Here is a 72,089-nt window from a genome sequence, read left to right on the forward strand (position 1 = left end):
ATCATGCTGCTGCCGATGATGATGATGATGATGGCGGTGGTGGTGGGTTCTCTGTACCTTTTCTCGCATTTTCGTTTGTTTCCATCTTCATTTCGCCGGAAGGGATCGCCGTTGTTCGCCATTTGCTATTTGGCCTCGCGTTGGTTCGATCTTGGATGCACAAGAAGCTTTCTTCCATTTGTTCATCCATTCCCTCTATGGTTCCCTGGTTTTCGATTCTTCACACCCGTTCAAGGGCCACAGTTGAGCGATGTAGCTTTCTATTTCCAAATGGACATCCAATCTGCACTGACCGAAGGAAGTTTGGAAACCAAAAACTCGTAAAATCGTACGCTATAATAGTTCACCTTGGCCTCAAGACGTTCCGCAGATTGGCGAATCGTTGGCAACATCATAATAATTGTATTCGCTACGGACGAAGCAAAAGGGATCACGATGCTGGGTTGGAAAGAAAACGGGGTTCACCCGTTCCTGCTCCTCAAGCTGGCCATGTTTCGCGCTCGAGTTTAATAAGTTTATCTTCCTTTTAATATCTATCAGTATCTGTTAGAAGGGACGCTTCGCTTCGAACCGTGCTTCGAGCGTTTCGTGCTTGTCGGAAGAATGATTTGTATCGCTAGATGCTGCAGATGTTTTTTCGAATCGGTTGGTGTTTTGCTCTGGCTTACTTTTGCCCTTTAGTGCCCTCTTTTCGGTTCGGGAATCTAGTGTGTTCTCCTTAATGCCAGATGGATTTGTGGTTTGATTTAATCGCCTGCTTTTAACACGATTTGGCAGCTTGGTGAATGGGATAGATTTTGTAGGTAAAAGAGGCATAATGTGCTAGGCTGTCGTGTAAATGATCGTGTGAATCCCACAACGAGCAAAGCAGGAAAAGAAAAATTTCCAAGTGGTATCCTTGCTATTGAGTTGAAGCTGTTCTATTAGGCCACATTTGAATGCTTTTTAAAACATGTTTTCATATTTCCAAAAGCTCTCACTGATGGTAAAATTTTAATTATTCCTCGTCTTACAAACGAACCACTAATATATCTGTATAAATTCAAGTATTCTATTCTTCTTTCTAAGAAAATAGATTTTCCCGTCGGCATCCGAGTGCGATAAATATCAACCAATGGCCGATATTTATATCACACGTTAACTGCCATCATTATCATTTTTGATAGCCAACTGTCATTAGTAAAGGTATAGTAAGTACAACAACTGATTCTTTGTTAATTTTAATCGTTGGTTGGGTTTCAAAAACCGTTGGTTAAACATGTTTTATAAACAAATTTAATAAAAAAAATTACTTAAAATGTTTCAAAAACGCTTAATAAGATCGTAAATATGTTTTGGTTTGAACGCGTTGGTTTTATGATAAAAATTTGGTTATTACATGATGGCTCTCGTTATCTTAATTTATTATTCTATCGACTTTTGGATAGTGGACGAATGTCATAAAATACATTCGAACAGATTAAAGCCATATGTGTGCAACGCCTGTAATAAACACAATGTTGTACAAATTCGCCAAATGTACATTTACAATCAATTTTCCCCGCGAAGGAAACTAGACACATAGAGGGGTCGTAAAGCAGGCAGAATAATGCATTCATAAAGATGTTAATTTGCTTTTCATTTTCTATCCGCCCAAAACAATCCTTAGGGCGACACCAATACAGGGAAGATGGTACCATCCTTTCCGTCTCGAAGATTGCTTCCCGGGGGTATTGCTGATGCAACATTAAATTACCGTGGTCACAGTTTGTTACGGCTGTCTCCAGTTGCTTTTCCGTTAGGTCGCCTCCTTTGGGTTTTGTTTCTAGCTAGGAAATCTCCCTTTTGCATCCATTTGCCTGTTTCCGCATTTGATTAGACACCGTGAAGCGTTCATGTGATCATTTCATTTATCACCCTTCGCAAACAATGCTGTCACTGTGAACCTGGCGTGTTTTTTTGCTGCCAAGTTTGTGGTGTATTATCGAATTCAGAAAGCGTTATCTTCCACCCCACGAGGATTTTTGCCATCCATTTGCAAGGATGAAAAACAATCGGCGTACGAGAGCGCGAAGCGACCGTGGCGCAGCCGTTGCTGATGTTCCTACGAGCAGGGGTCGAAAAAGCGTACCCCTAATCCCATCCGCTAGCGGCCCGAGAACGATCCTGAAAATTACGTAATAATGAACACGTATTCAATTTGTGAGCAAACCCTGGAAACAAAAATCAACCAAGGGTGGAACAACAAATTCACTTAGTTTTCACCACACAGAAACATATACATAAAACATCCCCCGGAAAGGAAAGAGGGGTTGGAAAAGTGGCTTCCTGTATGGACACACCCAGTTACCTCGTTCCCTATCCCCGCCACAAGGATGCCAACGAAATGTGATTTACTGGAAATGGTTGCGTAACGGCAGGCAATTTTCACTCTGTTCTCCCATTTCCTTCACTCCTTGAAAGATAACAACCAAACCCAGAGTGGGATGTATAGTTTATTTTCCTTCAGCGGTTAAGGTAGGCGAAGGTATCGATTTCCTTCCCTGCGTGTGTATGTTTTTGTGTGTGTTCATTTTATGCGGTGAAAATTCAATCAACACAGCTCTTCACATCCGCGTCCGGGAAAAACAACGGGGGAACCGAAGCAAGGACGACAAGAGGACGATGATGGCGTGCAAATGGCGCACCCTTACAAATTTGGTGTAGGAAAACGCCATCATTGTCGGGTGAGCAAAAGGAAGGCGCTTCCTTGCATCCTTCTCCCTCACTCCTACGTACGAGTTGCGTACTTTATTGGGGTTGTTTGCGCGCGGTTTCCATTTCCACGCGGCCAATCTATCGGTGTTCGGCTCTAGTTCGGTTACCTTTCCTTTTTGCGCGTTACGAAAGCGGTGTAATGGAAGGGAAACACACGGCCCGAGTAATGATGGCCGCGCGCGCGCGTCTCTAATAATGGCGTTGGTGGAAATGAGTTGCAAATTTGTTTGTCGAAGAAGCCTACCTGTACCTTGGAGAGTTTTTCAGTGTTTTAAGATTGAAAATTCTGTCATATGATTAAAATAAAGTTAATAAACAAAATCGTTACAGCTGATAAATAATAAAAACAAATAAATAATACCGAACATCAGAGCTATTCACGGGGGAACAATAGAAAAATGAAAGTTTACTGTAAAAATATATGCTATCCCACACAACATAAAGCCGTAGAAAGTTGTACGAATTTCATCTTAAATCAGTTCGCATTTCGCTTCGGAATCGTATTATGCATGGACAATGTACGAGCAATGTATATTATTGTTGCATATGATGCCGATTAAGAAAGTAATATGATTTGCTTTATGGATACGTGTACACGATTCAATCATATTGCATTGAAGTACGAGTATTTCTATTTGTGTTTCAATTTACATACAAAATGTGTTCTGTGAGATGTTTTTTTCAATATGTTTCATAACGAAGTTAAACATTTATATCAACAAATTTGCAATTTAGAACCGTTAAAAATCAATTGCTTTATTTCTTTTCTAATGCAGGACTAACATCAGATGAACCACTTCAAGCTCCAAGCTGAATTATTCATATAATAATGAAGCACAGAAATTCATCGACACGAATTGTAGAGGAACGACTAACCATTCCGATCCACCTACGCCAACACGCGGCCAGGCATCCCACGTCCCATCGTACGTCCTCGTCCCGATTAAATAAAAAATAAGTGTCCATCCTTCGGACTATCGGCGCGCTGTCCCGCGACCGCTCGGTGGACATTTATTTCCCCGGGACTTAGGCTTTTTATCAGCGAAAAAGTGCACCGACCGGCAGCAGTCCGGCGGCTTCCTAAACTAGCTTCCAGTCGTTCGGATGCGTGTACGCAACAAATCCTTCCCCTTTTTCGGCCAGCGTGGCCCATTCCTGCCCATCCATCGATCCATCCGATCGGGCTTTATCCCACAGCCCGGAGGAGTCCGCGGAGAACATTATGGGTTTTCAGTGCGTCCCATTCGGTAACACGATTTATCTCCCCGGTGGCTCAAATTAATGACCGGCGGAGGTAAAATAATCTCTCCCTCGACTACACAAACATGCATCCTTGCGCGGCGGCTCGGGAAAGGTTGGGTTCTCGGACCGGCGGCCAACATCGTTCGCGTCGTTCCCGTCTCCTCCTCGGGTCCGGCCGCGCAGTCGGTGGAATGTGTCACATCATTTATTCTATCTGAAACCGTTGACGCATTCGGGGCTTCCTCGGATGCAACCGCGGACTCCGCGGGCTGCACTCGCGCTCGGCCGCCGGTGGCCAGTTGGTTGCCCGCTTATCTCGACAGCTGTCCACTCGCTCCCGGGCCGGTCATTTATTTCCGGACCTAATGGAAGCCTCGAGCTTCGTTCCTTCGCGGGTTCCTTCGCCTTGAACACATTCACACACACGCGGGGACAGACGCATCCCGCGTCCAGCGTGCGTTTGATGGTCGTTTAACCTTTTGCTGCTTCGGTACCGACCACGATAAGGTCCATGTCACACTCGCGCGTCCATACGTATGTGTGCTTTCATGTTTGCCTTCCTGCGCGAGTTAGATTGTTTTTTCCCTTCTACGTCCCTTCTTCTTTACCACCTTTCGTGGATGCGATGACAAAGCGAAGGTGTTAAATGACCCTTTTCGATCGTCGTTAAGTGTGTCACAATGTTGCTATTAGGCGTGATTAGCTTTTGATCGATGTCGGCCCGTACATCCTTTACGTGCGAGAATGGGTTTTTCTTTTCGATGGTTCTTGGGATCGAGTGTTGTCTGATGGGGGAGTAAAGATTGAGGAAATTTTACTGACAGATCGATTTGATCACCGAATCATGTTTCTTTTCGGAAATAAGAGACAACGATTTTTGTTCCTTTTTAAGTCATTAATTTCTTTAAGCAGCAAGGCAATTGAAATATTTTCCAATAAAGTTTATTGGCACAGTCAAATTCTTTATTACAATAAGTTCATAAACTAAGTACGATAAAATTGGGAAAAATCAGCAGGTACAAAAATAAACCAATACGGATATGAATTGACTTTCTCTGACGTTGAATTCAACTGCTCAAAGGTCCATTGTTTTGGTCACCATTTTATTATTAAATTTCGGCAAATTTTGGAGCCGAGCTAATATAATTTAAAAATAACATACAAGAAAATATAATTGCATCAGTATTGAACCAAGTTAGAGGGGTTTCGAAAACGTCGAGATCAATGAAATCTAATAACAAAAATAAAAGTGACCATTTAGGATTCATTAGCTTTAGCAGATTATGTAAACTTCCATCTAGACTCATTCCTTCATAAACCAAAAAGAAACAAAAGAAAACAAGTAAAATAAGAATATAAATAAATGCTCGTTGCGCGTTGCTTACATATTACTTTTTCAAAACATTTCTTCTATAAACCATTACAGCACACTGTGGGGGAAGAACTGCTTATTGGTTTGGTGACTAACAGGCGTAAACCAATCAAAACCACTTACAACTAATCACGGCTTGCTTTTCCTCCGACCGAACAATCTCGCCATTGAATTAAATATTTAATTTCTAGATCTTTGACTATACCACGGAGAATCACAAACCCTTGTTCATTGTGGTTTCGAAGCAGAAATCAAAATCCTTGAGGGTTGGTAGGTCTTCACTGTCTGCGTGCGACACTTTCCCTACTCCCTCTTGGCGTTCAGGGAGGAAAATAGGATACCCGCTCCTTCCCTTGAAACGTGATTGTTTTTCTCTCGTGGGAATCATTTATTGAAGTGGATTAACTGCGGCGAACCCCGCACGTCCGTCGCGCTCTGGGTGATAGATTGAAATTTATGGCCGACTTCATTTAGGTGATTGTTTTACAGCATTTCACTCCCACCGCCACCGCTCCAGTCTCTTTGTGTGTCGCGGTTCCGATCAAGGAAAAGCGTGTCGGAAAGAAAAACAATCCCTCCCCCAGTGTGGGAGGATCGCTCCACGATACACCGATGATGGGCGGATGGATTATTATTATGTACGCCGCGTTCGTTTGTTCAACGCAATGGCTGACGCTGGCTGGGAATGGCCAGGGGTTTTTCCATCGTCTGGGAAAGGGCTCTATTTGACGATGGCGTCGCCCGGGTACGCCGAAACTGAAGCGCGTTCATAATTTTAATGGGTTTTTCATGAGAAATTCGCCGTTTTCGGGATTTTCTGACACCGCGTGGAGGGTGTCGGCACTTGTGTTTGCCTTGTGAGGTTTGGGGTGCCGGTTGAATTAGGTGGAATTATGAACGCCACTTGAGCGCAAAAAATGAGATGAATCTTAAACCCACCCTCGCGTGGTGCGCGGTGGAAAGTGTGGAACGAATTTTGATCTACGCCTGGGAAAGTTGGTGTTGCGGAGATGAAAGCAACGGTACCGGGACAAGACAAGTGTCCCTCAAGTTCGGTTTACGGGAACATAATTAAATCCAGCGAGTATTGAGGCCGGAGGGAAAAAGGTTTCAAAATTGAGATTTTCTATGATACATCGGTAATGATGCTGCTATTAATTTTCTGTTTATTGCAGGATTGTCTTATCGCTATGAAACACACCACTTTTGTCGGGTTAGACAACAGTGGGCACTTAGAATTTACGACATGAGAGGATTAGCATTTTTTTGTTAAGGATATGCAATAAATTACGGTCGTTTTGATTCAGACAAGTGATGAAATGCAAAGATCAGTAAGGAAAATATAATTGTATTTGATGGGATTAATTTTTTTCTAGAAAGGTATAATACTCCGAAACTGACATAAATTACTTTAGAAATAAAGAGGAAAGTGTAGCAAGACACTCCGGTGGGGTAAAAAGCATCGATACATTTTTAAATTGAATGGAATGAAGCGATAGAATATGATCATTGGGGTGTCTAATACATCCTATGGGAATTCATGGGTTTCGCAATAATATTTAATAATAAAAAACAACAATAAAAATCAGGAAACAATAAGTCCCCAACTTAACTAAGTGGGAATACAAAAAACAAAACAAAGTTATCAAAACACTCAAGTTATCAAAACTGCTTCAGTATGGCACTGTTTCAACTTAATTTACTCACATTTGACCGTATGCTGCATCCTCAACACACCGCTTATTGGTTTTAGATATTTCATATTGAAGTTTATGATGTGAATTTCATTGCAACAAAACAAATTTCTGCTGGAAGTTGGATGCATATTTAGGGTAATTACTAGATATGGTATATTTTTGGTAGGGGAGATTTAAAAACTTAAAATCACGATACGTTGTACTAATAAAAAACTTATTAACGAGTTTCGTCCTGCGCCACTATCTGGGCCACTTTGCCCGACAATTTAAAGTTGCGCGCAGAAAAGAGTGGTGTAAAAATCCTTCGTTCTGTAATTTTTAACGTCGTTTTATTATATTTTGATACGAACACGAATTGATCGGTGAAAATGTAGGATATTGTCCTTGAAAGGACTGCGAGAAATTAATGTTGTTCTCATCTTGCTTCTTATTACCTTACATATTTGATAACAGAAGTAAACTTATGAAACCTCAAAGTAGTAATTTGATACCAACGGTAGGATATTAAAAATTATCTGATATATTTTAAAACACCACCATTACCGGACGGGACATTAAGAAACCGAGAACAGGGATGACCGGCGAGGAAACCCAACCGCGCCCGATTCTCTATCGGTTCGGAACCTCCGTGTGTGGTCTTCGATCCTGCCCTATCTTGTGGACGGATTGCGGTTGGCTCCTAGCCGAAACATCGAGCCGGCATCGTACGCCACCAGGATCGTACAACAAGCGCACCCCGGGGAAGCCCTTTTTGTGGGATAAACACCTTCGGAGGCACACGCGCACCGTTTGATGTTTTGTTAGTGCGTTGTTCAACAGTTTGATGTTGGTCCATTTAGCCCCGACCCCGGGCACTACATACCCCTAGCCACTGGCGAAACCGAGCGGTGCTCGGGTCGGAGTTTGTTTGTTGTCGTCCTGCAATCGTGGGCGGAATAAAAAGGGAAGATAATTTTTCACCTTATCGAAAGACTAATTGTCCTTCATGGGTGCCTCCGGTGCCTCTGCCCGTTCTTCGTGTCATTTGTACCTTTCGCCTGTGCTTGGTTACCTTTCACCCGGACCGCTCCTAGCCCGCTCCACCAATCAAAATCGATCGGACAGCAGAGAACAAGAAAAAAAAGGTGTATTCGAAGAGGAAAACAAGAGAAACGTCCTGACCGCTACAAAAATGCACTCCTTATGGCCCCGCTCGGTTGGCCCCTTTGTTGCCGCCCGACCTCGTCTTCGGGACGTGGTGTGTTTCGGTGGACAAACATGTCACAACATTAAGATTTATGCTCCGTTTACGATTGTGCTAACGGGCAACCGATCGGCCCCGAAGGCGCATTGTGTCAGGTTGGTGGTGTCCGTGGAGCTGAATGCGCGACGGATGTATCGTGTTGCCTTCTGATCCATTCGAGTTGATTAATGAATGCACCGTGAGTCGGTGGGATAACACATGAACTGGTACATGTGGACAAGAAGGCACTAGAAAACAGTCCGAAACAATAGATCGCCACAGGAAGGTAAATCGTTTCGGAATGAATTATTCTTATGTCCTCGATAAGTTGTGTTGATTTTGTTTAATTGATCGCATTTTTTTTCTATCCGGTTAATATCATTTAATAGTTTAACTCAAATTTATTTTCAATTTTTTCCAAGAACTTTTCATTTTTACGCATCTTCAAATTATTCTGAAGTGTGAAACACTAACAAACAGAAATTTATTATTTTTTCTGAAATTTATTGGATCAAAAAGTGACGCTTAAATATTGGCCGAATGTAATGCTGCAGTTATCTGGGATCTATTCTTAATTTTCGATGTCAAAAAGCGAAAAAACTAATCCTCTCAGACATCCCATTACAAGCTTGCTTGACACTGTCGAAACGGATGCCCTTTCCGCACCCCGAAAGGAAGATCAATAAAATTAATGCCTCCGGCAAAACAACGCCATCAAAATCATGTAATAATTCCATTTTATGTCATCTTCGTTCGGCTTTTGTCCGATGACCGCAGCATGCCTTGCTAAGCTTTCCAATCGTCGCGAACAGCTATGGAAAAGGACCCAACGGGGGGAAACGGTTGTCATAAAATGGCAAAAAGGATACGGGATCGGTTCGGGATCAGTTGCAAGGCGGGCTTCGGAAAGCGATCCTGGGCCGAACCGGAGAAGAATGGACCATTCCGACCCGGCAAGGATGTGCAAGGAATCTGCAGTTTGTTTGATCTTTTGTGTTCGGTGGAAACCGATTAGCCTCCGGTACAGGGATGTTCCCTTTCGCCAGAGGGCGACCTTACGGGACGCAACCCGAGTGGTCAATGGGCACAACAAAACACCCCCCGGGCCCCTCGAGGGAGAAAACAGGGACGACACGCCGGGTGCAATGGTGCAGAAAAGTCACAATATTATGGTGCAACCCCTGCTGCGTCGATTTCGAAGGCGGTGTTTGTGAAATCGATTTTTCATCTTTTTTCCCTAAGCTGGGCTCGGCTCACCGTTCGGATAGTTCGTTCGTTTGGGATGAAAATTGTCGAAAAATAATGCCAAGCTGTTCTGGTGCTGAAGGAAGCTTGCGAAAGGAAAGCCACACAATGACACGGCAAATGGAGCGCAACCGAGAACATAAATTATGTCTCACGTGAATGGATGGTCGGAAAGTTTGACAGTTTTTGTTTAGTGCAAGCTTTAAAATGTTTATAGTTTTTTAGCAAAATAAGGTGTTTTGACGATATTTTGGTTTCTTAACATATTCTACTATTTATGACCTGAGCTTAGTTTATTAGGATTCCGATATTGGTTTCTTTTATGTCTTAGGTTGGAACCGTTTAGTAAGCCTTTATGAAAGAAAGTTACAAGGATCAACTGCACAAGGTACAATAAGGTTATTTATTTTATTTGTTATGTTCAATTATAACCAAACATGGATGACAACACGAAAATAATTGCAAAATTCGATGTTAAAGAAATCCTTCGCCTTGAGAGGTCATTTTGCGCATCGAACGATAATTTGTGTTACAGTTTCTGGTTCATTTAATGTCACAAAGACAACGAGCCAGTAGAGGACCACTTAAAGGCCACCTCAAGCCTCGCGAAGTGCCATTTCGTAGCAAGGACATTCTATGCATAGCAAAAACACTGCAACAGGATACAAGAGGATACCTGAAAGCTTTGTCCGCAGTGTCTCGCTTTCGGGAAAGCAATTTTCCCGTCGGTAGAAATTTAAAAGAGAAAAGACGGCATTATTTTCCATTCCTTGCCTTCTTTGTTGCTCTGTTTTTTTTTGCTACAAGCTGGCAGGCACACGGATGTCACACCGGTCTGCTGACTTGTTGGCGTCTTTTGATAGTTAATTAGTTTTACTTTCAAGTTTCCTTTATTTTGAACAGAACAATGCAAAAGCTGCACATCCTTGAGCCCTGCATGGAACATGTCACTGCCAACGTTTAGGACCGGCAAGATGGCCACCGAAGGATCAGCTTGAGCCCATTTAAACTCTTTTATGCATGTTGCCTGATCCTGTTGCCGCTCCTCCGAACCGGAAAGCCACCGTTGACATGTATTACCTCGTGCGACACGTTGCGCAGTCCTGCGCTGGAGCAGCTGCCGAAGGATGAAGGATTTTATGGCGCAGGTTTGCTCCGGTTCGTTTTGGGACTTTATGTTTTATTTTGTCCTCATTTTTTTCCCCGGTGTTTTTACCTTCCCGTGCGTGCCTGCTCTTGACGGTTGGCGATGATGATAACAAAACCCGGCCCGAACCGGGCTCGAATGTGTCCCGTAAAATCCTGCTTCCTTGCCTGCTCGTTCCATATCTCTCGCATAATCTGCATTCAATTAGGATGACACCGGATTATACAATGTGGTACTTTGTCGCAGGCCATCGCATCCGGGGCCTTTATTCGCAAGCTGCTTCTGGTGTGTTGTTCGTTCTAAATATGTTTATGGTTGCTTTTCCGGCCCAATTGTTGGTGGCTTTGGCCCCGGGGAATTTTATGTTTTTCAATTTTAGCCACCACATGGGAAGTTCAAAGCGTGTTAAAAAAAGGCAACCATGTGCAGACAATCTTTTTAAGAAAGAGAGAACATTTTTTGATTACTTTGGATATGAATATGAATTTTGATTAAAGTGCTACCTTGTAGCACACCTTAAGGTGGCAAACTTTGCATGTGCATTCTGTTGATGGGTGCCAACCTTGAAGAAGACTCTCACGGAATTTGTTGGACTTAAAATGTATCTTTACGGAACAACCCCAAGGCTACAAAATGGTACATTGTAGCGCTGCTAAACGCCATAAGATGGCGGGTCTTTGCCAAATTATAACTAACCACCGCATAATTCAGCACGATTCTCTGCCAGTCGTGTGTTGATTTGTCGATTAAAAGTGCGTGCTCTCAGGAACACGATCCTCTTCGTGTGGTTTTTTTTGCCACCTTCTCCCCGTCAGAGAGAAAATTAGCAATCATTGAGACGTTTAAAATAATGTACCGTCCGACTGCGAATGGGTCAATTCGTTTCCTTTGGCGAGGGTTTAAGCTGCTGATCGCTGATCGGAACGTGGAAAGCTAAACACTTTTGGTCGCCCCTTGCTAGATGGGCAGTGTCGTGTTTGGGGTTTGGTGTGGAGCGTGATACCGGCAGGGACGGGAGGGAGGAGGAAAACGCCATCCCGCGAGACTCCTTCATAATGATATGATCGCTCACGTTTTCGCTTTATTTCTGGTTAATAATACAATAAGAAAAACACCGATTCCGAGCTCCTCGCGGGAAGGAAAAAGGTAGTGGTGTGGGGAACGAACAGTCGTGGAAGAAAACTGTCTGCAGAACTCCGGGCGGTGTACATGTTTATTCATCCACTTCGCGAACGTCGTGGAAGAGTCCGGCAGCTCCAGCCAAGACAGCTTGACGGAGGATCGAAGTCGCTCGGCCCGCGGGCTTAAAGGACCCTGAACGATCAAATCCAGGAAAAAGGGTAAACCTGAAGTCGAGTCCTGCTGCTGTCGATCGTCTGCGACTCGAGCGAGCGACGGACGCGCTCGGACAGGATCTCTGGCTGGTTTTATTATGTTATTATGGGATTCGCCAGCCAGACAAGCGGTCCCCAAGGAAAAACGGGGAAGACTTTACGTCCAAAGGAGCCACCGCGGAGGGAAGATGGTGCGATGCTACAGGGAAACCGTTGAGCGAAACACAATGGACGGAGTTTTGTGTTCGCGTCTGTTCGCGAGTCCGAGGGGCAGCATTTTATGCTGCACGAAAACAGGCAGCCCGGCGAACGTTTCTGGGCTCGCGAAGATGAAGAAACAATTCCACTGAAAAGCATATCATGCTTTACAATTGTGAAACATAAATTCGAACAAATAAATGTCGAACGTGGCGAGGTTGAATTTATCGCCGCACACATACACGACCGCGATACCGTGGCGCGTTTCTCTCCTTTTCTTGATGTGTGTCTTTTTTTAATGTTTTCACCGGGAAGAAATGTTTACTTTCAGTAAAACTGCACTGTGGCGTTGATCTGTCTGGCGAGAATCGGGACGAGTGCTGCCGATGACCATGGCGATCATGATGGCGATGATGATGGCGATGATGATGTTGGCGGGAATCTCCGGATCTGGGGTTGAAAGGGTTGAAAGGGTTTTCGACTTAATTCTTCTGCGATCGCTTTCGAGCCACCATTCGTGTCGGTTTTATTTACAAAGGCCCGCTCGTGTGGTTTGGTTTCCATTAGGGTGCAAAATCTCATTTCTGTTTGTCGATTTTGTGCTTTTGCTAATGTTTACAGAGACAGCAAGAAGTTTTTATGCTGTGAACAAGGCTCTTGAATTAACTCTGTTACTTAATTTTTCCTAAATATATGGGTTCAATTCAAATGTTAACTATTTTCGGTGTAATATAAACAATTTGAATATGTAACTTTGAGCATTTCAATTTTTTTTCTCTTTTTTTTCTTTTTGTTTATGTTTACTGGAAACAGATTAATTAAATTCACTTTACTTTTACCACATAACACAAATCCTGAAACATTCTACACAACTAAAACGATCGTTAATCATGTTCAGATTGCGTGCCGCTCCGAATGACAATGTCGAAAAACTAGTCGAGAAAGATGCAAAAAAAACCTAACCATTCCTTAATCCAATGCCCCACGAAAAAACGAACACGAAAGAAGTACTTTACAACATCTGCTGCTGCTCACACACGGATTTTCTAATAATGTAATAATGTTATTGGATGAAATTGAATTATGGCACATACGAGGCTCCCAGGGGTTTGCCATTCTGAACATTCGGATCCATTCAGAGGGACGTAACAAAAAAAGACACACACACACAAGGGCACACGGCCACAGATCACGCTAGCAAAGTCGGGCTGAAAATGGCTGCAATATGATTCCCTCCGTTAGGTTTTCAACGATTCCTTCGAAAACTCGGGGAGGGAAGTTTCGTTATGTAAACAGACCCGGATTTTCCCGCGAGGCCCGCGTGCGGTGTTGTAGTTTTTCGCTCCATCGCCCGACGGAAAGGGATGCTTGCTGGAAAGGGAAAATGTGTCCTCCCCCTTTCCAGCAGGACGAAACCCAACCATTAGCGTTCACCCGACCGCAGGATTATGGTTTCTTGTTCACACCACTTTCCGGGTGCACCGGATGGTCCCGATGGCATTCTGTGGGTTTTTCCTAAGCGTGCTCGTTTTTTTTCTCTGGCCCCGTTGATAATGCGCAGAAAAACGGAACCCTTCTTCCCTTCCTTCCACACGCCCGGAGCAACGTTTGATCTGTAATTGATTGGTTGAATTCGGGAAGCCGATGGAAAACCCATCCCATGACAGCGATTTGCTCAAAGTTTTCCAACAGTTTTACGCGATGTCGGGTGTCGCTTCGGACGGGCCATTTGTCTTGTTTAATATTGAGTTTTTCCTACCGAACCACCTTCCGGGATCCGGGGGTCCATTACGGCCAACTGTGTGCTATTGCCATACTTCCCGATGGTGTTTGAAACATAATCAACGCAAGAAAAGATGCCCGTTTGCTCGCCCAGCGGTGATTATGAGACATAAATCGTATCATTTGTGAGCTATCATGTCCAATGATCCCGCCACACACTTGAACGGTACGTAGTGGTAAGGACTGATTTATGGGTTAAAACAATATCCACTAACGAACCGCTCCAGTTTAGATTGGATTTACAAGGGTCTAAGGGGTCAATTATTTCGACTATGATTATAAGGACTAACTAAGAATAGGAAACGTCAGAGTTTTAATTGAAGGCAGCAAGGAAATTGGTTGTTTTATGAGGGAATCAAAGAGTTATTAAATAATGAAATGAATGAGAGACCACATTGAGATCTATTAGTATTAGTGTTTTAGAGCTAGGATTGAACAGAATGTAATAAGATTAGAACAATGATTCTCGACATTCCAGGTTGAACTTCAAATTACCAACACGCAGTTTGACCAACATCGCAAATATGTGTGAGTTTGAAGTTTCCAACATCAGCCTTTTATTACATAATTAATTGTGAGGTATAATAATTGTTTACCATAATTTTTGTCCTTATAGTTATACGATAGATTAACTTTGATCGGTAGAATGTTGTTATTAAATTGATGTATGTCGTTTCTGACCATACTTTTCACGAAATATGCAACAATGTTAGTTCATTCCAGTCACTCCCCTCGGGAGGTTTGTTTCCCCGGCGTAGATTAAAATGCATCGATAAAGAATTTATTTACACTACTCTCAAAACAACCCGAAGCGTTAAATGGCCGCTATAAATTCGTGAGCCTACCCGCTTTCCTTCCCCCTCCATCGGAGCGCTGGCTTTCAATATATGCCGGTCGTACTTTTGCTACCTCCTTCGAAGCCAATCTCTTCGCCGCACGTAAAATGGGGTTGGTGGGGTCCACCTCCCCGAGCGGGCTTCTGTATTACCATTTCTTGCTTCTTTTATTCATGAATTTATTTGTTATCACTGTGTCGCTCGCACGCCACACCATTTTGCACATGGGTCTGGGGCTGCGGCCGATTGTCTGCCGATTGGTTGGCCGGGGTTTTGTGTGGTGTGAATCACATTTTCCCGAACCACACGTTACGGCCCGGGGGCATGACCGCCACGAATGGCACGATGGCGGGAGCTTTAATTTATTCTGGCGAGTGTTTATGAATACAATGGCAGCATAAATGCGAGAGGTTTCTCTTAATTTGCTGAATATTCGTTCCCCGTCGTTGGGTTGGCCCGAGCGCGAATCGAACAGGGCGATGGTTTTTGGTGTTGCGCTCGGTTTTGGGGTGATTTTTCCTCCATCGTTCGTTCGGATGGGGTCAAATACTTGGGGTGGTGTGAGGAAAACGGTAACTAAAGGAGTGTGTCCCAGGAGTGTGGTGTGATATTTATGTAGTACTTGCTGTTCCGGGCCACATTCCGATCGGCACGTTGCGCGTCCCACCTTCCCAGGCCGTGCGCCATTTATGCTGCATACATACAGCATAAAATGTGCTCATTGTTTTCCGCCCATTGGAAGATTCCCGTTTGGTGCTTGTTTTGTTTTCGCAAAAAGCGGAAATTCACTGCGATGAGACGTCGGATGGGTGCTCATGAGTGCATGTCGGTTATCTTCAATTTCCCACCCCTCGCACCACTACACCCCTTTCAACAACCACAAACCCTGTGGAAAGGGGGTCCGTTTATGGGTACGACGTTATCGAAACGGGGACGATTAGTTCCGCCACTGTGATTGCGTTAATTAAAGGAGCATCCATGTTTGATTAAGTTCAACATCGTTCGCGCTCACCTCGACGGGTTGTGCTTTTCGATTGCGCCCGTGCGTCGCTGTGTACCCTTTCCCTCTGCCCCGCCCGCCCCAAGAAAGGGAAGAGGACGCACCCCATTTATCTGATCCATTTTCCAGCACCTCCACCAAAGGAGGTGGAAAAAAGGCAAACGGTTTTCGCGCTTCGGTTCCCCCCACCCCTCCGGCCTCGGTCTCGGTGTTTGGCGTTTGTTTGCAAAAGTAATTAAATGATGAAAGGTTTTGTTGTTCGCACCTTGAAGCGTGCCCGTGACCACTGGGGAGGCAACAGTGAGAAGGTGGCAAACAAAAAATATATAAAAAGCAACAACTACGGAAAACATATCCCCTCGAGCACTTCGGTTCACTGAAGCGATTTCAATTGAAGAAAATTGTAAAGCTGTGAAAACGGAGGGCTTTTCCCGTTGATTGGTGTAATTAGACCGGTGGCGCCTGCCGCCGCCTTTGTTTCAATTGTGTGTTCGTGGATGGAACTGTTGCAAATAGTTCGTGGGCGGAATGTGAAAATTGCCCATTGCACCCGAACCCGATGGGTGTTGCTGATTACGATTGGTTGGTGAATTTGTTTGGGAAATGGGTGGTTGTTGGAGTGGCCGTATTAAGGTAGGGTTCGTGATGGTAAATGGACCGTTTCTCACAAATGAACCACTTATCTGGTCAATTAGCCTTTTCTCGGTATCAAGTCTAAATCAACAGCAAAAACTAGTTTAAATTACCAATTTATTCTTAATAGACCCAGAAGTAGAACAAAGTGTATTTCAACACCTGAGTGTGATGTGATTCGCCAGTTTTAACAGGAATTTGTTTGATCTTGGTAAAAATATAAATTTGTAAATACCCTTAAAAGCGCCAGAGCTCATGTCAACATGTGTGACTTCCTAGAACTTGTTTTTTCTACCGCAAGGTTCAGCTCCTGGCCTCTGTAACCAACTCCCGCCGCGTGGCTGCTCCTTCCTGGTAATGCTACCGAGGGTTGTGGTCCAATCTCCAATCCTCCGAGGAACCATTGACATGTGTCGTCTCCTTCGCGAAAGGGCTTGACAGTTGTTTTGTCGTCTACAAAGACGGAAGCAATAGAAGCGACAGAAAAATATGCCAGTTGGACATAAGAGACACGACTAGAGCCCAACATACAAGGACCACCGTCAGGAAGCACGTGTTTGTGGCTACCTTTCGGGTTGAAGCCCGATTGTTGAAAGCGAACCCGACGAACAATGCGACCGTACCGATGCTTACGATGTCTTTCTGCGGCAGTTAACGAGGGCTTTGTGTGTGCGTTGTGGGTAGGAAGCATCCTATTGGGCACAATGTTCTCCCAGGACGATCCGCTAGCCCAAGAGTCAAGCTGGATGTGCATTTGGTCGCAGCTGGTTCGAAAAGCCCGTACCGGCCATAATGGGCGGTTGTGGTGTTTGCTTTTGGCCAAAAGGCAGATGTTGTGTTGAGCTTTAGAAATCTGGTGCGATTTATTGAATTTGGCTCTAGTATTGACGTAATATGAAATATTCTGTCAACAACGGTACGTTGTAGGTTATGTTGCCGTGTGTCAACATGGGATTGTGTTGAAAATTCAAAGATGGAAACACTATAGTCTCTACTACCCTGAGAGGTTTGTTATACAGTAGGTCCCCGCAGTACGCTAATGTTTGGGACCGAACGCAATGGCGTATATCGAGTTTTAGCGTATTGCTGGTTTCCTCTGCCATATCGTTTATACTTCATATTGAAGAGTTCACACTGAGAGGGAACCGCTTATTTAACATATCTTCTATCCAAATCACTAGTAAGTGTTCCATTTCTTCCATTTTCTCATTACGTTTCCGAGTGGCCATTTTATTATTTGATGGCATATTAATCGCTTCAAGGTTATACAGCTTAATGAAACGAGAATCAACGTGTATTGATTCAGGCCGTGTGTAATTCAGGCCATTGCAGTCATGGCCTTTAAACGGCTGTTTAAAACTGCGTACTAAAAACTTCATTCCACCAAAACAAAGCAAAATTGACTAGTCAGAATTCAAGCAACAACGGTAAACGCTATGAGCTGTCAGTTGTAATAAAATCGCGTATTTCGAATTCGCGTATATCGAGTATAGCGTACTGTGGGGACTTACTGTACTTTGATACTGTTTTTTTTGATTTTTGGTATACTTTGATATTGTTTTATCATTGTTAATTTTCATCTTTAAAACCTTGGTAGAATAAATTTGCATTGAACTTGTTTCAGTCTAATTTTTCCGTTTAAAGTGCCTGCGATTTACGGAGGAGCATATATAACAACATGTAAACAGTGGAAAATGGAATAGGAATTACCAATCACATTATAATGCTGATGAATTTATAGAAATGATTGCGGCTTAAAACTAGCATTACTAATGAACATTTGTTATAAGATTTGTAGCCGAGATAACAAAAATAACAGAATACTTTTTTGAATGTATTCCTACTGATGAACATGCTGCAAACATGTGTAATTGATTATAAGCTCTTATAAAATAAATAAGCCCACTTATTCGGTCTTTGGTTTATTTTAAACATTCAAAAACCCTGCTTGACAACGAAGTTATTTTTAAAAATTTGATTAAATAAATTTGTTCGTCGAGCTTGTAAGCATCGTGTTCACCGCGCAGATCGCTCACGCCTGATAAAGCGTGCAACGTCGTATCGTCATGTCGTCAGTAAGTTGTCGCCCTGTTCGCAAAGGAGCAGAAGAAAACCGATCCACCGGCCAAACTACCTCCAATGCCCGCAGGGCGACCGTCTTAACAGAAGATCCTGCGTAAGATCGTCTAGCTGAAGGTCAGCGTGTTTGCGCACTTTCTTTACGCGATTGGTCGCGCAGCCAATTACCGTGGCGCGCAGATGTTGTGTGCGAACGGTTCCGTTGAAGGACGTGGCGAACGGGGTGGTAATTAAATAATTACTGAACTTAACCAGCTCATTACTAGTTGACTTGTTTTATAACATTATTTACCGTCCGGTTGTCTCCGGCCCAGAAGTTGGAATTGTGTTGTCACCATTTGTTGTAGCTGCTGACTCAGGGTGCGGTTTGACTGGGATTGGTTTATGTCCAGTGGACTCATGTAACTAGTTGAGACAGTGGATTGGCGAGCAGCACATTTCCTTATACAGTTCTTATGCGTATGCCAACAAATTCCTTTTATTAAATTTTCAGAAAAATGTATAGGAAACCATTTTGAATACGGTTTGAAGCAAAATGGCCACTGTGTGAACTTAAGCCATTCCTAGCTGTCTCACTCTGTACGAGTTCGAAAACTCAGTACCAAACCGATGGTCCATTGCGGTCCCCCCAAAGTGCCTCCGTTTGGGGCCAATTTTGTTGATGAATCACTCCGTTAATTGGTTTAATTTCCCTCCACACATCCTGCGGTTCCGTGTCGTTCGAAAACGTGTCGCTCGAGGACTCGCTATTATGGTGCGCGCAGTCTTTTTATTTTCATTCCTTCTCGCGTTTTAATTGGAAACTTTCTCGCTGTGCACTACATTTCCTTCCATTTCGTTCCGCTCGATTGGAAACTTGTGCCTTTCGGACGTGTATGTGCGCTGGGGTTTGGATTGTGCAACGCAAGAAGGGAAGAAAATCGAGAAGTGAGCCGGTTAAAAGTGCCGCAATAAAGGAAAACCCATTATTGTACCCCCAAGGGTGGCGCGGAAGGTAATTGAAAAATCAATCAAAATGGCACCAAAGCGTCCGTTGGAGGAGAGGCTGCTGTTCGCTTTGATCGGTCCCTCCTTGGATCGGTGTTGATGAGCATGGCGTGCGTTCCCTGAGCGCCAAACGGGCTTTGATGTCGGGCGACATTCGGGCGAATCGCTCCGATCGTGGACGCGAATTGGATCTCAGATAAACCAATTAACCGGATTCAACCTGGCAGCGCTATCTCTGAACGAAAGATCGGTTGATTTTATTTAAACATTCAAAACCAAACCAAACTTCAAGATGTATTCTGACGTCAAACGGTTTCTCTGCATCTTTGCGGTGGAAGAAGGTGATAATTTATATATTTTCTCCAGTCATCGTTTACCTCGGCCAACATTTTATCGCTGAATCGCGTGTTACTAGACTACGTTTTCGATGGATCTTTTTACTCACTGAACTGACTTTTGAAGAGAGGCTACGAAAGGTTTCAACATAATTATCTATTAAGGCTTTTTTGTTATATAATTCTTAGTACAATAAATACTTCTAACACCTTCACATTTATGCTAAATATCCAAAGTATTAGGAAGTGAGGAAATTTAAATCAATAGACAAAAATAGATGTAGACGAGGTGAATTCAAACGCATTGGAGTTAATGCGCTGTTTCAATCACCGGTGGGTTAGAGGCAAAGGCAATTGGCAACGATTACTAGCAATTTACTTTTCAATCTTAATTATAAAAAAATATTTAAAAAATAAAATTAAAATATTCAGTATGTGTCCCACACGCACGTGAAAACAAAATTGACTATGCATAATCAACAACTTGATTGTTCTATTCGAAATAATCCACTAATCGCAGAAATAAGGCTAGACACCTCGGGGCAATTGATTCATCAACGCAAACGTATGTCTCGCGGATGACCTTCGGTCGGGACGCTACCATAACGTCAGACGCGATTAGATAAACGCACACGAGTGAAGGCGCACTGGCGCGGATTGAGATTAATATTTCGAGTAATGCAAAAAAAAAGAATCAACTAACAGTTGCCGCCCTTGCACGACTACAGCATCGCGGGACGATGACACGACCACCACAATCCGGCGATTGAAATTTCTAACATAACAACCCTGGCTCACCGACTCGGCACAGTGTTCAAAGTAATCATCGCCGGTGCGAACGTATGTCCGACGATGCTAAAATTAACCACCAGCTTGCTCCGCTTCCGGCCCGGTGCCGCGTATCCACTGGCCGAGGGAGGTTGTACCGTGCGCTGGCGTAGTGCACAGTCTCAGCCGGTCACGGCAAGTGACGCCACCGAGCAAGATCCGGAATGGGACAACGCCCTACCGTACGAGAGCATTCCAACGCCTTCGTTGTTTGGGTTCTTAAAAGAATTCGGACCATTTGGTAAGTGTGCGAACGAACACACACGGTTACTGTAGGAGCAAGTTTTTAATACTCTTTTTTCAACACGTTCCAGGAAAGTACAAAAATGCTACGCTGCAAGATATCAATCTACGGATGCGCGAGTTGTACGGATCGATCATACGGATGAAGGGACAGTTCGGTAGGGAAGATATCGTTCTGACCTTCAATCCGGGAGACTTCGAGAAGGTGTTCCGCTCGGAAGGTGTTTGGCCACGGCGCACCGGGATGGACGCGTTCGTGTACTACCGGAAAAATGTGCGCCCAGAGTTGTTCAAGGGCTACGGAGGGCTTCTGGCAGAGTAAGTACTCTACTGGTGGGTCTATTGATGCACAGATGTATAGCTTTTTCTACTTGTCATAGACAGGGTGAAGACTGGCACAAGATGCGCACGATCGTCAATCCGATCATGCTGCAGCCAAAGATCATCAAGCTGTACATCGAAAAGGTGGACGAAGTGGCGCGGGAGTTTATGAGCATGTAAGGTCACGAGATGGTTTTCGTATTCTGCTCTTTTTCAGTACCAATACTTTTTTTTCAGTATCAATGATCTGCGTGACGACAAACACGAATTACCGGCCGACTTCAACGAATGGCTAAACCGTTGGGCTTTGGAGACGATGGGTGTGCTGGTGTTGGACACCCGACTCGGAGTACTGAACAAGCAACAAACGCCAGAGGTCAGCAAGCTGATCAGTGTAGGTATTCCACTAGATCGAAGCAAGAAGAGCCATTTTTAATATAGATCACAACCTCAACAGCTTACTAAAGATGCGGTGACTCTGTTCTACCAGTTGGATATTCTACCAAACATTTGGCGAAAGATTAAAACACCCGGTTTCTATAAGTTGATTCGGACGTTGGATGAATTATACTAGTAAGTATATTCAGGTATCACAGATTGACTTTTGGCAATGCAACGATAATGGTCTCTTAAGTTTAATCTCAGGCAAGATCGATGCTGCTGTGCAGAGGATGGAGAAGAACCCGAGCGCTGACTCTGACAGCTTGAGCATTCTGGAGAAGCTTCTCAAGGTGGACCGGGAAGCTGCATTCGTAATGTCACTGGACAGTCTCTTTGCTGGTGTAGACACGGTATATGTGGATAGTAAAAGTTTGTTACCGATCAGCTTACATTGTGATTCTGTTCATAGACATCATCCGGCTCGACAGGAGTACTTTACTGTCTCGCGCGCAACCCGGACAAGCAGGAGAAACTTCGAGCGGAACTCAGAAAAATCCTTCCAACCAAAGAATCCCACCTGACGCCGGATAACATGAAGAACATGCCGTACCTGCGGGCGTGCATAAAGGAAGGACTCAGACTATATCCGCCAACATCTGGGAATGGTCGGTGCACGGGAAAGAACCTTGTCCTACAGGGCTATCGCATTCCCAAAGGGGTAGGATCACGTTTTGCTTAATCTCAAACAACAGTCAACACATTTTCGCTTCATTGTCATCATAGATCCTGGTCGGAATGGGTCAGTTGGTACTCCAGCGCCAGGAAGGTCAGTTCACCAGGCCAACCGATTTCGTCCCGGAACGTTGGCTTGCCGGGGCGGACACTGCGTCGACCGGTTGTCCCAGTGCTAAGGAGGCGCATCCATTCGTGTACATGCCGTTTGGATTCGGAGCGCGCACATGCATCGGCCGACGGTTGGCCATGATGGAGATGGAGATACTGGTATCGAGGATCATCCGGAAGTACGATATCCGCTGGAATCACGGAGAGTTGAAGTACAAGGCTACGATAGTGAACATACCGGCGAATGATTTAAAGTTTGAAATGAAGGAAGTAAACGATTCTTGAACTATTGTAAGTCAGAACATGTAAATTGGCGAATCCACGTACAACAGGGAAACAAGTCTCGTAAGCCCTTAACGGGCAGACATGACCAAGAGGTCGTTACGCCAAGAAGAAGAAGAAATTGGCGAATGAAACGTAATCTATTAAAAAAAAGATAAGAGTGTGAAGAGTACAAAAAGTATAAAAAGATACCTTTTTTTCGCGGAGATAAAAAAATGTAAACAAACCTTTCAGTGAAGGCGTATTGTGAACAAATATGGGCATGGTAATCAGCGGCAATTGACGCGATATTTGCCAGTCATGGCTGGGACGTATCTAACACCTATCTCATGCGGCTTCTACCAGCGCGACCCTTATCGTTCCAACACACTCTAATACCGGACGCTGCTTATTGATGCTACCAAGATAGCGAACAAACATAACTCACACTCTCATACCTCCTTTGTGGCCACGCATAAGTCAGGGTGTTTTGGCGTTACCGAAAATTTAAAAGAGTTCGGCGTACACCGATCAAGGTCATGCTGGCTTCGAAGATCAAGTCCATCTCCACTGTTTGTACGAGAGGAGGGGACGGTGTGGATTGTAAACATTTTCGTCTCTATGTTACTCGTACAGTGACAGGCAAGTTTAGCTTTACATATAGTCGGTCGAGCATTTGCGCAATATTCGGCAGTCGCGATAAGCATCCCCGTGTGGCAAGTGTATTCGTTACTGTTCAGCGGACAAATTCGGCCAGTGAAAAACTCCTCTGCTGATCGCGTTGCCAGCAGTATTGCGGAAGCATTCGTCCGGAGCAATTGAAATTCGCTAGTGGCGTCTGAGGGAAGTTAAAATGTTATCCAGTAATGTAGTGTTGAGGAAAAGTTTGGCCAAGGTTTGCGGTAGCACCTGGTCCGTACGTTGGCGTAGTGTGCAGGCTCAACCGGCCAGCGTTTCGACGGACGATGGAATCGATTCGGAATGGGAGTCGGCTAAACCGTACAGCTCTATACCCGGACCAAATATGTGGCAGCTATTCAGAGGTTTCGCCAAGGGAGGTAAGATATTGCGATTGGAGATGGCATCAACGGAAGGGCCATAGATGAACCTTTGTTTTCAGCCTGACGTCACGGCACCTGCTAATCACAAAAGCACCAGCTTGACGTGCGCTCCGTAGATCGATCAGATGAGACATAGTCACATCAGATGAGACACACACACCAGCGCATGTTCTAACCGTTCCGCGGAGTTGTTTTTTCGCGGTTGCCGCGATGATGCCGCTTCTATAATAATGACAACAAAACAGCTGGTGGTACGGTTGTTTGAACAACACGAGCGTAGTTTGGTATGGGTGTGTCGCTATGTAGACGCTACTGACCGTGCGTGTTTACAAACGTTTCTAATGATCGCACGACGACCTTCACGGTTAGAGTTCAAGTTGAAGTTGACGCTTGGGTGAAGGGATTGGTTTTCGTCCGACATCATTCACACCCGAGAATTTCGTTCTTTAAAGGCCGTTACGCCGATATGAGCCTTGTGGAGATACACAAGCGAATGCGGGACGACTATGGACCGATATTTAAAATGCCAGGCATGATGGGCAGGCGGGACATAGTAATGAGCTTCAATCCGGACGATTTTGAGAAAGTGTTCCGTACGGAGGGTGTGTGGCCGAAACGGCGAGGCTTGGATTCGATGACGTACTACCGGCAGAAGGTGCGCCCGGAAGTGTTTGGTGAATTGGGTGGTCTGGTGTCGGAGTAAGTAGGAAGCGATCGGTCGAAGGATCGGGTGAAGGGTTGCTTTGCTAAGGCGTTCGGTTTGGCGGTTTTCAGACAAGGTGAAAGCTGGCAGAAGATGCGGACGATCGTGAATCCAGTCATGATGCAACCGAAAACGATCAAGCTGTATGTCGATCAGGTGGATGAGGTTGCACGGGAGTTTATGACCATGTAAGCAACTACAAAAAGGGCCGAAAAAGATTCAATAATAATTTATCAATGTGACTTAATTAATTCAAGTGTAAGTAATTTACGCGACGCCAAGCAAGAGTTGCCGGCGAATTTTGACGAATGGATCAACCGGTGGGCGCTGGAAACCATGGGAGTACTAGCTCTAGACACGAGGCTAGGAGTTCTAAAGAAAGATCAAACGGCAGAAGCGAAGAAAATTTTAGCTGTAAGTAAAAGATGATAGATTCGATATTTCTTCTCTACTTACAAAACATCCATTATGACACAGTTGGTGCGTGCTATTTTCGATCTAATGTACGAGGTAGATGTTCTTCCATCAATGTGGAAATACTACAAAACACCAGCCTTCAATAAGTTGATGAAAGTTTCCGATGACCTGACGGAGTGAGTAGTTTTAACCAAAGATCGTTCATAAGAAGTTTATTTCAAGCCGTGTCCTATTTCCAATACAGTACTATTATGGCCAAAATCGAGGATGCCGTGGTCAAATTTGAGAACAACCCACCATCGGAGGGTAACCAAAGTGTCCTCGAGAAGCTGTTGAAGATCAACAAGCACGTGGCGGTGATTATGGCCCTGGATATGTTGATGGCAGGGGTTGACACGGTTTGTTGGGTCGACATCTTTGTGTGTTACAATTTCACTGGTCAACAGAACGATACTTCTTTTGCAGACTTCCTCAGGATCGATGGGTATTCTGTACTGTCTAGCAAAGAATCCTGACAAGCAGACTAAGCTTCGCGATGAGCTTCGTACAATTCTGCCTCGGAAGGACTCTCCCCTGACGGCGGAGAATATGCGCAATCTGCCATATCTGAGGGCTTGCATTAAGGAAGGGTTGCGCCTGTTTCCGCCAACTTCAGGCAATTTACGTGCGACGGGAAAAAACCTAGTTCTTCAGGGTTATCGCATTCCGATGGGTGTAAGTGTCAAAAACCCCTAAGATTATTTTTACCAAATCTTTGACTGTTATATAACTCGCTCCATTCCACAGACCGATTTTGCTATGGGATCTTTGGTGCTACAGCACGATGAAACGTTCTTCAAACGTGCGCAGGACTACTTGCCTGAACGTTGGCTCACGGAGCGCGATGGGGACATTCCGAGTGGTAAAGACACCAATCCGTTTATCTTCCTACCGTTTGGATTCGGCTCGAGAAGCTGCATCGGCAGACGGTTGGCCATGATGGAGATGGAGGTGATTACAGCGCGCCTCATCAGACAGTACGAGACTCGGTGGAACTACGAAGACTTCAAAACTCGTGCTACGCTGATCAATATTCCTGCGAATCCGTTGCGTTTCGAGTTGAAGGAGGTAGATCATTAAAGTGTTGGTTTTTTATGTGGGATTTTTATTATCGAACAAATATGTTATATTTAGTTATTAAGAGATGTTTGAAATACAAAAGTTCCTTTTTATTCTGTTTACCGTTTACCGTAAATTCCTGTATGAAACCGATAGTTATCAATGGAGCATTCAAGCCATGATCAAAATTGTCGAAATTGAGGGATGATTCATGACTTTTACCTTATTAGGTGAGGTTCTGTGTATCATCGACGATAAGACCGCTTATCATCCATGATAAACGAAGCTCGGCCAAATAAGGAAAATCCTCGATAAGATAAATGTTTCTACATGTTGAGCGGGGCTTCAATGAATTTGATCGGGTGTAGAATGTAGTGTAAGCTTATCGTTTCACCAGTGCGAACGGATTGTGAACCTAGCGGAGTAAATCATGGCTCTCGTACGACCTCAAGTCTGGAGTAGTATGCTATTTGCTGGACCCCTTAAGCCATCGCTGGTGTCCAGGAGGCTCCTAGTCTCTCAGGCAGCTCCAAATGTTGACTCGCGAGCCAGCGAATTCGTAGATCCTGAGTGGGAAACGGCCAGACCATACGGTGAAATTCCCGGACCATCATTTCTACAGGCTATAAAGGGTTTTCAGAAAGGAGGTAGCTTCTACGATTCCCTATTACTAGATAAATGTGTGGTATGTCAAATATTCACATCATCACACCGTTTCTTCCCCTTTCGTCAGGACGTTATGCGGACGTTAGTCTTCTTCAACTTCACCAGCGTATGCGTGAGGACTTTGGTGACCTTATTCGTGTGGCGGGTATGTTCGGACGAAATGATATTATTATGACGTACAGACCAGAGGACATCGAGAAGGTTTACCGCACCGAGGGTCATTGGCCGATACGGCGTGGTTTCGACAGTTTTACGTATTATCGGCAAAAGGTGCGACCGGACGTCTTCGGTGAAATGGGAGGCCTGGTGACGGAGTATGTCCAACGTCGATGAGACATGATGCTATTGGTGGTCTATTTCAATATTCTTTTTGTTATCTCACCTAGACACGGGGAGAAATGGCAAAAGATGCGGACAATCGTGAATCCCGTGATGATGCAACCGAAAACGATTAAACTGTACGTCGATCAGGTGGATGAGGTTGCTCGGGAGTTTATGAACATGTAAGAGAACAGAGTTAGCTTTACACCCGTACAGTGTCTCTAACAATGTGGTTACTTTTGTTTAAGTGTTTCCCAATTGAGAGACTCCAAAAACGAACTTCCGGCGGACTTTGATCAGTGGCTAAATCGGTGGGCGTTGGAGACTATGGGAGTATTGGCATTGGATACGAGGCTCGGGACGCTCAAGACGGACCAATCTGAGGAAGCCAAAAAAATCATCGCGGTACTGAAAAGGAAAGAATTGATTCTCCCTGAGAAAATAGGTTTAAATTCTGGAATTCTTTTTAGTTGGTGCGTGACGTGTTTGATTTGACCTACAAGTTGGATGTGGAGGTATCGTTATGGAAGTACTTCAAGACACCCACCTTTAAGAAGCTGATGGCTGTGTTCGACGAACTTACGAAGTAACTATACGCTACGTGTAATGTGTTTCATGCCTTTTCTTATATCTTTTTTGTCTTTTCATCTTCTGCTTAGCGTAATCATGGCCAAGATTGATGTTGCCGCATCGAGAATCCAGAACAGCCCATCGCACGCTGAAAACCAGAGTGTCCTGGAGAAGTTGCTAAAAATTGACAAACACGTCGCAATGATAATGTCTTTCGATATGTTAATGGCTGGAATTGACACGGTACGTATAGAGAAGCAAGAGGAAATTGAACTAGTTTTTATCTGAGCTGGACGCTATGTAGACTTCTTCTGGCACGGTGGGAATATTGTACTGTCTAGCCAAGAATCCGGAGAAACAGACGAAGCTGCGTGAGGAGCTGCGTACCATCATGCCGAAAAAGAACTCGCCACTGACACCGGAGAACATGCGAAACCTGCCATACCTGAGGGCATGCATTAAGGAGGGTTTGAGGCTGTACCAACCTATAGCCGGTAACATGCGCGCAACAGGACGTGACATCGTGATCCAAGGATATCAAATTCCAAAGGATGTAAGTATTCGTTGACCACTTGAGTCCATTTCTATTTCTAACTAACCTTTTTTTGTTTATAGACGGACATTGCTATGGGAACCGCACTTATGCAACGTACCGAGCAACACTTCAAGCGATCTATGGAGTATCTGCCCGAACGGTGGCTCACGGAGCGGCCGGAAGACGTTCCCAGTGGAAAGGACGCCAGTCCGTTTATCTTCCTGCCGTTCGGGTTCGGTTCCAGGAGCTGCATCGGCAAACGGTTGGCCATGATGGAGATGGAGATCATAACGGCCCGATTGGTGCGACAGTTTGATATGCGCTGGAACTACGACGATCTGAAGTTCCGTACGGCGCTGATTAACGTCGCCACCAATCCGTTGCAGTTCGAGCTGAAGGAGGTAGCGGAATAAGTGAAAATGTTTCAAACAAGCTGACGAAAGAGCTTCTGCATTGTTCATAAATATACCACAACTGCTTGTCTACGCTAACTATTATCTTGAATGTGAATCACCTGTCCTTGGCCTACACCAAACAATAATATTTAGATTATTAAAGTAACTACTCTCCATTCTTTAACTCAGAATTGCCGATCTGAGGGATGTGAAACATGAACTGCCCGATGATTTTGATCAGTGGCTCGAGACGATAGGGGTGTTGGTACTGAATGAAACTGAACGCACGAAATGCGTAAAGCTGAGGCGGCGGAAGAGGTTAAGGCCATCATTACGGTATGTTTAAAGATTGAGCTTGCTTTGGCTGTTTCTTTGCCATGGTCAATTTTTCCTTCCAAGATAATTCGGGACATTGCATGTTCTGGGAAAATACTAAACTCCAACAAGAATGTGGCAGTTGTGATGTCTTTAGATTTGATTTCCCCTGGGGTGGATTCGGTATGAAAAACTGTTAGAATACCCTTGGTAAAAGATCGTGCTCATAGAACTTCATTTACAGACATCCTCTGCAGTTAGTTGCGTTTTGTACTGCCGCGACCCTTATCGTTCCAATACACTCTGATACCGGACGCTGCTTATTGATGCTACCAAGATAGCGTACAAACATAACTCACACTCTCATACCTCCTTTGTGGCCACGCATAAGTCAGGGTGTTTTGATCATATACGATCAAGGTCATGCTGGCTTCGAAGATCAAATCCATCTCGACTGCTCGAAAGGAGGGAGCGAAGATCGTGTGAATTGTAAACATTGGTGTCTCTATGTTACTCGTACAGTGACAGGCAAGTTTAGCTTTACATATAGTCGGTCGAGCATTTGCGCAATATTCGGCAGTCGCGATAAGCAACCCCGTGTGGCAAGTGTATTCGTTACTGTTCAGCGGACAAATTCGGCCAGTGAAAAACTCCTCTGCTGATCGCGTTGCCAGCAGTATTGCGGAAGCATTCGTCCGGAGCAATTGAAATTCGCTAGTGGCGTCTGAAGGAAGTTAAAATGTTGTCCAGTAATGTAGTGTTGAGGAAAAGTTTGGCCAAGGTTTGCGGTAGCACCTGGTCCGTACGTTGGCGTAGTGTGCAGGCTCAACCGGCCAGCGTTTCCACGGACGATGGAATCGATTCGGAATGGGAGTCGGCTAAACCGTACAGCTCTATACCCGGACCAAATATGTGGCAGCTATTCAGAGGTTTCGCCAAGGGAGGTAAGATATTGCGATTGGAGGTGGCATCAACGGAAGAGCTGTTGATGAACCGTTGTATTTTGCCTGACGTCACGGCACCTGCTAATCATAAAAGCACCAGCTTGGCGTGCGCTCCGTAGATCGATCAGATGAGACATAGTCACACACACACCAGCGCATGTTCTAACCGTTCCGCGGAGTTGTTTTTTCGCGGTTGCCGCGATGATGCCGCTTCTATAATAATGACAACAAAACAGCTGGTGGTACGGTTGTTTGAACAACACGAGCGTAGTTTGGTATGGGTGTGTCGCTATGTAGACGCTACTGACCGTGCGTGTTTACAAACGTTTCTAATGATCGCACGACGACCTTCACGGTTAGAGTTCAAGTTGAAGTTGACGCTTGGGTGAAGGGATTGGGTTTCGTCCGAAATCATTCACACCCGGGAATTTCGTTCTTTAAAGGCCGTTACGCCGACATCAGCATTTTGGAGATGCACAAGCGAATGCGGGACGACTATGGACCGATATTTAAAATGCCAGGCATGATGGGCAGGCGGGACATGTTGTTAAGCTTCAATCCGGACGATTTTGAGAAAGTGTTCCGTACGGAGGGTGTGTGGCCGATGCGGCGAGGCTTGGATTCGATGACGTACTACCGGCAGAAGGTGCGCCCGGAAGTGTTTGGTGAATTGGGTGGTCTGGTGACGGAGTAAGTAGGAAGCGATCGGTCGAAGGATCGGGTGAAGGGTTGCTTTGCTAAAGCGTTCGGGTTGGCGGTTTTCAGACAAGGTGAAAGCTGGCAGAAGATGCGGACGATCGTGAATCCAGTCATGATGCAACCGAAAACGATCAAGCTGTATGTCGATCAGGTGGATGAGGTTGCACGGGAGTTTATGACCATGTAAGTAACTACAAAAAGGGCCGAAAAGGATTTCAATAATAATTTATCAATGTGACTTAATTAATTCAAGTGTAAGTAATTTACGCGACGCCAAGCAAGAGTTGCCGGCGAATTTTGACGAATGGATCAACCGGTGGGCGCTAGAAACCATGGGAGTACTAGCCCTAGACACGAGGCTAGGAGTTCTAAAGAAAGATCAAACGGCAGAAGCGAAGAAAATTTTAGCTGTAAGTAAAAGATAATAGATTCCTTACTTCGTTCATACTAATAAAATCTTCAATATGTCACAGTTGGTGCGTGCTATTTTCGATGGTGCATACGAGGTAGATGTTCTTCCATCAATGTGGAGGTACTACAAAACACCAGCCTTCAATAAGTTAATGAAAGTTTTCGATGAACTGACAGAGTGAGTAGTTTTAAGCAAAGATCGTTCATATGAAGTTTATTTCAAGCCGTGTCCTATTTCCAATATAGTACTATTATGGCCAAAATCGAGGATGCCGTGGTCAAATTTGAGAACAACCCACCATCGGAGGGTAACCAAAGTGTCCTCGAGAAGCTGTTGAAGATCAACAAGCACGTGGCGGTGATTATGGCCCTGGATATGTTGATGGCAGGGGTTGACACGGTTTGTTGGGTCGACATCTTTGTGTGTTACAATTTCACTGGTCAACAGAACGATACTTCTTTTGCAGACTTCCTCAGGATCGATGGGTATTCTGTACTGTCTAGCAAAGAATCCTGACAAGCAGACTAAGCTTCGCGATGAGCTTCGTACAATTCTGCCTCGGAAGGACTCTCCCCTGACGGCGGAGAATATGCGCAATCTGCCATATCTGAGGGCTTGCATTAAGGAAGGATTGCGCCTGTTTCCGCCAACTTCAGGCAATTTACGTGCAACGGGAAGAAACCTAGTCCTTCAGGGTTATCGCATTCCGATGGGTGTAAGTGTCAAAAAAGCATAAGGTTATTTATAGTAAATCTCTGACTATTAACTCTTTCATTCGCAGACCGATTTTGCGATGGGAACTATGGTGCTACAGCACGATGAAACGTTCTTCAAACGTGCGCAGGACTACCTGCCTGAACGTTGGCTTACCGAGCGCGATACGGACATTCCGAATGGTAAAGACACCAATCCGTTCATCTTCCTACCGTTCGGATTCGGCTCGAGAAGCTGCATCGGCAAACGGTTAGCCATGATGGAGATGGAGGTGATTATTGCGCGCCTCGTCCGACAGTACGAGACTCGGTGGAACTACGAAGACCTCAAAACTCGTGCTACGCTGATCAATATTCCTGCGAATCCGTTGCGTTTCGAGTTGAAGGAGGTAGATCATTAAAGTGTTGGTTTTTTATGTGGGATTTTTATAATTGAACAAATATGTTATATTTAGTTACTAAGAGATATTTGAAATACAAAAGTTCCTTTTTATTCTGCATGTCATAAAATTTACTCTAAATTCGCTTCTAGAACCGATCGTCAATGGAGTATTCAAGCCATGATCAAAATTGTCAAAATTGAAGGATGATTCCCAACTTTTACTTCATTAATTACGTTCTGTATATTATGGGCGATAAGACTGCTTATCATCCTTGAAACGAAACTCGGCCAAATCCGGAAAAGCCCGATAAGATATGTAAATGTATCTAACGTAATATGAGAAAAAATTTCGAACAAGCTGACGAAAGAACCTCTGTATGGTTCATAAATGTACGAATAACACATCTTCACACTAACTGTTATCTTGAATGTGAATCACCTGTCCTTGGCCTACACCAAAAAATATCACCAACTAATAATCTGAAAGTCATGTCAGCTATTTAAAGGGAAGAAATCAATGTGTGGATATCTAGCTTTTTTCGATTGCGTTATTCATTCGTGCCGCGCCAGATAACACCACGACCTCCTGATAAGCGCTGCTGGTGATAAGAACCTTCTGAGACTGGTTCCTCTTACACGTCTGTGTAATTTCGAGCAACACGAATCATTTGTCTCTGGAATTTCGTTGCAAACAGTTCAGAAGTTCGCTACAGGGCTTGTTAAAGTAGGGAAAGCGTGTGTAGCAGTTAAAAATAAGTTGGAAAATGGCTTTGCGATTGATAACACATCGTTCGCTGTTGGAGTCTATTCCATTCCACTCAAGCGTCTGTTTAAGACTTCAAAGTACGCACGCAGTCTCGCAGTCTGATGAAGCATTCGATCTCGAATGGCAATCGGCTAAACCTTATCATACCATTCCCTCGCCAACGACAATGCAGTTAATTAAAGGATTCAAAAAAGGAGGTGATAGACACTAATCATGTCAAATTTAGACATTGTTTCAAGCATACCGGTTACACTTTCTGCTCTACAGGTCGCTACGCCGACATTAGCATTACGGAAATGCACAAACGATGGCGTGAGGACTTTGGCAATCTAATTCGAGCTCGCCAGATGTTGGGTAAGCCGGATGTCATTTTGAGCTTCGGTCCGGAGGACTACGAAAAACTGTACCGCTCGGAGGGTGTGTGGCCGTTTCGCCGAACGCTGGACACTATTGCGTACTACCGGCAGAAAGTGCGACCGGAAATCTTTGGAAAAGGGGGAGGATTAACTACGGTGTAGGCAATAGTTATTCGTTGGTTGTGTGATAAGTATTTCCGAGAGATAATACTTTTCGTTGTACTTGCAGACAAGGTGAGGAGTGGCAAAAGATGCGAACGATGTTGAACCCCGTAATGATGAACCCGAAAACCATACAACTCTATGTGGACCAGATGGACGAAGTCGCTCGGGAATTTATGACGCTGTTAGAACCGACGAATTTTAACCCAGTCTATTAATTTTATAAAGTAACTATTCTCCATTCTTTGACTCAGAATTGCCGACCTGCGGGATGTGAAACATGAATTGCCCGATGATTTCGACCAGTGGCTCAATCGGTGGTCCCTCGAGACGATGGGGGTGTTGGCGCTGAACACCCGCTTTGGAATGCTCAAAGCTGAGGCGGCGGAAGAGGTTAAGGCCATCATTACGGTATGTTTGAAGATTGAGCTAACTTTGACTGTTTCCTTGCATAAAATTGTCAATTTTTTCCTCCAAGATGGTTCGGGACATTGCCGACCTCACTTACCGGTTGGATATAGAGCCTTCAATTTGGAAGTTTTACAAAACGGCTACCTTCAAAAAGCTGATGAAGCTAAACGATGACTTTACTAAGTAAGTGGAAGACTTGTTTAAAAGTTCATTTCACTTACGTTTCGGTTCCTTTATCTCTCAATCTAGTGTGATTATGGCAAAAGTCGACGAAGCCATTGTGAAGTACGAAAAACATCCGACAGCGGATGGGGGAGGTCAAAGTGTTCTGGAAAAATTGCTAAACGTCAACAAGAATGTGGCAGTTGTGATGTCTTTGGATTTAATTTCCGCTGGGGTGGATACGGTATGAAAAATTACAAGGAAAACCTTGGTAGAAGATCGTGCTCATAGAACTTCATTTTCAGACATCATCAGCAGTTAGTGGTGTTTTGTATTGCCTGGCGAAAGACCCCACGCGACAGGCTCGATTGCGTGCAGAACTCAAGACAATTCTACCACATAAAGATTCACCTTTGACGGGAGAAAACATGCGCAACCTTCCATATCTGAGGGCATGCATTAAGGAAGGGTTAAGGCTGTACCAACCAACCATTGGGAACATTCGAACCACCGCCCGAGATCTCGTCCTTCAAGGATATCAGATCCCTAAGGGAGTAAGTAAGAGTAACGACTACTGTTAAGGGAGATCTTCAACAAATTCTCCTCATCTTTTTCAGACTGATGTGGCAATGTTGGCTCCTATTCTGCAGCGGGATCAAACTTACTTCCCCCAGCCGGAAGCCTACTTACCGGAACGCTGGCTCTCGGAAAGATCTGAAGGCGTACCCAGCGCAAAGGATTCACATCCATTCATATTCCTTCCGTTCGGCTTCGGAGCAAGAAGTTGCATCGGCAAGCGAATGGCCATGCTGGAGATAGAAATCATTGTGGCGCGAATCGTTCGACAGTTTGAACTGCGCTGGAACTATGAGGACCTCAAGATGACGACTCGGCTGATCAGTGTTCCAGCCAATCCACTAAAGTTCGAGTTGAACGAAGTGGAAAACTGAGCATTTTAAGGTATTGAATCACTTTACAAAACTGCTATTCTTGAAAAAGCACATAAATTGTTGTATATTGCATAGGTTTGAAGATAACTATTAAATATTTAATGCATCTTATAACCATCTCATGTCAACCAGAACTGTGCAAATAAATATATTTTTGTACCTGTAATATGAAACATTGTACTACAATGAAAATGCATTTATTTGAATGAGTTTTTGCAATCAGTATGTGTCTAAAACATCATCCGAATAAACACAGTATGCTTCGAAATGCTTCTGGTAGGTGTCATTTATCGAGAAAAAAAGGGAACAACAAAAGATTACGAAAATGATAACATAATTTACTGCCCATGATGGCTCGGTTGCGACGTCGCCCAGTCGAAGGGTTTGCGCAAAGCAGAAGGTGCATTTTTATCGCATCCCATCGCACGCTGCATGTTACGCATGGTCCGAGTGTCCGAGTGCATTTTTCCCGCCACTTTCCGCTACAAGCGCCGGGGCGGTGAATAATTACTGAACAAATTCATTTAAATTGTGCATAATTTCTCAATTATTCAGCACACGACGGTAGCGAAATGGAAATGAGCATCCTGGCGAGTAATCAGCAGCGAGCGCTCGTTTCTAGCGGGCTCCTAAATGAAGGTATGGGCAAACCTAACAAGTGAAACACTGCGACTCTCGGGTGGGCCGTTGCATAAACGCTCTCGGTCACCTCGTGGTTCATGGTGAAAATGCATTTCTGCAGTAATGAAGAAAACCCCAATCGGAGCCGCAGACGTAGCAATGCGAAAGAAAATCGGTGCCTTCCATCGTCAACACATTAGAATGCAAATGAGGGCTTGGCGAAACGTTTCCGTTGTTTACTGGCGATTTATATTTTTTCTGGAAGAAAAACTGTTTTCTGGAGCAGAAGCTTTTCCTAGCACCGTGATGCGTCTGTTGCACATATGTTGTGCATGTTGTTTTTCACTCTACTTGCTGGACTGTTTACGTGGTGTTTACCCCTCGGGCAGAACGTCATCATCGAATGGTACTCGCACTAGTCACGATTTAGACCAACGATTAGCCACAAATGGCTGCTCCATCACCTCGAGCCCACCATTAGGCGACCGTCGGCGGGATTAATGTGCATCATTTTCACAATTTCATTAGCATCGTTAATGAGCTCGTGCATCGATGTACTCTTTTAAGGGTGCTTTTGCGCCTCATCTCCTCCGGTCTGTGTAGTATTCCTTTCTTTCAAGCGCACGCAATAAGTGGGTGTGCCTTCCTAATTGAATGCCTGATTTATATACCCTTCATGAAGGGAACCGAAACTGCATTAGAGGGTGTTGATAAACCACACATGCAATCTTTATTGTTTCCTTTTTTTTCGTCTCGCGTTTCATTAAGGTAAATATTTTCCCAGCGTTTCGGTTCACGAATCGACGGAAACGCACATGCGAAACGCTCACAGCGGATCATTTATTTTTGTCTTCCATCAGTTCCCGTAATGCACCGGGCGAATTAAAGGGTACGATGATTGCTCAGTACCTATTAAGAAAAATGTAATGTACTCACAAAACATTACCCGATCGTGCTCGTTATGGTTAGGGAAAATTGACTAAACATGTAGGGAAAATCTTGGATTTAACTTTATGGAGCATGCAACATGTTTTCAGTGCATTTAGAATCCGCGTAATGAGAAGGCTGTATCTAATAGAGATAACGAACAAACATTTAAAGCCCAATTATTAGTCGCTTTGAAGAAAACCTGTAGTGACTTGTTCTACAATATATTTCAGATAAAAAATCTTTTAGTTTGATGGTGTATGGAAACATACTGTATTTTTCATGCAAAGCTTTTTATAATTGTAAAAGTAATAATTGCTATGACTTTGGTGCCCACTACAAACTCTTTAAGATTTTTCAAGAGTTATTGTTAGTTAAAAAATCAACTTGAACAACGATGTAAACAATCCAATCCAGCTGCAACTCATTTATAATCTCCAAAAATGGAAGACAAATACGACGATCATTAAAAACGCACCATGAAAGCTCGACCGAGTCCCGAAATAACCCAAAGGAGATGTTTCTTTCGTGCGCTCCTCCTGCCCACCGCCAAATTCGATGCTCTTTACCCTCACGAGCGTAGCTCTTGATTGGATTCCAACCTCGCCCGCTCATAATGCCGCATCCTGCCGGCTGGTGCTTCTATTTTTTCCTCCCGTTGAGTTGCCTGAAAAACATGTTAAGTGTAACTAACTCATTATGGTCCGACAATCTTCGGGGCGGTCAGATGAAGTCAAGCTTTTTCTCATTTTGTATGTGGTGTTTCAGATGTTTTTTTTTGCCGTTTGTCTCGGGCCTTAAAATTGTTCCCCCACTCTCCCACCAGTGGCCTTTCTTCTCCACCTAACGAAAACAGACGATTCTAGAGGTTCAACGCCATCGTTGGCTCTAAGCCTTCTTGATAATCAAAATTTCCTCAGGTATCCATCCCTTATCCCTCCACCCCTTTGTGGGCCACTGACATCTTCCATGCTTACCAGGCTCCCCGTAGTGGTAGTGCGCAGCCCGCGTACCTCATCCCGCATCGGGTCGCGTTGGGCCACTCCTTCCGACTGTTTGGGAGAAAAACCGGAATAATAAGAACGAACCAGCAGAGCATCATCATAAGAACGACGCGAAAGACCCGAGTGGATTCCCGCGGTGCAGCCACGGGCTCTCGAATGGGTTGGGAGTTAATTTGGAAACTTTAAATTATCTCATTATGGATGATTTCTGTTTCTTGGAAGAATACAACACTGGAATGGGTGTTTTTTATTCCTACAAAGGTGCGCTAGGATGTTCTTTCACCGCGCCGCCATTGTAATGTTGGGGAGTGTGTTTTCTGCTTTTTGGATTTTCTTATTCATAGGCTTTCAAAGCATACGATGTTTCGAACACGTTTGATCGTACGTGGACGTACCTTTTGGTGGCGTTTGATTGCTAGTGTTAAAGTTGGAAGGTTTGTTTCAGGATTTCACTAATTCCGTTTGGCACGCACCGTACGTTTATGCAGGCAGAAAATTGACACATTACTTATATTGTGCTGCACGAACATCGACGATGAGTGGCGGAAAAAAAGGAAACCAACTAATCTTCAAATTTGCATGATCTTTTAGATGGTGGGTATGTCATTGCATGCAATAAAATTGCCTCATCGGACGTCGATTTTGCAATTCAATAGAACAACCGCTTGGAAAAATGCTAGAAAATAGTAGCCATTCCAAATTGGTTTCTCCTGGTTTTGCAACAAAATTGCTTGCTATTTGATAAAAAATGCAACAAGTCTCATTCCACTCGAATGGAAAATGCATCGAAAAGCAATTGCGTAACGTGGTCAATCGTTCTGGAATTGCTGCTCGCTGGTGAAGTAATTTATTCATTACTAAAACATGTACGCGGACTTGAAGCGCACCCCGAAAGGAAGGGGTAGCTTTCCCGAGAAACCATTAGCTTATCGTCACGGCAACGAGCTGCGTTTAGGGTTCAAAATTAAATGGCCAACTAAAGGATGATTGAAGGTGCATGACATGACGGACGCAATCGATTGCCACTTTGTCGGTATGCGAATCTGGTATGAGAAATTGCGCTAATTTGAGAACTCGATTGTTAACATGCGACCAACTTGATTTAAGGTAAGGTAATTAACCCTTATAGTGGTAGTGGTTGAGAGAATTTTTATCCACTCTAAATTATGTTACGTTTTAGGGTTGTATGGCAGTTTTCTTATGAGCTGTTTGTTTTAATTGAGAACTAGAAACTAGAGAAAATGTTTCCAGTGACTCATTGGAAACAAATGTGCCCAACAACTTTCCCATGCCAACGAACCTTGGCGTATTACTCACGAATTCCAACCCAAAGTTCACCTGATCGAAACGGATGTCAAACGCGGCTGAAATATGAAACTAATGTGATGCACGAACCCCAATTTAGTTCACCGATTGTCCCTCGTCATAAATCGCGTATGGGCTCCACCAATCGGCCAACATAATCCAGTATCGATGGCTCATTATTTTCCGCGCCATGCCGATACCACGCTCGGTAGCAGCCCGTCTCGAATTGCGTTCATTTAAAATTCAAAATTTCCTAGCCCATCACACAGCTTGGCTTCTGTTTTTTCGGGACGGGCCCTAGACTAGCTTTTCGTAGACCTGGGTCGTCAGAAGAAAAAAGCCTCGCTATTAACAGGCATGCCGATGTTTCAGATCTAATGAAAGTCGTCGCACCGTGCACTGGAAAAGGCAAGGTTCACGACGGTCTAACAACGATGGCCCGGTTGGGTTTTGGAAAAAAAACAAAACAACGTAATAAAATAAAAATATCCTCCCAAACGAATGCAACCTTTTCGGAAAATGATCATCTTCATCACGCCGCGTGACTAAAACAAAGCAACAGGCATTCAAAACGCAAAACAAAAAACGAACACCACCAAAAGTCGTGATAAATGATTCGCCTCTCTTTCACTCGGCGCGCGGACGGACGGGTCCGGCGGCGGGTTGGCTGATTATCAAAAATAACACATTAGTTCCCGTTTTTATTTCAATTTAGCGTGCCAACCTCCTCATCATCGTGCTCGCCGTCTCGTCAGCGTCAACATTGGCAGCGGTCTTGTTTTTCCCCATGTACCGTCAGCGTAGCATAAATATTTCATGGATTATGGAGATTTAAAACGGTTTTCAAACGAAACTGAACCCCGCGCTGTCGGTGGGTTTCGATATTTTTCGTACTATCAAAAGTCGGAAAGAATTTTACGGAATGAAAATAAGTTCGAGCCGACGAGCCAACAACATAAAACCGTCTCTCGGTGCCTACGAACGGAGAATTTGATATCGGACTGAAACGAGAAAGCAAAAAGAAGGAAAACCAACACCAGCGAGCAATCGGGTGAAAAAAGGATAAAACCAAAAAAATCAAGGAACACCATCGCTCGAAAAACTGCCACCGAATTGTCCGGCGGTTTTCGCGAACTTCGGTTCGTATGATCAACCGCGAGGGAACCAGGGGGGTTCTGCCCGGGGGCAGGAGTCAGCCAGGTGAGCAGCCTGTCACGTTTGAAATTGGCGGCCATTTTTATTCGTTCCGTCAAGCAGCACTTTCGGGCGAGTGGCTTTTATTATTGCCTCTTTCTTTTCCCGTTTGCTCCTTGGAGGTGGCTCGCGTTTTTGGATTTGGTGGCGAAAAGCGAAAGGTGGGTAGCGAAACGAATGAACGATGGTGTTTTTTTTCGATGCCTCTTGCATTTGTCTGTTCCCCTTTTCGCTAACGTATATTACGATGTCCCCACGGTGATCTTCGCGAAACCGCGAACCCTTATGGGATCCTTTTCCGCGGTTTCATTCGACGTCAGAATTGGTGCATATAAAAATAATATTTATTCGTGGGCTCTTGCTCGGTGTGTTCTTTTTGTTTTCGCATGGATTCTGGAAATGAAGCACGGTTGGACGACATAATTTTTAATGTCGATATTCGCTGTGTAGCTGTTTGTTGTTTGCTTCGGTGGAAACCCCTTTCCGGACAGCGTTTGCCATGGGAATTGGAAAAGAACACATTTTGATATTTTATGTTACGTGTTCATCCAACAAGGAAGGGTCGATGGGAAAGAATAGAAAAAAAAACAAGTTAGCAGAACGTGTTGTGTCGCGGTTTTACCAGAATGCGCCCCGCTGAGGGAGGTTGTTTTTTTATTTCCTAGGAAATTTTTTATGATTCGTTCTTAATGCTTTTCGTTTTTTTTCTCTTCATCTAACGCGCTTGTTAGGGCTTTTGGTTGATATTGTCGGTGGAGCTTGGCACAAACGGAATTTACCCTTTTTTCGTGATACTTATTTTTGCTGCACAATTTTACGATACTCATCTACCATCGGTAACATTCCATCACCCGGAACCCATCCTGATTATCCTCCGCCATCGGCAGTGCAGTGAATCGGTGGAACCTTTTTCGATTCGGTTATAAATTTTATGATGGTTCATAAAAGTTAGTCACTCATATCACATTAATAAACAAACAAAAGCAAAAAAACGGAAGGTAGTGCGTTGATTCAAGCGCGTTGGCGGAGAAATCAAAAGGACACGACAAAATAAAATTCTAATCAGTCTTTGCTACGACGCTCATTATGAAGGATCACGAATGAAGAACGGCTCCAACTGGTTTTAGTAAATTGATACGCCACGATTGAAAAGAAACGGAATTTGATTTCCATTTTCCAAGAAATTAATATGTTTCGCTTCGCAGTCGGCAACTACCGCTTCTACTCTAGTTCTTTACTCTACTAACTGTATATTGATGATAAAATTATGAAACACTAAGGCCTTTTTATTGTTGGTTTATGAATATATTCAACGTTTACTGTTTTCTGAATGCGATGGTGACTGAATAATAATTACTCCTAAATAGGTAACGGTCCGCTAGTGTTAGCAGTATAGTTTAGCAGCTCTTTACACTCTATTCGTTCCATCATGTTTTAGTGCAAGTGGTTTGTGACGATTGAAAGCGATGGAAACATGTCGAAAGTGTTTGCAATTAGCTTGTGTAAGAATAACGAGACTGTGCAATGTTATAGTCATTGTCATGTCTTAATGAAAGATAGGCCATTTGGGTATATTTCATAACCTTCCATGGTATTTATTCATCAAAGCTCGATAATGATGATAACCATTCGGTTTGGTGATTTTTATTACAAAGAATTTGGCATCTATAACGCTACCAAATCGTTACAATTCCTCACAGGATGAAGCCCCTTTGTACACGAACATCGTTGTTTCTCCACAAGACTATAAAGGCAAATAAACTTCCAATCGGTTGAGTTTTTTTATTCAGACAAATACAAGATGTTTTCTACAATTTCATGTTTGTGGCAAATGAATGCTTTTCTAGCCATCAAAGGCTCCATTTTCATTACCCATTGTACCCGTTTCGCTTACGAGAACCAAATGGGCAACATCCTTTTTCGACCAGGGGTCAAGAGGCTCCCTTTCCAACCACTCGTGCGCGGGATTTGATGAATCGAACCTAATTTAATTGATTTATTAACTTCCATCCCGGGAAACCATGTTAACAGTGCCTGCCCTTTTTTTCCATACGACCGTCGCCAGCTGGCCGGGGCTGAAAAATAAAACAATCTCGACACAAAACGCAATTACGTTGTTAATAACTGGATGGATAATTTATAAAAACAACTACATCATTTCTTAATTTTCGTGCTCGCGTCTGTCGTGGGACGATGTTCCACCGGAGGGGTGGGGATCGTATCGGCGCAACATTTTAAAGTCAACCACGATCGCCAATGGCATGGAAGGTTCGTTGAAAAAAACGTAGCGGATGAAAAGAAATCCCTACTTCCTAGGCTCTTCGAGGGAACGGTGCAGAGGAAAGAATTTAGAAATGTGTTCAACGCCCGAACGAATCTCTTCGAGCGATGGTTAATGTTTCTCTTCGATTCCAGCCAGCCAGTATCCAGCTTCCAGCTTGAGGGAGTCTGATTAATGATACCAAAATTATACGTTAGCTGGGGCTACGATCACCATTTAGATTCGATGGGAGGAAATATAGGCAGTCTGTTGGAGGTGAAATGCAAAGAGAGTTCAGAACGCATCTAAGAAATTCTAAGGTAGAGTTTGAAATAAAGATTGGAACTTCGAATGATAATATTAATATGTTCACGAAAAAGTTTAATTGATATACCTACGACCAAGTCTTCTTTCAGCAATATAAGGAGAGGTATAAAACAAGCTTTATACTGACATCGATAAATTGACACAAAGTAAAAACTGGAAAAAGGTGGAATGGAAAAACCGAAGTAAATTGTTCCCTTCCTACTCACTTCTGTCAATTCATTGCTTTTTCGAATCCCTATATTTTATCTTCAGTCCTCCAATGAAGGTTGGGGTTGGAGAAAGTTGGTCCAACCGGGAAGATTCGTTGACTAATATTCTTTCTTCACTTTGCCTCCCAAATGCCCATCCTATTGGCCATCAGAAACATTTTTTATGTTATTCTTTTTCCTTTTTTCCACTTCTTAATCGACTCCGAATTTCAGCTTGATCATGTCCATTATGCTCCACCTTATTCCACCATCTTATCCATTTGGGGGGGAGATAAAAAATAAAAGGAAACATTGTTGCATCTGATGCACCCTCACGGCCGGGCAGCGGACCAGCAGGAGGTTGCGCTCTCAATTTTCTCCGTATCATTAGTTACGGACGCGCGTCCACACGCTGCCCAATGTCTTGCCGGCCAACCGCCCCGAAACATCCGACCGAGATCCTGCCCGATCGGGCCGAAGATAAGTCTCCGATCCGATTGGCTTCGACGCGGCGGGAGGCTGCCGAACAAGCGAAAATTGAATAAGAAAGTTTCCCCCATTTACATATTTATACATTTTAAATAATAATGATATTCTCATTTATTATTAAATTTACCCATTTTCCATCCCGTCGGTGCATTCGGTTTCCTCGATGTTTTGCTGCGTTCCATGCCTGTGGTCCCAATTCATTCCACTTTCATTAGCATGTGCAGCTAATTCTCCGAACGTCATTCCACCCACTGGGTTGGTCCGGGGAATGCGGGAATTTGTTGGTTGTTTCCTTTTTCCGGGCGAGTGGTGATGGGACGGATCGCCGGAGGAAACCACCCTTCTCGAGTGAGGGAAATATTTTTCATCCTAATCAATGACTGTGCTCTTTTTTAACTGTTTGCTCGATCATCTCCGAACGGTTCGGGGTATCTCCTGTTGATCGCACTTATGCACGCCCCGGCCAGATCGAGATAGCCCTTTCAAACCCAAGGCAAACGGCACCCATTGGGGCGATTGGGGCCTACGCGGGGCTGAAACAATATCGATAAAAACCCGATAACCACAGCGTCATCGATAGGGGAGTGATCGTGCATAATATTTCCACCCAGCGGGAGCGGGTCGGGAAATCGGCCCTCATCGTGCGCGCTGATAACGATGTGCCACGGATGTGGCTGCGAGCCCGCGGGCCGCCGTTCGATCGTCGGGCTCGTCGTCGTCGGCCAGCGGGATATCGCAGGAGTTATGGGTTTGCTGAATTAATTCGATTTTTCCAGATCACCTCCGGGGTCCCTGCCGGGTTCGGATCGAATCGATCGGACGACGGGGACGCTCGATTCGAGATAGGTTCACGCTGGTGGATCCGATAAGGTACGGGTAATACTTAAGTGGCCCACGTTACCTCCCGCCAATCCGCCCTTCCATGCGAGCCCTAAAACGCGCACGCCTCATTAAGTGATCGTCCGCGTGCCCCGGAATGAGCTGCACCTCACGAGGGAAACCCAGCAAGACACAAGCCGGCATCATCGGCCACGGATCGATTGGAAATTTATTCGCCTCGAACCAACACTAAGGCCCGCTAGGCTACGGAAAGGGAGGCCAATCGAGATGGGTGCGGGAAGCATGCGAACACATCGGTCACTCGTGTCGGGCGTATTTTGGTGTTTGGGGTTTTGGCGTGTTGGTGGTAGAGGGAAAATTTTCTGCATCCACCGCCGGACGGTGATGGTGCGCACAGAATGTTCCGTGCATCGATTAATGAATTCATTATGGCACCCGCTGCGAAACCGCGCCAATAATGACCGAGGTTGCGCGTAAACGAGACGCAGTCCTAAGTGGGTCCAATCAGCAACCCATCGGCAGGTTTAAATTATCGTCGGTTTATTTATATTTATTTACATTCTCTGTTGACAACGCGTTGGACGTTGCCTTGTGTGAAGTTGGAGGGTGAAAATTTAATTCATGGTAAAGCCATTGCGAAAAAGATATATTTTCATCATGCTCTAACATTGTTGTAAATGGTTATTTGGTAAAAATGGTTAAAATAAATTCAAGGGGAAATATTTCCTACAAAAAATATTGGATTTAGAGAAAGGTTCATTCGTATAAGTCCATAATATCAAACTTTTTTCCTGTCAGAAAACATAAAATGCCAAACTTAAGTAACGTCGCAAACAAAAGCAACCATTAAACCTCTTAATAAAGACTAGCCACCTTTTTCGAATGTTCAAATGAGTTCCCAAACGACACAAAACATAAAAGAAAAGTGAATGTCAAGTGAGACAACGACGCCATTTCTCACCCGTGCTAACGGCGCGCGGGTCGACAAGGTATCAGAATCGGTGTGAGCTTTTTGGAAATGTTTATTAAAAAGACCCCAACATATCATCGCCTTTCGCCCACCGCCAAATGTCCATCGGAGCTGGCTCGATGGTAAAATTAAGCGTTGAGAATGCTCGCGTCTAATGAATTGGAGACCCGATGGAGGGCGGCCGATGAAAAATATGTGGAGCTGATCCTTTGGTAGATGTCCATGTTGGACGGTTTGGTTGGTCGGGTTGTTTTCTTTCCTTCTGTATGCTTCATCTTTTTTTCTCTGCCCAATCGTTCGTTAATTCTTTGGATAATTTTATTAAAGGTCCACCACCGACGAGCGTTTCTCTTTCTCTCCTTCTTGCCACGATCATGGCGAGTCGCCCGCATCGTGCTCGGAACTCATTTTTATGCAAAAGTCATTCAACCGCACAACAGGTAGCTGGTTATTTTTTATGTTCCACGAACTTTTTTTTTCTTCCTCACCCCGACCCCGGGGGATGCTGCGGACGGGTTGGACAGTTTTCTGGTCTCTATTAAATCCTCCATTTTGAATACAATCAGCTCCCCGTGGGTTCGCAGCGGACCTTCCACCTTCCGCCCGAGACCTACCTTTCGGTCGCGCGCGCGAACCCAGTGCCGAAACGAAACGGTTCCCTTTTTTGGAACGAATAAATCCGGTCCTGAGCCATTCGCGAGTGGCCCCCGAGCACCACTCTCAAGGAAGAGAACGACGAAGACGAAGACGTCGACGGGAACGATATAGCTGTCCGGGAATTAAGACCATTAAGGCAAAATTTATATTAATATCATCCCATCGCGGCTAATTAATGGTCCGTCCGTTCACCGTCCGCTTGACCGCCTGACCGGTGCTCACGATGTCCATGTTAAAGATGCCTCCCTGCAGACCCCCCCTCTTCAACGCTATCCTCCATTCGTGCACCTTTTGCATGCGTGACTTCCACTTGGTGCGCGATCTTCAGCGGAAAGAATTCTTCCATGTTGTGGAATATAATTTTTCCGCTTCATTTTTTCCACCCCCTCCACACACACACCCCGTCGGTTTCATTATTCCGGCCGGCTTCGACGATCGTGTTTTATTTCGTACAACCAAACCACAAGAACGCGCACCCTTACCGGGCCGGTTTCATTGCTATCTTTTCGGGAGACTTTTCGGAGACAAATGGCGGCAAGTAACGAACGGACAGTGAGCCCCGATTGTGGTCGGATTGGTTCGTTGTTCCCCGCTTCTTTCCACGCAGTTAATCGGTGGGGGGATGGTGCGGTTACACGCTCGGTAAGGCCGCTTAAGGCGTATACCTCAAACGCACCGAAGGGAGTGTAATCGAAAAAACTAAATGGAGCCAAAGCTTTTGCGCATGAAGCTGCCATAGAATGGAACGAGCGATAAATTGGCGAATCCTTTCGCGAGGTTTGCTTTTGCGCTGATTGCTCCGGTAGGAAGGATTTGGGGAAGCTTATGCGGGCCAGCAAGTAATGATCGCTGGGGAAGGTGGATTTATACCGTTTCAATTCGTTTCGCTGTTTGCCGCTATCGAAAGTTGCCGTTGAAAGGCTGTTTGATAATACGATCCGGGAAAATTTTCAAACTGTTTCGGGATTATTGGGAAATTGACAGGAATTGAGAAGTCATCTTTTACATTGAAAAAGTAGAATAAAAATACGCCTACGAGGGCGAGATAAACAAGTATTCAAATCAATTTTAAGAAGCTCTTTACTTTAAAAATCGTCAAGTAAATATGTGTGAAACATAAAAGACATCTACCACTCAAGAAAGTTTAACTTTAATATGTTTAAGGAATTTATAAGGAAAGGAAGGAGGAAATTACTAATATATGTAAGGTCTACAAGACCCATATGACGTGCCATATGAACTCAGTTATGAGACGTTAAATTTAATAAATATTATTAAAGCTTAAACACGGTAATTACTCAAGATCTCAAATCAATATTTTTTTTAGAAAACTGATGTTCAATTGATTTTAAAACTTGACTATAATAATCATTCTCGTTGAATGATCTTCTTTTTGCAAAAGAAACAGATGAATCAAGCCGCAACAGTATTAAGAGATACAATAATTGTAAAGAAAGCCAGTAATTCCTTCAGCATCATTTGAGACAACATTCATTTTATTTGGGCAGGGAAAAGTAAACCCAGCGCAAGAGAAATTAAACGTATGCCGGAATTTTTCTTTGGCTTTCTCCGAAACTCACTGCAATGGCGGACTTGCTTTGAAACTGTCCGCCCTGTATGGCTTTCGAGGGTTGAAAAGTAGGAAATAAATTCACGATTATCGTCTTTTGATTGGCCCACCGTGGTTAGACGGTTGACAGTTTAAGCACGCAAGAGTGGTACTGGCACGGGGAAAGCTGGAAAGCTGTTCGAAAAATGCACTTTAATGATTCCATCGAATCGACTGCCGGGGAGATTGGGAGGACTCATCCTCCCAGGCTCGCGGGACTTTAAAATACTTTCCCATTCCCCTCGAAAGGTAGAGTAGGGGAGCAGGAGGGAATTTGGGGGGATTTGAATTTATAATTCAACTCAAACGACCTCCGGACGGAACGAACCACCAACCGAAGGAAAGCGTTCTCCAGCAGATGGTGGTTCTAGTCTCGGGAAGGTTCTTATTACTCCGGTCGGCTTTCGGTGGTTTGTGTTCACCTTCGACTTGCCATCGTCCACGTCGTTATCTAAAACGAGAATGAAAATAAATTTGATAATTTATGAAAATACATTAAGACCTTCGGCGACGCGGGCGCGCTACGTCGTCGATTGGTCCTCGGACGTTGGGCTGGGAGTTTGTCCGGTTTTTACGGTCCATTTGTTTGGCCGGCGGGCTGTCCGGCCGATATAAACTCTTTATTTTAAACGAGTCTCCCCTCTCCCACCCAATGCCGCCGGGGACACCCAATCCGGCGACGAAATGAAGCTACCAATCTTCTGCCCACCCTCCCTCTCCTTCGCCCTCCTGCTCCACCATTTTCGGTGAATTTAGAATTTTCGTTCGGGAGATGTTAGTTTTCGGTCCGACATGTTTTTTTCTCGCTCTTCTCCTGCTTCCTTCCATCAGTATCTAACCCCAAAGGGGCACCAAGTAATAAAAGAACTCTAATCGCTCGGTGGACTGCAGAGTGGGTCAACGAGAAACAAATGGGAATCATGATGATCGCGCTAGACGCATAAATTGAGCCGGGCAACGACGACGCGAGGGCCAACTATTGGGACGTCTGGTGGCCAATGGGAATGCACGACCCCGCGCGCACCGGTTGCCTCTCGTGGTCTTTAAGATCAAGATCTTAGCGGGGGCACCGAGATACGGTACAAGATGGCGGCGCTGGGAGTGAGCTAATCCCGGTGGGGGTTGCTTTTTTCGTGAGATACGCAGCGTTCGCGTAGGGATATGCTGGTTCTTTTGGGGTGTGTGTTTCAACGTTCCAACTTTACGATCTCATTAGCCGGAAAAAGAACGCTTCCAGACGCTCGGGGTAGTACTGCACCCCCGAAAAGGCAGCGAAACGAAACGAGAGAAATCTCGTCCTCACCGCATGACCTCTTGAGCTTGAGCTTCTCTAACAGGCTCGTTTCGGCTCGGTCACCGTCGCTGTTGGGTTCGCGGGAGACTAGATAAAAGATCAAATTTCCAGAAACAATTTAATCACTCTCGTGGGTCGGATTGAAAAATCTCCCCTAATTAGATGGGAATAAATTAAGCGAACCGTTCTCATTCGTTCGCGAGCCATACCCGGTCTTGCAAGGCATACATATCAAGTGCGCTGGTTCTGCGCCTTATCGCGTTTAGCGCAGCTGGAAATGCTAATGGAAGGAAATGGATTCCAAAGTGAAAAGTTTTGGAAGCTTGATGTTCATAATCCACCGTAGTTTACATCATTATCTGTGAAGCCCCAACTCTTATTGCTTTTCGCTGTTTGTTTTGGATCGGTTGAGGTAGTTTTTTTCTACTTAAAATTTTATTTTAAGCATAAGAATATGTTTACTTATCAAGGATAAAACAGCAATTGAAGTAAGTATAATTGATTTTGCTGCGTTAAATTTAATCCGTATCTGACCACACAATTTCAACCATCACCAAAACAAATTATAATGTCGATACCTCCTGATCGTCCCCCTGTCATTCTTTTCGTAAACTCCGCCAAACTTCATCTTGAAGACTACCTTATTTGTATCCTTCCTCTACTTCCATCGCTTCGCACAACTCATTGTTTGCTCTCTTGCGTTTGATTTTCGCAAATTTCGGCCATTATTTGCGGTTGCGTTTAATTCGCCCATTTCGCTGCCGCTGGCACCGTTTCGCTTTTTGGTTTGATGTTTCCATCGTTCCGCGAGATCGTTCCGAACGCAACTGCCGGACTCAAAAAATCAGAACCAATTTTGGGATGGCTTCGGGATGAAGCTTGCCTTCTTTCTTGCCAATTCTTTTTATTCGCTCGCTACCATACAACAACAAGTGATTGCAGGCCCTTTTTTCAATCTTTTGACTGTTTTTTTGCAGTTAAAGGGGGACCATATATTTTTCTCTCCGATGCACAACATTGGCGAACATCGAATTGCTCGAAAGTTGAAGACTTTTTTGCCCTGAAGGAAACCAAGTAAACGGTGAAGGTTCAGTCAGCAGAAGGTATACGTTTTCTTACGATGCCTGCAGCGTGAAGCTTCGAAAAGAATTTGGCTACACCAAAGAGTTGAATTTAAATTAAGCTCTTAAGAACGTGCTGGCACGAACTGATGGCACGTGTTTCGTATGAAATTGGAAGATGTGTTATTTTTGAAGATGACGTCGTTAAGGTTAAGGGCGTTTAGTTTTTTTTCCAGTTTAGTTGTTTTAGAACAATGAGAATTGTTTCATCGAAACGTTGTTATCATACCTCCATGTTTACGTTGTAGCTTACATTCCAATTTAACAAATTTAGCAATTTCTAACTTTTCACTTCGGAGCATTAGCACTTAAATAAGATGATATTGCATAATTGGCACACCATGCAGGCATATACCCCCATCTAAACGCAACACGAATGGAAAACATATGCCCAGCAACATATATCTGCATCCGTCTCCCTGTTTAGGGCTTCATGAGGGCGACAAAGGTTGGGGTAATATAAGATGCTGGGCTCTACTGGGCAAACTCCATCGAGAAGGCATACAAAGAGACAACATAATACACACTCTGGATGATGCGCGCGCAGGCGGGCAACATACTACCGCACCGACGAACAAACGGTGTGCGTGTGTGTGAGTACAACAAGAAAATTAACAATCGTTATGGCGGCTTTCGTGCGGCCCGAAAAGTGATGCGCAACCAAACGCGATGATGATGGCTTTGTTTCTATGGCAGCAGGCATTAGATGGCGATGCTGATGATGATGATGATGATGAGGTGAATGCGACCAAACATTAGACGGGATGGGAATGGAGGGAAACATCACTAAATCACGGGCGAGCAAATGGGAACGGGCGAAAGAGAAACGACGTGGAGTGCATTAGAGAAGCCAAGCAAGCGCTTGCTGCGATGGCGTTGTTGATGATGGAGGCGAAGGAAAAGCGAACCGAAAGCATAAAATCGGGCGGAGCTTCGGACGGTTTCCGCGGGTTTTTAATGTTTTCGATGCCCGCTTTGATGCGTTCTTTGCCCGAGCGATCTTTCCGCGTCCGCGTTGGCTCTGGTCTTTCGCCCCGCGTACCTCCCGCGGGCGATGATGCCTTCGGTTTTTGGGTAATTTCTTTTCCACCTCTCTTCCTTTTCCTTATCAAAGCCGGCGAACGCGACTGGAGGAGGCATTAGAGAGAATGAAGCTTTTATGAGTGAAGCGTCGACCCCGTGTTTCTTCCGAATAGCTTTGACGTTGTGTTCTTTCCTACGTTTTATCCACATCCAAAAACGCCGGATGAGATGAGGGTGAAGATTATGATTTTCGGGAAACCCATCCCTCGCCTAAAGGGAAAAAAGCACCAGAAGGGAGGATCCTCCCCGCGGGACCACTAATGACAGCTTGTTTACGTCACCGTGGCCAATGATGGGAAAAATGATGTTGGGAAATTCGGCTCCCAGCGTAGCAAGTGCGTGTGCCAGGGCTGCTATGGAAAGCGGTATCGGTTCTCTTCTAGGAACTCGCGACCGGCAATCGACACCGTGGGATGATCTTCGTCGGTGGTTAGCGAAAGGAAATAGACTTCCTGTCATTTGGGTCGAAAAATGTTGTTTTTCATTACCTTCTATGGATGTTTTATTTTTTTCTTTTACTGCCCGCCCCCGGGGGCTTTCATTTGAAGGACGGATCGCGTCCCGTGGTGGACAATTTGTGGTTCGTCGGCACCTTTTTTATTGCTCCGAAAGAAGCAGTCTGTTTTCCTTCGACAATAGCCTGGTCGGGATTATTCACTGGCGCCGTCATCGCCTTCGCCGCCACAATAACCGAACGCAGCCGAATGAAAGAAACACTTGATCGATCTGTCGATATCGGTGCGGTTACGGGGTTCCAAGTCCCACCCGATGCCCATCTGGAGCTCAATTTTTCCACTTCCCATCGATCTTCACCGTTGACCACCTTAATCCCGCGCCCAGGTTTAACGGGAGGAAATGAGGAAAAGCACAAAACACCGGGGCACCGTTTTTCCCCTATCCACCGTAATGTGTCCCACGGGAATCCATTGGAAAACGCAGCGGTCTCGATCGATTGGAACGATAAAATGTCATTTTAGGAAACATTTCCAATAATTTACGTTCGCCGTCCGCCAGAGGCGTTCCGAGCAATGGCGCCGGGTTCCAAGGTGCCCAACGTTGACCCCAACGTGGATGCATTAGAGCATAATAACCTAGGGAAAACCAGCACCAACACCGTGGGTAATGAGCGAAAAGCAATAAATAAATACAGGGCTTTTCGAGAAGAAACGCGGCGTCGTGTGTTTAATTTATGCTTTTACAGTTCTATCAACATCCAAATAAAAGGATCGTGTTATTTTGGAAATTTTTACTGTTAAATTGTTCTTATTTACGTGACTGAATGAATTTTCACATGGTGTATGATGATGTAAGTAAGCTTTGTAATATCAGAGGATTTCCCAATTTCCTAAAAGAAGTTTTCTCAAATTATTTTGGATGATATTTTTGTTTCATCAATAGGATCTGTTACAAATGTTTGGTTCACTAAAGAAAAATCTTCGGAAGTTGCTCTTTGATTGGAGAATCAACCAAAATTGCAATCTCCCGAATTCGTTTGTAACAGAAAGAAGATCGTTTTCCCGCTTTACACCTATTTTATATATTTTTCTATCGTTAATCTAGTTCCTAGTTCCTTTAATAGGTGTTATTAGAGCGAGTCCGGACTCACAGTTCCAGACTGTCTCTAACAGGATCCTTCCACAAATAATGTACTTGAATAAAATGCTTTTCCTTTATCTCTTTTTGTTTACTTTGTTGGAACAATTCTTCATGTTGTGGTGCTTGTTTTCTATTTTTTGCAGTCATTGCCAATTCCTACACCACTTCCATTCAATCAGCGCCTCTATTTTGCCACTGCCCCCATGTTTGTTAATAGGTCACAGAGAAATCCGTTCCGCTCTTCCATTCGGCGTTACATTGTAGCGCAGCGCAACTGCAGTAGCCGGAGTCGGCGCGTTTCCATTAGGGAAAAGCCCATTGAAAAGCGGCATTATTAATTCATCCAGACCAATCCCGGCCGGGGCGGGGAGGAAACTTCGGCGGCTGCATGGCGGCTGACAGATGATGGATTGACTGGTTCGCCCGTTTGACAGAGTGCTGTGTGCAGTGGCACCAACACAGCGACGATGATTGCTTTTCCGGACTTTCCGCGACGGCAAATCGAACACTCCTAATTTCCTACGGGAGCGTCGTTCCATCAACCGGAACGAAAGCGAATGTGGGAAGCGGGGAGGCGTGTGCGGCATACACATAAATCAGCACCCGGGTCCACTCCACCATCCTATGCTGGCGGCTTCTGTTAGTTCCCCCAACTTTGACGCGATTATGTTGCTCGAAATGGGTTCGGTCTGGACGGGAGCGTTGAGTAGAGTTGCGCCTCATTAAGTACGCCATTATCGCAACAATCGGCGGACGAATCGCGGTCACGTGAGCAGCGCAATGGTTTGCAAACGCAAACACTCGTTGGGAAACCCCGGGGGAGGACCTACATATCTCTTCCTACTGCCCCATCGGAGCATGTTGACCCGTGAACCGAAAGTCGAACGATTTATGATAATTTTAAACTTGTCCCTTCCCGCGACCGAAAGCGAATCGGAATGGGAAAGATTGATCATTAAAATGCCAATATAGATTGGGTCGCCATCGAATGGGGGGACTCGATAATAACTATCGAGTCGTAAAACAGGACTATATATTTTTATACACATTTTTTTACAAACATCCCATGACGAGAAGATGGCTTTCTTTTGCGCCGTAAAAATAAGCATCATCCCCACCCAACGCAAAATGGCGCTTTATCGTAAGATTGCGTGAAGCAGGTCTCTCTCCCGGTGGACCTGATCGCGGAGCGTTTTTACGACTTTTGGATAGATTTTTACGACCGATGGATATTTTTTAACTGCTGTTTAAATAATGTTTTCTACTCACGTGGCACGATGCCCTCGGGATGCGCGGACGGAGTCAAACTAAAATCTTTCCTCTCCAAAAACTCCGCCATCCTTTCCGCCGCCCTGAAGTCGTGCCCGAAGCCGGCCCGCTAGATGGCGCGCAGGGTCGAAGTTTCAACCACACTTTATGGCTTCATTTTTGTACTCCCATTTAACGGCGCAATATACGACGGTCCTGGGAAGCGTGCGGTGGTGAAAGCGTGAAGCTTCACCTTTCCTCGAACGAACGGTCATTAGAGCAAATAGATTTTTCCTATTACCGAACGATGAAACCGCAAATGAACTTTTGTGTTTGTGTTTTTTTATATCAGCACTCGACCTCCCCGGTGACCTTTCACGTGTTTTCCTTCGTGCTCACGATCGGTTTCGGCGGCCCATTAGCAAACTTCCTTGGGATTGTTTTATGGCCGTTTTATGATAATTATGGATCGATGTTTTCGCTCAAATTATTAGCAAGAAATAAAACGCGGAGCTCCGGCGGGTCAGGAAAGGGCCAGGACATAAATTTACCCCGTGCCTCGAAAGATAATTATACGATGGAGCCGGAGGGTAGGGTTTTAATGGTTGATTGAATTGTAGATTACTACTTGCTTTTGTTTTACTCCGTTTGGGTGTTTTCGAACCATACCATCACGGAAGTACTGCTCTTTGGTGGTTTTACGCAAAAGTGTGATATTCTTGACTGAGTGCGGGAGGAAACATTACCATCGATTGCGTGAATAATGTAGCAATAGTGAAATTTATCGAATCCAAAACTGTCTAACTACACGCTGTAAATACTGTATTTATTCGGAGAGGGATAAGTGCAACTTTGAATTTTGGGTAGTGATAAAAAAGAACAACTTTTTAAGAGCATATTCAATAAGAGGCATTCTTAAATACTTCACCATAACGTTGGGTTCAGTAATTAGAGCTTGGGGAAATGTATTATTTGGGAAATTATGAAGTCAATTAATTGAAACATAATTATAAGACTACCAAAACAAAATGGAACACATGGAACGGAAATCAATGACACTTCCGTTTTATTTCTTTTGTAATCAACATTTTTCTTCGCTTTCTTTACAAAAGGAAGTGGAATGCTATCCCGAAGGTGGTATTTCCGGTTCCCTCGTCAAAGTAGGTCAAATAAAAGGCGTGCTTCGATCGGGTTGTATGACATGTGCTACGATGTGGTATAGAAACCTACATTAAAACCCTTCCGGAATCGATCACAAACGAGACAACAGATGCACACAATGTGGTCTTCCTGTTGTACTCCCTAAACCCTATACTCACTTCTCCAGCGGCATCTCATAATGAGCCACTCACAGAGACGAATTTACTCTAATTAATTTGGTCCACGGTAGGCAACAACCACTCCGATGCTCGAGTGAGTCGCCACGAAAATTGTTTAATTAAGTTACCTGCCGCACAAGATGTCGGACCGCGCTTCTCGAGACGCGGAGTCCTTGGGAGCGGTGGAGCGGTGGTAGGGTGGTCAGTTGTTTCCTGGCAATTTTCCCTTTTTTTCTCACTGTTGTGCGCTCGTTAGTTGGTCACGGTAACCGTTTTCTGGTAGTTAAACTTTTATGTAATAATTACACCGAAGGCGAACCGACAGCCTCTAGCGCCCGGGGGCAATCGCAGTCAGGGCCAATTAAGGGACACAACAACATTAGAACAGCAGTTTGCACGCGCAGAGCCGTGCGGTCGTGACAGAATTGAGGCAACAGATAGACAAATCGGTGAACATTGTAATTGGATCGAGCAAAATGGTTTGAATTTTATAAGTAAAACCCAATATAAGAATTCAAATTATATTGACATAAACAAACAAATGAATCTTTTTCTAGTGTTATCTAAACCTCATCAAGAGTGTTATATTCTTGGATTAGTAAAATACAAATCATCCCAAAATACATCATTCCCAGGATATCAGATATCATCAACATGCATTTAAAAGTCAGAACACAAAGCATCATTTAGTAAAATTAATATAAGTAAAGATGATATCATCTACAAGCGTAATAATCAACTACTGAATGCTGAGACCCTTTTTCGTCCTTCTCAGAATAAAATCCGACTCGAAATATCTTCTACATCAGATGTACAAAAATGAAGTTTTGGGATCTTTTCTTGCGGTTTTATGAACAAAACATGTGCTACCGAATACGCCAAATTCATTTTAATTCCACAGTTTGTATCGTTCCTCCCAAAAACCTGCCATTAGTCAGATGTCAAGGAAAAGGGTAAAAAAATAAATATCCTACAAAGGGAGGGGAAAAAGCTGGCACCATTATCGCTGGGAGCTTTTCCTCACCCAACAGGGACGATCCTTTCGACGATCATTATCGCGACAAGTTCTGCGCTCAAAACCGGAGTAGTCGGTCGTTCAGCGCGGGCTGAGTATTAATGAGTTCGTCGGCCGCCGGTAGCCGCGTAGCGTGAGCCCCGACCCTGGCGTGGCATAATCATCGTCGAAGGTTAGCATCTCGTAGCCTGCCCGCAGCAAACCGAGGCTTATCCGGCCCGGGCTGCACCGGCGTAGGCAAATTCGTCTTCAGCAACCGGCTCCAGAAACATGATCATCGGACGCAGATTAAGCCATTCTCACGAACCCGGGCATGCGCTCGCTCGCTCGCGCGCAGAGGGCAAGATTGATCCCCGCCGAGGGGACCGAAGGCAAGGGCAAATTGAATCGCTAAACGCAAACCGGCGGCGCAGCAGCCACTACGTGGGAACAGGTCGAACGTGGTGAAGGATTGGGTAGCGGACAAGTGAGCGGTTCGAAGGGACTCTCATACCCACCAGAGGGAAGACGAGACTGGGGCCGGTTGTAGGGTGCGGTCTAGGATAAATTCGTAAAACGTGACACCGGTGGATGGTGGTTGAAAACCCGGCGGAGAGCGCTTCGTAGATTCGCGCAGATTGATGTGCACGGAAAGTGCTTACCGGTGCGGCTTTTACGGCTTTTAAGCGAAGAAAATGGCCCACGATTCGATCGGGCAGGAACGGTGTTTGCTCAGCCGATACCGGATCCACTTTTCGCTGGGTTAAAGCGGGCACTACTTGAGACATTTTAATGCCGCCCGAGCCGAGATTAGTGCCGAGAGTGAGTAATGGAGCGATTTTCGAGCAATATGGCATCGGAACACGATTTCATTGGGTTAATCGATTGGTCTTCGCGCGATGACTTAGGAGAGAAGGAAGATAGAGCTAAGGCTAGGCGCGCAGATGGTGAAATAACGTTGAAATTCGGTATGAAGATCATAGAACATTTCTTCCCGTCATGATCGTACTCAACACTAAGCCTTCTCTCCAAAGCAGTCAAATCAATTTGCTCCGTTGAGATCGGCCTGCCCGATACCGCGACTCACAGCGGGACTCACGGATTCGATCCATGAAAGGTGGAAAGCGCAGCACCGAAAGATGATCTTTCATTTCTATTCCTAATGTCAAAACACTGTTGTTAATATACCTATAAACTGGGCATCAATCAAGCTTCCTCCCCGGGGTTTTGGCTGTGCCCGCTCGGTCGATCACCGAAACTCGCAACGACGACGATTTGTTGGCCTCACCTTCGGAGGCTCCGAGGCCGTGACGGATCACCTCAAAATGTAGGCTCGCACAAGACGGCGGCAATCTTCACCAGCCCCCTAAGAAAGCGGACAAATGGAATAATCAAAATTATGATCAATTAGGCAAATGGGAGCCGCGGTGGACGCCATCAACCTCGAGGGATCCATTACCCTTCACACGCTAACGATCGATTATTTCCACCGGGTTTTTCCCATTTTTTTTCGTGTTTCTCTCCAGAAAATGCCACTCAACTCCTAATGCTTAGCGTGTCAATTTTTCATCTAGTTGGGCGGAAAAAGAAACAGGGCCGCCTAAGGCACGGCCACCTGAAACTTTTCTGGGCAGACGTGTGTTAGAAGGGAGGGAAGAGAACGGGGATCAAAGTTCGTTCGTGTGCTTCACGGGAGATTTGAAATTCAATTTCGAGTTCTATTTCATCCTTTCAAAGCAACAGGCTCGTCTACGGGATTTTTAAGAAGTACCCGCGCAGAGAAAAATAGCCACCCTTTCTTCGCATCGAGAGGTTCACACAAAAAATAGATAAAAGCACGAAGCGAACGTTTCTTCCCTGATCACGCCGCCATCGCACGAAAGAGGATGAAGATGACGAGTTTCGGTGCCGATGTGTTCAACCTTTCGGATTGTTCGCGTTGATCCCGCGGAAGAAAAGAACTCTTGTCTTCTGAGACTCAACTCCGAAAGGATTGGCCGAGCGCGGAACTTTATGATTGATACCGCACACAATTTGCCACAAAACACCGAAAAAACGACAACCAACAAGTGAGTGAAACTTTCCTTAAGTGATCCTCCCTCGATCAACCCACCTGGACTAGCTCTCCCACAGGTCCCCGAAGCGCTTTGGTCTTGATGGAGCGAATGTGAAAAATTACCATCCAACCACGTTCCATCGGTGGCTCTGTGATGTCCTACCGCCAAGGTTCTCGTCTCTTTTGTGCAAAGCCCGCTTAACGTGCGCCGTTGTTGAAATCGGGATTATTTTTCCTTCCTACCAGGTTTACACTCGCCATTGTTTGCGTTTGTTTGGTCGCGATTGTACGAGGAATTGGGATTATATTACCTTGCCTCCGAACAAACGCTTCCTTCATAGTGAACGATGGCTTTGGGGTTGTGGTCTTTTCCGTAACTTTTGCCCGATTACGTCCCACGAAGTTCTACCCAAGTCTTCCGGGAGCGATCGGTTTGAACGGGCGGATTAAGTTAATCCGGTCAAATGGTGTCGAGGGCGGATGTGCGAATGAATTGGGCTCAGGAATGCTACTGGTCGTATTGATGGAAGCCAATGCAGCATTTGAATGGAGAGAACTTTTGAAATGTTGTACTGAATGTTTTTGTGTTGTGAAAACAAGATATAAGAAAAAGGGGAAAATGAAAGGCGTGTTATAACTGAATCTGAAAATAATAAGGAAACGTAAAATAAAGGAAATTATATTTTTGTTTCAAAAGTAATAAAAGAATGCGAGTAACTGCACCTCATTTATAAATATAATACACTCTACAAATTACAAATGGGTACTTTTCTGATTGTTTTGGTTCCCCGGAAGTAAATTCGTTTCATTTTATGATTTATTTATTCGTTCATCATCCTCTCCATCATCGTGCCGCTAAAAGTGCTACCAAAGTCGCGCAGTATGACAAACACAGATTTTATTTTGTTTTTTCACATACCCTTCGTTCCATACTACAATGCCGCACCTTTCGGAAGAATCGCGAAAAAGACATGCAAATGACACCGACTGAACCAAACAAACGCAAAGCTTCCTCGCGTGGGTCGCATTACGAGATGGATTCGCGAAATTTATGACTTTTCATTTATGATAGGCTACCATATAAATATGTCGTTTCTTTTCTGGTTGTTTTATTGTTGCACTTCTTTTTTCCTTCCTTCCTTCTTTTCTTTCCTTCCGATTACAACGTGCATAAGATTGACTACTTCGAAGCGCTGGTTTCGCGTGGACAAAACGTGTTTCGGCTAAGCCCCTTCGATTAAACCTTCCCAGGTGCGGGTTGATCGGAGATGTCGCCGATCATTTACCTCGGTGAGGAGATTGAAAAAAAATGGCAAGAGCTGCATCGTGGAACGATGGAAAGATTAATGCAATTCCAGTGGCAAGCTTTCAGCGAACAATTTATCCCCGGGTGAATAAATTGTGTGATAATTTGCATTCGCGGGCTTTTGCTCGATGTTGATTAAAACCTCCAATGTTGTTGGAACCAAAATTAAAAAACGCACCCATAGTGAATATTTGGTATAATGTATTCAATGTGACTTATTTTGGGCGGTTAGAACATCCTAAAAATGGTCGATCCTCACCTCACCAGGATGCTAATAACAGGAAATATCAAACATCTTGTCTGACTTGTGCTGGGGATGATTGATGGGTAAATGGTCTCAATGGACAGGCTTATAGCGATACACAAAACTGGGTTTTAAGTATGTAATTTTGCTCCTCTCGTGCGTTAGGAAAGAGAACGGAAAGCGATGCGGATAATGGGGTTTTTCCTTGGCGCATGTGTCGCTCCTGAGTCATCGCTATTTCCGGGGCGGATTCCTTTGCTTACTGTTTCGCTCCGAAACAGGATCCTGTTTTTGCCGAGCGTATGATATATGGATTGCATTTGGTCGTTCGATGGTTTATTAGAAGCCCAACGGTTCTGGGAAAGGGATAAATTCATGGATTGATCACGGTGGGGCCGAAAGATGGAATAAAATAAAGTCCTTTTATAAAATCATTATTTTATTTTCCAAAAACATCTTCAGTTTTAAACGAATAAAAAATAAGCCTTAAAGCGAATTTAATTATTTTTATTTTTTTTTTTTTTGCTATTAAATCACCCTTTTCGCTGCTTCCTTTTTGACCACTGTGTGATCTTCCTTTGAGACCTGATATGGAGACTCATACATGCGCTCTACACTGCCCTACACAACCCATTGGAGCTTTTCTTTTCCACTCTCTTATCGCCCGCACTGACTTTCGTACTCCAATCGAGCCCTGAAACGGTTCTGCTTCACCCCAGACCGAGTGGCGAACTTTCGCATTCCATGTCTTCGGGCTGTTCGAGAACACGGTAAAAGGGCCGATAAAGCAACGAAAGTACAAAAAAAACAAAAACAAAACAAGCGAAAAAGAAAAACTAAAAGCCACCAAAAGACAATCAGCTCAACAAACCCCGGGGTGGATGCTGCAACAGAGCCCAAAACGGAGACCAAGGAAGCGAGTGGGCGCGGACAGGACGCGGATCGCGTGGAATGTTCGGTACGTTGTGATCGAAGAACGCACCGAGGAGCGCCCAGGACAGGAGATGGGATGAAGTGGGAAGGACGGGCAGAGTGGACGCGAATGGCGTGAGAAGAACGTGCGCCCGGTTTCTTCTTAATGACGGCGGCTTCTGCGACCGAGAACGAATTGGACCACCCAAGTTGAGAAATTTTTCGAAGCCGCCGTTCGACGACGTCGCCACCGCCACCACTGCCCTCGTTTGCCCCGTCGTTTATTCCTTCAATCGTCATCGGAGTCTGTGCTTTGGTTCGATCGGAGCCTTTGGAGCCTTTGAAGGGGAGAAGCTTCGTTTCGTGTTTGCGTTGAAGTTGCGATAGTCTAATGGGAGGACATTTAGTTTGACAGTTGCGGTTATCGATTTGCGGCGAAGAGCTGCGTGAGAAAAGTAATAAGCTTTAGTAAGTTAATTGATTTATACCATCTGTTTGAAACTATTTAAAAATGTTACGATACTGATGTTGAGGATTTTTCTAAAATTAATGTGCTTGTTATTTATTTAATTCTATACTATATTTCTGCAAATTAACAAACGATATCAGTCGCTTAAAGCATAACAAGCAAAAGTCCTTCATGGAACGCGGCGATCTCTCCTCCGGCTGATGGTCAACGGGCGATAAACTCTCTAACAGGTTGATTCACCCGAAATCGCCGACCGAACGCTTGCAAATCGCCCGTCTAATCTTCTACCTCGGCAGCAAGCGTGAGCTTCGTTATCGTGAAGAATGGTTCAGTTCGCACTCTTCACGGTACTTCAGCTTGCGCCTCCAGCGATGGGGTTGAATTTTGGTTGTGTTTTGTTTTTTTGTGTTTTTTCAAGCTCACCTTTGAACGAATTCCGGGAGATGCGAAGATCCACCTCGTCGTGTGCGAAAGGTAATATAAAAACATATATATTTATACTCAGGGATGCTAGTCAGCTGGAGGCCGTCAGTTGGGCAGAAAAGGAGGATGAATTTTCTTTTTTGTTTCGAAATTCTCTGTAGGTCAGTAGGGGCAAGCTTTCTTCGGACGAAATGATCCGACGACGCTCTGCAAAATCATTTGACTAAGTTCGTCAGCAACGTACGGTCGGCGAACGGAAATCGTGCGTTTTAAGTGGAGATTTGATAAACATTTTATCTAAAAGAAATCTTGCATCAGCGATGCAATAAATTACTTTGCATTCTTCGTCAATATTTCAGTTATGTGTGTGAATGTGACTACGGGAAAACAGTTTAAAAGTGTTTTGTTTTGTTAGCGAACTTTCCAATGTTGCCGGCAAGTGGATGACAGCAGCAATTAGTTTTAAAAAGTTGTTGACCCACAAATAAATAAAGATGCAATATAAAAATTAAAGTAATATTAAAAACAAGTTCTTTGGGAAGCTAAGTGTTTGCTTGGCGTTTGAAAACCGTCGGTTCAACAAATGTTATAAACAAATTTAATTAAAAAAGATTGTACTAATTAAGTGTGTCAAAAACGCTTGGCAATCACCGTGTTAAACTAGTTTGCTACAATTTTTGCTTGCATGAAGCTGATTTCCATTAACTAAAACAAATTTACATAAAATGTATTTTGAAAAAACATTTCATTAAGGTAAAATTGAGTTCAAACTATGTGCAGAGCCTTTGTTTATTGAGTTTATCCAATATCATTGACATGTTTTGCATTTAATCAAAGGATTATAGCTTAACAAAACAGATTTAACTTGTTTACCAAACATCTTTTTTTCTCTTCGAGGTTTATACATTTTAAACCTACCGAAACGGTATAATTATTCCTTCACGGCAACAAATAATGGCGCGCTAAAGACATTAAAGTTTCAACACCAATTACTGACAACCGTCCTGATTCGTTCTCTTCCTGCGAGTTGCTGCTGTTCCCTTGCCAGCCCTTTTGGGTGGAGCAATTTAATCGAGAAAATTCCTCCACTTTTCCGTTGGCCAAGTGTACACAATAGCAGCATATATTTGCAGTGTTTCGCGGATGGCTTACGCCTAGAGCTTTCAAGTCCTCCCTGTTGCGCCCTCCCGGTGCTTCCCTTGCGCACCGCTCGTGGCATATGTTGGGAGGGTGAAACATAAATTGCAATGGCGATCCTCCGGAATCCACCGTACGATACGAACACCGAACTAATCATTTGGCACCATCATCGGGGGGAAGGTAAAACCCTTCCGACCCGGAGGGGCAAAGGATTTACTTCGATGAGGTTGTATGGATGCTTTTGTTCACGCTTACGAGGCTGTTTTATGCTTAACCCGCGGGGCTTTGTTGTAGCCGTAGCCTCCAGGACCAAAACCAGGCTAGTGGCCTTTCCCGAACCGAAAAGGTGATACATGGCGGGGGTAAAAATGGCGCACACTTTGTGTTCACTAGCAGCAACAGCAGCAGCAGCAGCAGTACACAATTCAAAACAATCCATGAATAAATTTTCACCACCTCGACCACCATCTGCTTGTGTGCCTCCGGGGCGGGAAAGGGGTTCGTTTTTGAGGCAGGGAAGGATATTTTGTCGCGCTTCTAGTCGCGCATGAAATTGACCCGTTCCTACGAGCCCTGGGCTTTATGTGCCCTGACCTTCGACAACATCGCTCACCTCTAGTCCTTCTGCGGACTCGCCGGAACAAGCAACGAGAGGCACCATAATACTCTAAAAGTGCGCCACTTTGCAGGGGGGCACCCCTTCCAACCTTCTTCTTGCATCCAACGTTCGACGAGGGTCGATGAATAATAAACGCGAACCTCCAAAGCCGGTGACCGTTCCGCATTCCCATACCGGCGCATTGCCCCCGGTTCGCCCGGTTCGGTTCGGTCGTATGGAAAATGGTAGCTTATCGATAATCCCAGTCCAGCACTTGCGGTACGGGCGGCCACATCGGGGCACCCGGTGGCTGCGAAAACAAGCTGCAAATTGAATAAAAAGCCATTAAACAAAATTATCTCGCTGGAAAATTCCTTTTATGGTATTTATTCCACCAGCCCTAATGGATTGCCATTGTACGGGCGAAAGCGATGCCCTCGTCGACGGAAGGGGCATCGTTCGTGAGAGTGGGGGAAGATGGATGGGGAGTAATAAGGGCACACAGACATATACAGCGATGGTGTAGAAACGGCAAGCAAATAAGGCAGTCCGATCCGTGTTGGATTTTGTCGCAAAGCACGAAACGAAACACCCCAAAGTGTCAACTATGCTGCTATCGTGTTGCGGGGAAGACCTCCAATAAGCGCGAACACGGGAAGAAGAAAGCCAGCATTAATTGTAACGAAACAGCACTCAAACAATCCACCGTCGGATTGCGTTACACCGATAGAGCTCACCAAAAGTCAGGGCCGATGTTGTATTTTAAAAAGAAAAACAGAATTAATGCTAAAGAAACTCAAACATAATTAAACAAGCGGAACCAGTAGCACCAGGGTTTAGTTTTCTACTTTTGCTGCCTCTTCGCCTGTTCGAACACACGAAAACAAACACAACAGTCGTCAATTCAATTAGTTTAATCATGCCAGCGGGTGAAATGAGGCACAACTAAACACCTTCGCCATTTTTCATCCGGTTCGTGCTGCGTGTTGCGAACGCGATCGGTTGGCGAGAAATGGTTCGGGCTTTGGTGTTTCAGTTAGCATAATTACCGAATCGTGAGCGTACACAACGATGGCTGCACATTTTTCAAGTTCAACAACCGTCACGGCGAGGTTCGCTGCAGGGAAGTTGTTTATTTTTTATTCGTTTGTTGCTTTGTAGATATCTGCCCCAGACCGCTACTGTGTTGCAATTTACTTTCCATTTGTTTATTTAATTTATGTTTCTGTTTACAATTAATTAATATGCACCCGGGCGGGCGGGCGGGCGGACGGTTAGAAGGAAGGGTTATTTTCTGACCTTCACCAGTGCACGATATGCTCGAAACAAGAAGAACAACGTTTCGCGTTTCTGTGTCAATAAATTGGAGAGGACTTTTATCGACTTTCTTACTTCGCTTTGCAGACCAACTTGAGCAAAATAGTTTTGAACTCTTTGTTTTCCCACGAGGTGCCAGGCGTCTCCATGTTGCTTACCTTCCACAAAATGTTTACAAGCAACATCTAATCAACAGTTAAACCAAGAAATTAGAAACCAACCAAAATGTCATCGAAATAAAAGCTAAAGAGAGAAAAACCTTATTCCATTTAAAACCTTTAACAAAGCATGGACACTTTTGCTTGAACCTCCGACCTCGCAAAGAACCGATGACGAACGAGATGACGAACCCCGGCGGGACGGAGACGAACCGTTTTACGTCCTCTAACAAGTCCATTTAGACCTCAAGCGCCCCAACGGAACCCGTTTCTTGCCCGTTTCGGTTCGTTCACATTCGGTCACCGAAATGTCCTCATAATGTGGCTCGGTCGGAAAATTCCATCCAACCGCACAAACCCTATTACCGAGTCGAGTCCTCGTAAAAACGAGCACAATCACATAAAAGCTTCATAATCTAATCCAAGCTCCGAAAGCGACTTGGAAATGAGCCACCCTTCCAGTGAACGGGCGTGGGTTGGAAAATCGCTTCGTTTCTCCAGCGGATCCTCCCTTTCACCGGGAGATCGGGGGATGGGGTCGGGTGGAGTTTTCGTTTTTCTTCCACCTTACTTTTTTCCAATGAGTTGCCCGAGTGTGTGCAAAAGTGTTGCCCGCGATAAGGCACGCCCCGATGGCAACGACTCCGATGGTTTGCGGTGCTGGAGCGAGAAATTGGGACTTTAATTTACATTCTACCGTGCAGCCGATCCTTCCGCCTGCGTTCGTGGTTGTGGAAAACTCCACTGAATTCCTAGCGAGCGGAGCTGGGAGAATGGAGTGACACATATACAATTTATGATGTCGGGAATCCGTTCGCCCCGGGGTAGACGGGGACTGGAGAGGGGAGCATTGGGGACTGTTTGTTCATTTGCCACCGTACATTTATGTACGAATATATTTATCTTTGCACCAGCACGAGACCTCCACCCTGAAATGAGAGATTTTCCCTTCCAATTACATCGGCGTTGGGGTTTTGCGTCGTGGCCGTTGATGGAATTAAAACACACGGACACGCACACCCACACGTGGCCGTAAGCGGGGTTTTGTGAGCTCGTAATCCTGGGGTCATTTATTCAAGCAGGCACACTTTATTAGCACGCAACGATATTGAAGTGGAAAAGTGCCGTTGGATCTGTCTGAGGCAACAAATTGAATACATTTTTGCAAACATAACGACCATGGGTTTAATCAATTGTTGTGGTAAATGTTCATTAAGTTGTAATAACGAAGGAAGAGTGTTGCAAGTCATTATTTTTTAAGTCTTCTCAGTAATTTCACAGTTACGATTGAAATTTCACGAAGGGGTTTGGAAAGCGGCGTTAAAAAATGCTTTGTTTTCCTTTTTGATTGGTATCCTGATGGAAAAAGGACTCAAATAAAAGGCACTATACAAACTTTTATCCATATGCTGCTTGTGTTCTGTAATTTTGTTTATGATAAGTCAGAAAAAGTCATCTCGAAATCATGTTTCTTGAGAGACTAAAGAGTCTTTTTTACATGGTTTGTTTTCTTCCTTACCTACGAACTCTTATACGCGATAGGTTTATATTGCATTGATTCCAAAACAGCAATCGTATCAAATTACCTTTCTCATGTTATTGTTTCATCATATCGTCGTCACACAATTCCATTCCATCGTCCGCATCGCTTCAATAGCGTAAATTCTACAGTGGTGATGTGTGGAAAAACCACTCAGCGCGTGTGAAATTCTATCGTTTTTTCCCGCCGGCGAACAAAGCGATACGAAAACAATTTCTTAACCAAACAATCAATTCCCTCGAACAGTGCCTTGAATTCTGCTGCAAAGGGAGGTGTGAATCGATTCTCCTCCCAATCTGCCCCGCACGGATTACAGTGTTGTAACAAATCGCTCCACTTTGCCACCCGAAAATGGGGAATGGACGCTCGTTTCGACACGCTCGAAGCATGGTTACGCTTTCATTTTCACACAATATTGTTTTCCCCTTGGCCCGGGGTTCTTATTGTAGAACATGCAATGTCATCAGCACTCGGAAAAGGTGGTGGTGGATGGAAGAAAGTAGAAAAGGGATCCGCCATGCTCCCCGGGACCAAACGCTCGCACCGGAACGGAATTCCGAAATTGCCCTCGACCGGTCGCCATCTTGCGGCAGCTTGCGGTTTGATGTTGGCGGAGAAGATTTATTACGGTGAAAGTGATGATAAGAGAGTTTTTCCCGATGCACACAATGGCTCGATCCCTAAAGCACCCATTGCGGGGCGGATTCGATCGGATATAAAAAAACCCGAAGGATGAGCTAGCCCAAAAGGACCAATCTCAATCTAGGAAAGAAAGCCAGCAAGAAAAACGAAACGTAACATAATGAGAGTCCGTTGCGGTGTTTGGAGTTTGTTTCCTTGAGTTTTCTTTTTATTCCCGAACCCACCTGTCACCGCGGAGCGTAGCCCTTCACGCTACATTGTATCAGACCGGTCCCTCACTTCCTCCTTCTCTCCCTTCCCGGCGGTTAGTCAACAATTTCTTCCCGAAAAGAAATGCTTTCCCGGTATCCTTGAGGTATCCATTTTCTTTTTTTTATATTTCGCTTCGGTTCACCTCGCGATCAACCGCTAAAAGTAGATAAAAGGAAAAGTTCCAACCGTGGCACACGGGCGCGCGTGATTTATGAAACCAAACAGAAGGGACATAATGAAAAATTGCTGCCCCAGGAAAAATTATTACCATCCGGGGGAAAAGTGGCGCAGGATTGTTTTCGGGTTCAGTTTTTCGTTGTGGTTTCTTTTTTTACCATTTTCTTTGGAGTGCATTAAGGGTTTTTTAACAAGTGCAGCATGAAAAGTTTCAGTTCATTTTTATTTCCATTGCTTTAATTATTATTTCAAAGTCTTTTTCTCTTTCAATTTTTATACGTTCTTTGATTCAAGAGTCCTTTAATTTCGTACTTTCTAAAAATTGTTTTAGTTGCTGTTTGACAAACCGTTGTTTTTGATTTTTACAAATTGTTCATAGATATCTTTGCTACGAGGAATGATGCACTTACGATTCTAGATAGAGAAGTATAAGTACTCCATTAATAACCATCCTGTTGCTACTGTTTATTAGCAAGTTTTGGATTGAAATTATTATCAAACCAAGCGCGTAGCACACAAACCATTCCTTCATCTTTCGACATTCCCTCAACCAGATTCTGGCACGGAACCGTACCATGGCTTACCCCCAATCAACTCCAATTAACTGACCACCGGCCGTTACCACCGCGTCGTGTCCACACATAAAACTAACACTTGCACCGTTCGCCGCACTTATCATGCAACACAATCTCTTTATCGATCGCTCCGAGCACCGAAAGAGGGAAAAGAAATGAGCGCCCTACGGAGGCCTAACCCGGTGCAACAGTAATTACCATGCACTTGCACCACGGCGGGAACGGGGGTCGTGGCGTGCAAGTGAAGTCATTAAACGGCAGAACCGGCCATTTTGTGCCGATCCAAGACTCCAGGCAGCCGAAAAGTGAAGCACAAAAACCGGTCATCAATCCGTGGCTCCAGGGGTGCCAGCTTTCCCACCCTAGGTCTAGCCACGCTACGGCACTCCACAATAAACTGCAAAAATAAGATAATTAATACCTCCAGCGAGCCAGGGCAACGAGGTGTGCGCGCTGCAGATTGAATAATGATGAGAGGGGGGGGGGGGGGGGGGGGGGGGGTTCGCCAAGGATGCATCGCCATCGGACGATGAGGTTCGGGCATCGCCAATCATCGACAACGGGTGCGAACGGTGCTGTTCCGTTTGACAGTGGATCGGTTCCTTTCGCTTATAACTTAACTCAATCACAAAAGCGAAGAAGCCGCACACTACAATCACGGTTCCTCACGGCTCCTCACGGGTGGAAATCAAGAAGTTGTTGAAAGCCCATCAACTGGCCTTTCGCTCGTTAGCTGCTTTTCGTCCGCCGGAGATGCGAGTAGAAGAAGCTATAAAACGCCTCCATGTGCAAATGATGCCAGAGATGCGCAAGTTTCTTAATAAAACCCAATGATGGAGAGCAGGAAAGCTGAAAGGCTGCCTGCCTGATCAGAAGTCGTCTTGTTGATTTTTTAACGATCCCGTAGTTCAGAGAAGGAGGCACACGCATGAGGGGGAAGGCGAGCAAATTTATTTCTGTTCCGATCGAGTCAACGGTCAAGCGAGTCTTCCAGCATGCAAATGCATTCGATCGCACATCTTTACGGTTGCCGAGTATCGAATGCTATAATACTACTAAAAGGGGGGTTGCAGAAAACAAACTCCATCTTCTCCCCAACGACACACGCCCGGTCGATGGATTGTAAAATGGTTGGATTATTTTATTGCATCGCCATCCTTTTAAGGTGCGCTAATTGCACGATGGGAGAATTTTAAAAGCCACTAGTAGCGTGCCGCGATAAGCAAGCTCCGAGTACGAGCCTTATCGGTAAGGTAATTGATGGAAACGATGCATCCGAATGGCGTTGCAGTTAATGGAGTGGCGATGAACTCGTACGGCGCAAAAATCACGTAGAATAAATGGATGGTGTGTGTGCAAGTGTGGGATAATTATTATATCTGATTGGTTGATTGGATTAGCTCTCTGACAGGGTTGGAATAAAAATGGCAAATTATATTTCTTGGTGAAAATATTTTATTTTTGATCATGCTTATGACCATTTTCCTCAAACAATTATCAATTTTCACTTTGACGTAATTGACTATCCTGCGAAGATTTTTATGTTTTCTACACGAAGCGTATAATATATCCTCGAAATCAATATCTACCTTTTCTTTGCGTCTCTTCTCAAACCTTCCTTTCAGCCTTTTGAGAGGTAAATGAAAACATGCGTATATTACTCATCTTATTAAGCCATCAGAAACTAACACCCTCCATAGCTTAATTTCAGCCCTCACTTTACCTAACCGCTTTTTCCCAAGCGCGTGGTGCCCAGGTATGAGTAACATTATTAATAATTTAATCCATGAATTATTCCCAGGCTCTCGTATTACATGCCCTCTCCAGGGTTCATCGTCGGACGCTCGTCATGCACACCGTAATTCATCCCGATGCGGCCCCCGAAAAGTTCAACCACCGAAAAACGTCCACTCGATTTCTGCGCGAAGCTACGGAATGTTTAACACGTTTTCTGCACACACACGCGAGACAAAAGCTACGCACACCAAAGACCCGGGGAAGAAAACCACCCCGACCAACTCGACAGTTTTCCCCAAGTGCAGCCCCGGTGCTCGTAACGAACGTAACGAAACAAACGAGAAATATTTTTAAACTGATTATCGAGACGAAATCTGCAAGACGATCCTCCCGGCCGTCCAAGAAGTCGTCCCCTCCTACCCTCCCACCCTCCATTCCTCGCCGTCGTTGGACGAAACGATCATCATTCAACGCCGGTATGCGGTGTGTGCTCTTCAAATTATTTAAATGTTATAAAATACGCTCAACATGCCGGGGACCACACACGTCGAATTTCCCATCGCTAGGAACCTCCGATGGGGTGATGGAGGTTGAAGAGAGGGAGGAACGCGGAGTGGTGGGTGCTGCTGGAGTGTGGACGGTGGTGTTGTGTGCAGTTTCTCGTTTATTTTCGTTCTCCCTCTTCGAAGCGAACGACACCAAAGTCGATGCTCGCGGATGTTGCTCCGCTTAAACGCGATCCCGGCGGTTCTGACGATCGCGCGCCTGCGAAAGCGAAAGAGAAAAGTGCACGAACGCGAACGAAGACGAACGGGGGATGATTGAGAGCTCGAGAGCTGCTGCAAACTGCAACTGGGCAACGGATCGACGCGGCAAGCGGATGCTAAATGGTGCACTCGTCGTTGTCTTTTCCATCCTTTTCGAAGCGATCGAAGGGGATCGAGATGGGGTGAGGGTTCGGTGGAAACAGAGAGACACATTCGAACACGAAGGTGCGCACGTTTCAAAGGTGAAACATAAATAGTCGCTTCGAATCCCCCCTTTTCCGTGGACGGTGTGCATGTGTGTGTGTGCCGCGAGCCGAAGATGTTAGCGCGGCATGCAGATAACTTGCAGACGGCGGCTCCAAAGGATGTTCCCCCTGGAGGGTTGGTGGGCCAAAAAAGGGGCTGCGGAAATGAGCTGCAGGACGAAACGAAAGAAAAGCGTTGCTTTAAAATTCACCAACGAAGCGGCCCGAATCGGAACGTATGTTGTTTGCTTGCGCAGCCACAGGTCGAACGCGATAAGAGCGTAACTGGGAAAGCATGGTAAAGAAATGCAGGAAAAATGATTGGGGCGGAAAATTATCCGGAGAAATCAAAGGAACGGGTGAGAGTAAGCCAATCCGAAAGAGAGTTCAAGCCGATCAGTGCAAGCTCATGTGATAAAGTGACGAACGAAGCAGTCCGATTGGCGCCGTTTTTTCGAAGGCCAGCAGGTTAAAGAACTTGATTAAGATAATCATTTAGGTTTTCAATTTCTTAAAATCTTTAAAGATGTAATTTTAAAACATATTGCGATCATACTAGCAAAACTTCGATTTGAATTAAAAACTCTCAAACTATTCGTATTTTAAACTCTTTTTTAACAAAGAAATATTTTCATTTTTATTCTCGCTTGGTGGATAATAATTGAATAGATTAATATTATTGATTGTACATTTTTACATATACATTTTAGATAATATCATAATAATTAAATGCAATTATAAACCATCCATGTTATCGAGAAATAAAAGCATTTCTGGTCTGATGATCTTCTCCTAAAAGGAGACATTTTTCTTCTTTTTTATTGTTGATATTTGTGTTTCACATTTCTGACTCCATAGTAAACATGTATATTCTCATGTCTGTTTGCTACAACTCAAATTTAATGATCGATAGAAATTGATCTTCATCTTTTGTCAAAACTTTGAATCTTTGCGAAAAGGTCCGAACTAAATTTTTCAGTTTTCTCCTTTTCTGAAGAAAATTGCTTGGAAGCAACAGAGTTTTGTCCTGCGCCAAGATTCATTCCTATTTCAAATATCCAAACAACCAAATGAAGTAGAAAAAACGCTGCATCTCCTGGGTCCATCTAATTTTATCGTTGCTATACGATTTTATTTGTTTGCTATATAAAAATCATAAAAACAAACCCTCCGCCCAATCAAATATCATCTAACAGAAGAGGGGCGAAGGAATTCGGCCCATATTATCTGTAATGGGTTGATGAAATAATTTTTTACTACCGAACATCCCTTGGCCACGGTTTGCCTTTTTTCCCTCTGCTTCCTTTTAGGATGCCAAAGTACATCCTTAAGGGACCTCTTTTTGCGGAGCCTCTTGCCGATTCGGTGCGATTGGGGAAAAACAATTTTATCTGCCACATTCCAACTCCTTCCGCCCATCACAAAGGGAAACCGTTTACCGAACCCACAGTCGAGCGTACCCTTCAACAGTGCGCCCGTTTCGTACTTGAATGTACTTATTTATAATAAATATACATGTACGAACTGTCAAGTGAACAAACAGTCGAACAAACTCGCCGAACTGAGCCGCCTGCAACCTGAGATGGGGATCAAGCCGTTTTCTTTCCTCAATTTTTCTCTTTTTCTTTTCCATCGACTCCTCAATGTACACCCTACCCGTCCTCGACCCGTTGGCGGGACGCAGGGAAGCACTTTTCAATTTTTCCACACGCCACAACCACACGC

At 44.6% G+C, this 72,089-nt stretch overlaps 2 protein-coding genes across 2 annotated transcripts; both read left to right on the forward strand.

Moving 5' to 3' along the window:
* Positions 1–20,697: 20,697 nt before the first annotated feature.
* Positions 20,698–23,049, forward strand: LOC131264061 (cytochrome P450 CYP12A2-like). The gene is made up of 8 exons (XM_058266350.1): positions 20,698–20,914; positions 20,988–21,234; positions 21,297–21,413; positions 21,475–21,631; positions 21,695–21,810; positions 21,872–22,028; positions 22,088–22,336; positions 22,402–23,049. Exons 1-8 carry the CDS (start codon positions 20,698–20,700, stop codon positions 22,744–22,746), a joined length of 1,605 nt encoding a protein of 534 aa, XP_058122333.1. The 3' UTR covers positions 22,747–23,049.
* A 526-nt stretch (positions 23,050–23,575) lies between these two features.
* LOC131264062 (uncharacterized) lies at positions 23,576–39,766 on the forward strand. The gene is made up of 31 exons (XM_058266351.1): positions 23,576–23,780; positions 24,236–24,482; positions 24,558–24,674; positions 24,744–24,900; positions 24,964–25,079; positions 25,148–25,301; positions 25,369–25,617; positions 25,690–26,010; positions 26,773–26,981; positions 27,054–27,170; positions 27,237–27,393; positions 27,459–27,574; positions 27,648–27,801; positions 27,863–28,111; positions 28,174–28,494; positions 29,522–29,747; positions 30,191–30,437; positions 30,513–30,629; positions 30,700–30,856; positions 30,920–31,035; positions 31,104–31,257; positions 31,325–31,573; positions 31,640–31,960; positions 32,892–32,916; positions 32,987–33,233; positions 33,492–33,648; positions 33,716–33,831; positions 33,898–34,054; positions 34,116–34,364; positions 34,428–34,732; positions 39,679–39,766. The coding sequence occupies exons 1-31, from the start codon at positions 23,576–23,578 to the stop codon at positions 39,764–39,766; spliced, it is 5,820 nt and encodes a 1,939-aa protein (XP_058122334.1).
* Positions 39,767–72,089: the final 32,323 nt, after the last annotated feature.

This window comes from Anopheles coustani, chromosome 2 (assembly GCF_943734705.1).
Source record: "Anopheles coustani chromosome 2, idAnoCousDA_361_x.2, whole genome shotgun sequence".
Lineage (NCBI taxonomy): Eukaryota > Metazoa > Arthropoda > Insecta > Diptera > Culicidae > Anopheles > Anopheles coustani.

Excerpts from the sequence above, each read along its gene's own strand:
- LOC131264061 (XM_058266350.1), top strand. The coding sequence starts at position 20,698 with ATGCTAAAATTAACCACCAGCTTGCTCCGCTTCCGGCCCGGTGCCGCG. Across the intron at positions 20,915-20,987 it reads AAAAGAATTCGGACCATTTG|GAAAGTACAAAAATGCTACG; the intron begins GTAAGTGTGCGA and ends AACACGTTCCAG. Across the intron at positions 22,337-22,401 it reads GCTATCGCATTCCCAAAGGG|ATCCTGGTCGGAATGGGTCA; the intron begins GTAGGATCACGT and ends TTGTCATCATAG.
- LOC131264062 (XM_058266351.1), top strand. The coding sequence starts at position 23,576 with ATGTTATCCAGTAATGTAGTGTTGAGGAAAAGTTTGGCCAAGGTTTGC. Across the intron at positions 24,675-24,743 it reads GCACGGGAGTTTATGACCAT|TGTAAGTAATTTACGCGACG; the intron begins GTAAGCAACTAC and ends AATTAATTCAAG. Across the intron at positions 25,302-25,368 it reads TGATGGCAGGGGTTGACACG|ACTTCCTCAGGATCGATGGG; the intron begins GTTTGTTGGGTC and ends CTTCTTTTGCAG.